General features: G+C 34.8%; 3 protein-coding genes and 1 long non-coding RNA gene across 5 annotated transcripts; 2 read left to right on the top strand and 2 right to left on the bottom strand.

Moving 5' to 3' along the window:
- Positions 1-14,588: 14,588 nt before the first annotated feature.
- Positions 14,589-17,204, top strand: LOC144424323 (uncharacterized). Its single transcript, XR_013476621.1, has 3 exons — positions 14,589-14,724; positions 16,384-16,534; positions 17,026-17,204. It is a non-coding gene; the product is annotated as an uncharacterized LOC144424323 (long non-coding RNA).
- Positions 17,205-19,697: 2,493 nt separating this feature from the next.
- LOC120332038 (uncharacterized) lies at positions 19,698-23,309 on the top strand. The gene is made up of 8 exons (XM_039399240.2): positions 19,698-19,823; positions 20,361-20,414; positions 20,971-21,057; positions 21,324-21,359; positions 21,666-21,779; positions 22,469-22,597; positions 22,880-22,942; positions 23,265-23,309. Exons 1-8 carry the CDS (start codon positions 19,751-19,753, stop codon positions 23,273-23,275), a joined length of 567 nt encoding a protein of 188 aa, XP_039255174.2. The 5' UTR covers positions 19,698-19,750; the 3' UTR covers positions 23,276-23,309.
- Positions 23,310-47,398: 24,089 nt separating this feature from the next.
- On the bottom strand, positions 47,399-49,282 carry LOC144424246 (uncharacterized). The gene is made up of 5 exons (XM_078113366.1): positions 48,917-49,282; positions 48,285-48,387; positions 48,092-48,176; positions 47,460-47,528; positions 47,399-47,409 (listed from the first exon to the last, which is right to left on the bottom strand). Exons 1-5 carry the CDS (start codon positions 49,021-49,023, stop codon positions 47,399-47,401), a joined length of 375 nt encoding a protein of 124 aa, XP_077969492.1. The 5' UTR covers positions 49,024-49,282.
- A 10,975-nt stretch (positions 49,283-60,257) lies between these two features.
- LOC120331650 (uncharacterized) lies at positions 60,258-64,541 on the bottom strand. Of its 2 annotated transcripts, XM_078114092.1 has the most exons (8): positions 64,466-64,541; positions 64,155-64,205; positions 63,522-63,608; positions 62,342-62,374; positions 61,933-62,040; positions 61,379-61,507; positions 61,056-61,118; positions 60,258-60,779 (listed from the first exon to the last, which is right to left on the bottom strand). In XM_078114092.1, the coding sequence occupies exons 1-8, from the start codon at positions 64,536-64,538 to the stop codon at positions 60,769-60,771; spliced, it is 555 nt and encodes a 184-aa protein (XP_077970218.1). In that variant the 5' UTR covers positions 64,539-64,541; the 3' UTR covers positions 60,258-60,768. The 2 variants fall into 2 exon arrangements, with proteins under 2 accessions (XP_077970218.1, XP_077970219.1); XM_078114093.1 differs by lacking the exon at positions 61,379-61,507 and having other exon boundaries at positions 60,262-60,779.
- Positions 64,542-72,089: the final 7,548 nt, after the last annotated feature.

The raw sequence follows: 72,089 nt of genomic DNA, 5'->3' as shown, positions 1-72,089 counted from the left end.
CATATCTCCCTTTGACTCCCAAGTATTTGAGATTTGATTCGATTGAAAATGAAAAAAATCCGATCCGATTCTGAAATCATCAAATATTCGAAAATGCTCAGCCCTACTGACGACGTAGCAAACGCTTTAAAAACTCCAATATTGACGTGTGATTCAGAACGAATTGTATTCAATAGAACTGTACGTGCTAATAAGTGCAAATGCCTGGTTGTTCTCAAACAGAAGAAATACTTTTCTTTAGAGAAACTCACTTCAAGCTGGACCGAGGAGATAATTTCTGCCATCAAACTCTTTACCTGACTGATTGTCGTTAAACACTATTAAATTACCGAAGTTAAATTCCTGTACGCACTTTCAATATGACAAAAAGATAGAAACACCAGTTTTGCCTTCATAAAAATAAAATGTTGAGCGTTAACTTTAGGAAGTTGCTTTGTAATACGTGGAACATTGATAGTAATACGGAAGCTGCAGCTATAAACATAAACTCTTCACCTATTGAGTTCGAATGTTCATATGACAAATCGCTTTCCATTTTCACCGTATGTTCTCATTAAATATACGCATGGTAAAATATTTTTAGATACAATATTACAATTAATAGAACAGCAAAATGAATGACATAAGCACATTTGGCGCTGTGCCATTTAAAAACGTAAATAAATAATACTGACGGACTGAAGATTGAGTTAATCAAAAGTATGGATATAGACTCTAGTTTACCATATGCCAACCTCATCCATAAGAAGGTTTCATCCACGTTGCAATGTTTCTTACTAAATTGTGCAACATAAAACGATGTGAATAATTGGGGTGACAAACCAACTAACTGCTGTGGTTCGCTATGTCAGTATCAGCTGATTCAAAAGGTCAAAATTTCTATCGAATTGGATTTTGTTCAAATGACTAGGAATCGGGAAATGCAAAAAAATCTAGTCATTCGTAATTAATTTTGTAATAAGCTGGTCCGAATTGGTGTAAAAAGGTATAAATTGGGCTCGTATCAAAATTCAACTACAAAGCTGATTTCCCCACTTTCAACTTAAGAATGACTCACCAGTCGCGGCCAAACGTTCATTAACTACGAAAAATAACTAAGCTACAACGCGAAACTAGTTCCAAAATATAATACGTCGGACGTCAATCATTTACAACCCTCGACATAATATAAATGAAAATTCTCTATTCCACCTGTTGTGATAACAATGACACAAAATTCGTAAGACTAATTAGTTAATGCTATTTAATGTGTGCTATTTAATGAATGTGCGTGTCTGAATGTATTAGCTATATTCTCTCTATAACAAAGTAAAGGCAATATACTGCTACATAAAAGCTGTAACTTTTCCTGTTACATCAAGTCCATGCTACCGAAAAGAAATGAATGGCTCCCATACTCCCATAAGAAAGGCCGTTGTTCACCATATGATTTAGCCGTCTTGTCGCTTTTTTCCTCCCCGGGATGAATATGTATATACTATCCTAGCATTAATAGGTATTTAGAAATAAGGCAATTATGTCCAACACTCGCATTAAATGAATTTTATGACTACAATATATCACTGAGTTCCCTATTTAAAAACCCGAATACGCATCTGTGCGATTGTTCTTTCGAACTTACAATAAAACTTTTGCTTGGTAATTGCCATTTATTTACAAAATTGTCTGACATTACAATTTCACAAATGACACCATGGACGTGCTAGCAAGGCGGGATGTTGACAAATCCTCGTAATTTGTGTTCCGGATATTTAATGGCTACAATCGCTACATTTCTATCCGATGAGATGGAAGGTGATGTATCAAGCAGCGTCACGTTTGCTGGAGGGAGTTGTTCGTCATAAGAAATACAAACCGGTTGGCGTCCAGTATGGATCTCCGTTATTGCAGGAAAATCCGCCAGCAATATTTTGCAAAAAATTGGGTACTCTAGTTTCGAAATGCATATCAAGATGGCGGACACCGGAACGTACTATGTGTACCAGGTTAGTGTTAGGCCATAATTTTATTCTAAATTTCCATATTTGAGTCCTATAGTATAATGCGTCTTATGCATGAACAAAACCCTAATATAATCAATTTTTAACAGATCTATGATCATAGAATGCGGTACTTTCAAAATACGAAATATGTAACCACCAAAAATCATTCAAATGTCTTCAAACGAAATTGTTGCTCGTTATATAAAGATGACTCAAGACTTGAAATTTATAAATCATGAATCGCTCCAAATATTGGTAATGCTTGTCTGCGGGTGGAGGGCAGTGATGCCTCTATAACAATGAGTTACTTTGTACCTTACCCTAAGTTGATACTAGTGACCCTTTACAACTATTTCCTGTCGTGGAACAGAAAGAACCTTTAAAAACATTGGCTATAGTTTGTATAGTACAGTCACCTTTATTTGATTTAATTTGTTGTACCGATATATCAGAGAAACCAAGAAAAGTCTTGATTTAAATTTTATTGAGCTGAATTAGGAAGATATATTATAGTTGAAACAAGGCTAATGAAGATCACGGGATTAGAAATGCTCAAAACACTTCTGCTGCTAGGTAAGATGCTGGGTATGTAAGTTGGTATTCAAGTAAATCGCGAAATAGACCGCCAATGACACCGATATAAAAGTGGAACTGCTATGAAGTTGTTTCTTTAAATATTACAACCATGTCAAGAGTACTTAATTGTTAAATTCTTTTCAGCGTTGACACGTGGACGTTTTGCAGAAAACATAAATCTATGTTCACAACCAATCAGATCTATCGGATATAACGGAAGAAGCAAAATTAGCTTCAACTGGACGCTGACTAATCAAAACTGTAAATCTGAATACGCAGTCTTACTCCTGAAATTGGCAAAAATGAGTCTTAAACCGTACACCAGTTGTCGCGGATATCTAACTATTTCAGGTAAAGCATTTTTTTCACCAAAAGTATAAACAAAATCTAGAATATATTTTCCTTTTCTTTACAGCTTATCTTGGAGGCAAGGACATTTGTGAATACCGTGAAAACGCATGCTTCGTTTTTATTCCAAAAAATTTAACTTATTTCGAAGTCTCCATTGTCGACGCGTGTAGTAAAGTAATATTTACTAGAATGGAAAATATATTCCCGATTTTTGTGAAGTATGATTCTAAATATCAGTCTTTGCAACATTTTAGAATTGAAACCACCTATCACTCATCCAATTCATCAGGTAAGAAGTGTAAATGCTTTATTTTCAGATTTATAAATAACGGATAAAGGCCTACTATACATAACCTAATCTCTACTATGGTTGAAGCAAGCAAGGGGAATATTTATAAATTGCACCCACGTTAACAAATATGATAATTTCAACAAAACAAAACGAGATATCCCTGAATCGAATTCTAAAAATTACAGATTGATATTAAGTATATCAGAAAATGGAAGTAGTTAGATAGAAGCCTGATCTGAAAAACCCTCAGTTCCCAACCGGGGGACCTTGATTCACAAAGGGGGCCCACATAGCAATAGGGGAAAGGCCACAATGCTAGACGCAAAACTGATTCAATTTTTCCCTTTACAAGTAACCTCCCCATTTTTCCTAGTTTCGTTTCCTGGTAACTAAGGTTATCACACGTGGGTGTTTTTCCTTTGTTGGGCATGAATTGTTCGAACATAATCAGCTTTGAAATCTATCAAACAAAATAACACTAGAAATGACAAACAAAGGGGACATGAATGCTAAAAGCTTCCAGAAGGGGCTACAAGTCATAAAAGGTTGGGAACCACTGGTCTATCTCATCTACACTAGTTGGGATTCAAGTATAAATCAATTTCTTTTTATTGTATCTGAATACATGTTAAATATATCTATCTATAAGTGAGTAACGAGTGCACCGGATACGGCGGAAGTAATTAAAACCTAGAGAGAATGTATGAACGGTTCAGCAATACGACCGAAGAATTTTCTTGATCTACGTGAGTTGGCGATATTCATTAGGGTAATCCCGCAGTGTGGGTCCAGGTTGGAGGCGGAACATAATTTTTGTCCGATTGTTCTTGTTTTAATTCAATTACGAGTTTGGAGACTGGCTGTGTTAGTCAAGTGAATATAGCCCCTATCCATAGCTTTCAGTCCCTTTACACAACTTGATGTTAAGTAGGCGAACAAATTAGTTACCTCCATACTTGCACACACACTTCTGAAGCGCCTTCTTATGAATGAAAATCCTGGTAAAATAAATAAAATACAGAATGATTAGGGCATGATCGCATCCTTTATTTCGTAATTACAATCACGGTTGTAATAGTACTAATATTGAACGGTGCTCCAAAAGTATGTGCACCAAGATGTCGCACAACCTGAATCCCAACCGGTACACACATACGGTGTTCGGGTTGTGCGCCATCTTGGTGAACATACTTCTGGAGGTCCTATTGAAAATTATTTCATTTGAAGTTGACGAAACCACAATTGCACGGCTGATGTCAACAACTACTCAACAATCGACCGTTTTATCCAGCGTTTTTGATCAAGATCAAGCAGCATCTACGTATCGCACACTTGCAATAACATTTGGGATCCTTCTATTCATCGTTTTGATCGTTCTCTTTGCAGTGATTTTCAGGTTGGTGACAACTTGGAACTAAGCGATTTGGTATAAAATATATAGTAATTGGTCAATCTGTATTCATGGCGGTTTTGCAACTTGTTCAAAATTAAATTCTGATTAAAAAAACTCTTGAAAATCTTGAAACGGCACAAACATATTAGAGTATTTTTGGTTTATAAATAAATCAAATACATTTACAAATAATGAAATACGAAATTCACAACTTGCGGTATCTCATGTTCGACTGAGACATCGTAAATAGTGTTTTGATTCATGATAAATATATTAAATATTTAATGACTATATATATATTTTTGTGGCGCTCCCGAGTTATGTGCACCAAGGTGAACCCTAACCTGATACACATACTATATTTAGGTTGTGCTCCATCTTGATGCACATACTTCTGGAGCGCCAAATCGTTTTATTGTGACAGGAAGTTTATAGTCTACCGACTGTTTTTATAACGACCCTATGAATTAATGTGTTTCCGTTTTTTCGTTAGTTTTTTTCTATTGTGTGCAACAATTGCTACATTGATTCTTGCATTGTGAAATTAAATATCTGAATCTCAAAATGGTGGTGTTGTCTCACAATAATCTTTTTCCGGACTAATTTTAGATCTTGAAGGATCGGTAACGAACAACAAAAACAACGAGATCCCCAACATTAGGGGAGATAATGAGAGATTGCCGTCCCATAATAATCTTTTTTAAAACATTTTAGATATCGAAAGAAGAATGGTAACCTACTACAAACACTACAAAAGCCTCAGAATCAGCCTTCTACAAATATAGAAGTCGCGAATACAAGCCAGGGAAATGAGTGCGACGCTGTATACAGCGTCGTAAATAAGGCATCAAAAGCCAGACCTGATCAAGAATTGATGTAAATGTACCTTAAAATTTGTTTCAAGATTTTTTTAGAGCGGAATGAGAATTCATAATAAACAGATAGTAAGTAACTTGTATTGAAAAAAAAAAGATCTTATTATAAGATCTTATTTCATTTTATCTACCAACTCTATAAACATATACATGGCGCTCCCGAACTACTACTACACATACTATCTTCAGACTGTGCGCCATGTTGATACACATACTTCGGGAGCACTCTATAAAGATATATGCAATCATTTTTCATTCTCTCAAATAAGATAACACAGGGGTTGGCATGGTTTCCTTGAGCTATTTTAAGCTAATACATCAAAATTTGGTTTTACTTTGGTTGCGGCAGCGTCAGGCGGGCCAGATTAAATTACCCAACGGGCCGGATTTGGCCCGCGGGCCGTAGTTTGCCTATGTCAGAGATAATAACATATTTAGGCTTCAAATTAAATGTGTATTGGGCAACATCATGAACCACTGCAAGATTATGAACTTTTACAATCTAATGATAGTCCTCATGCGATATATCTGCTGTCTGTGAGATATTGCTATGTTGAAGGATACGAAAAATATTTTATAGAAATAGTCATAGATACCTATACTTCTACATACTTGCAATTACGGTTATTCTACAGATTAAAGTCCTTTTACAATTTTGTTATGAAGTCAGTTCTCAATATGTATATCTTGACCAGGTTTTTTTGTTTTTCAATCAGTAATTGATTAAGTATTTTTACTTCATTTAACTGTGAGGGCCAAAACAATATATGGTATGTATAAATTCTCATTGCAATTCTAAAAGAAATTTTAAGGCTTTATGCACACACTATATATCGAAAACATAACGACTCATTATTGACTATTTTACCCAGGTTGAAAAAAATGAACACCCATATCATATTTATACTTCATGTACTCAGTAAACAAAATATATTTTTCTGCTTTTTGAATGAGATTGTGTATTTGAGAATTTGAATAAAATAAAGTTAAGTATGCATAATATGTTGAAAGATCTTTATTATTTTGCTGTAAAAGCACTTGAGACACCTTTTTGCACATTTGCATACACGAGAGAGATTGCTGGCGCCAGTGAGTACGTTATCGTTGGCGAAGATGCCATTTTGGGCGATTGTGGCTATACTGTGACAAGCTCTTTGATGTGATTGTGAGGTCGTAGTGACGTAATCTTTGAATGACGGAGCCAGGTGGCGGTTGCGAATAACATATGCAGAAATGGATGTGCCACGTCGAGTAGAAGTACTTATGTAGTTTAGGGAACATGCGCCATCTTTTGGAGCTACCGAGTTTGGATGGATTATTCGAATAGTCATATTCAATCACATTTGACAACGTATCGAAATATCAAATCTCTTCATACAAAGGCCCATACAGATATTTGAATATAACAATCTTGTGTCACGAGCAGCATGATTGTCGGGGAGGGTACTGCACATCTATCCAATTTTTGAAGTAGTTGAACAGCGCACTAGTTCATTGTTAAAGTATAGCTTCATATTAGGCTGGTCGTTTTAAAAAATGATACAGTGACTTCCAGTGAAAACGACTATTAAAGACGATTGAGAATATTGTATAACTAATAATTGTAGGAAACTATCGAGAAAATTATTTCTTGCAACAAAACGAGAATTCACCATAAATTTTAGGTAAGATCGATCAAAAGGCTCACGAGTTTCCTTCTAAAGATTCAATAACAACAAAATAACAGCGGCAGTTAAATTAAATAGCAGATTCGAACCGCCAGCCAGTCTTGTAAGATTTATCTAAATTCTAGAGTAAAGAATTGTTATATGAAGTGGTCTCTTCTGGACCGAGATATGCTGAATGCACGTGCAAAATTTTCAAGCAGATTCAACCTCGCCTTCGTGAGATATCACGTAACATACGAAAAGGTGTAACAGACAGACAAAAAAACAGACAAATACCAATCAACATACTTACCGATCGAGATCGATAAGTAATCATATGCGGTCCAAATGAAAAGGTACGGATTTGTATCCACGTTCTAGAATACCCAATATCTACCAGAATCTTTTGACTCGTTCAGTGAGCCCCGAGAAAGTTGACTAATGTTTGCGTTTACTGGGCGAAGAGCATTATCTTAAATACTTTTGAAGTCAGAAATGCAGTTTATATTTTCACGCTACACGAAATACACTAAATGAATACAGAATGTAAAAAGAAGCAGAAACGGAAATTCGGGGTGAAAGGAGTCGCGAGAACCCAAGACTTGTTAGCTAGTGGAGACACTCGTGTTGAGTCTAGCAGTAATTAAAAATACAATGAAAAAAAAACGAACAAAGATTGAAAGTGAGGCACAGTTTGGGCAAAATGATAAAAAAAAATGCGTAAAACTGATTTTACTTTTTACTTTACAAGAAAACTCCCCGTTTTTCCTAGTTCCACTGCTTGATAAGGTTACTCCACAGGATGGTTTCAATTTAATAAATTATTGGAAGATTTGGAAGCCATTGGTATTTGGAATCTACCAATCAAACACTACAAGTGAATACCAATAGACCAATAAACAGGGGGTCATGAGTGCTAAAATCCTCCAGACGGCACCCCGAGCCATGAATGATTGGGCACCACTGTTATAAACAGTTTACCTGTGAAAGTTGAATTTCAAAATGAGGAACGTCACTCAAGGATTGCAAGCATTCCAAATAATATTGCTAAAGATACTGTGACATCACTATGTTGATCTGAAGAACAAGAGGGCAACGCTCAAATATATGGACACGAAAGCAGTAACGAAACCGTACAATTAGATGACAGTCTACAATATATTCACACCAAGCGAAGTACAGTCGGACACAAAATGGCGTCCGCGAAACAGTATAGAGTATAGACAGTAGCGTCCACCTAGTGGCAGATCCCGATGACGGAAAAATGAATCCCATGCTGCTCACCGGTGTATTTGAAGGAAATAAAAGTAATTGCTTTCTGGAGAAAAAAATCTATCTTTAACCACTTAAAATTTCGAAGCAATTGGTCAAGTAATCAAAGAGAAAAGCGATTTCTTCAAAAGGTGTCAAAGTCCAACAAGACTAAGAACAACATAACTACAAAACGATCGCTATGTCCACTTCGTGTCAAATAAAAAGAGCCGATACCGTGGAATCAACATAAAAGCTAATATGAATGATAAACAATATTGGGAGAGAGATTTTGCTAGTCTATTTTCTGTATCTGTATTCCTTACCCTAACTAGATAATTACTATTAAATGTTTTGGACTAAACATCAACAAGAATCTTTTGCAGAATAGACCCGCTACTAATACAAAAATTTGAAATTAGGTTTGGGAAATAGACGTTTTAAAATAGGTTAGGAAAGACTTGAAAATTTGAATTTCCATCGCAATGTATTCCTTACCCTAACCCCTGCCCAACTGGATAGTTACTATTTTTTAGGCGGTGGCGGTAATTCAGATTAAAATTCACAGAGAAATATGTATCCATGAACTTATGGAAAGTCTCATCATGTAGTAATAATATCGTAGATGGACATTCTTTTCTGATAGATGTGCCAATTCCATTTGCATTATTCGATGCTACCAAGAAACATATTTCTTGTCTGAGGCGTCTCAGACAAATCTGTCCCAGACAAATAAGCTGTGTTCAAAAAAAATGTTTTAGTCCAGAATGTAGCTCAACACATTATCTAAGTCAGGGGTGTGCAACCTTTAATTCAGGAGGGCCAGATACAAATAACTGAGTGAAACCGCGTGCCGCACTATTATTGAACATATGCTTTCTAATATTTATAGCACAAAAATGTTGGTTATCGATCTTATGACATTTTCCGAAGCTAGGTGCCAGGCTAGGGTATTGTAACGCCAAGGGCATGGATGACACAAAAATAGATATAATTAGTCTCAGGTATAGGCTTGAAATTACCCGCACGTACCGTATTAAACTAAATTTAAACATTTTTATGGGGGGCCGCATTTGGCCCGCGGGCCACAGGTTGCACTTTCTTATTAGACATTCGTATAAACTTGTGATTGTGATGACTGTCTCATATAGATTGCTAATACAAGAAAGACAAAGTCGAATTACATTGCGAGTTATTTTTAAACCTTTCATTCTACAAGTTTCCCATAAAATCACTTTACAGTTTCAATTTTGTTTTGAAGTCAGTTCTCAATATATATTAACCAGGTATGTTATTTTTAATCAGTAACTTTTTAAGTATTTTTATTTCATTTAATACATCAGTGAGAGACAACAATCTATAGTATCTATAAATTCTATTTGCAAATTTGAAAAATTTTAAGATTTTTTGGACACCCTGTATTTAATTGAACTTGGGGATCAAGTGAATTATCAATAAAATTACATTTGCTCACGTGAGACACAAAATTTTAAACACAAACCTGATATTTTGAAACTCAACAAAACAAAGAGTGGTTGACTTACAGTTGGTTTCAATGAAATGAAACAAAATCACGCTGTTTTTGAAAGTACATTTGTTTGCCGCCAGTTTCCAGTTCTCAGCAATATGTTTTGTCCCCTTATAACCTGAATTTCCACTTGGATGTTTGCAAAGATCAATTATGTAGTCCTCGCCGTACACGCCACAAACTATGGAACCTGTAAGTTTATTAAATAAACGTTATAATGGTACTAACGTTAGGGTGTGTACCAGGTTAGAGTTAGGTCATAATTTCATTCCGATTTTCCTCATTTTAATTCTATTACGACTTCCGGGACTGTCTGTATCGGCCAAGTGAATCTACCCTCCAGTCTCCACCCAAAGGTTGCCGTACCTTTATACAACTTGATGTAAAATAGGCGAACAAAATTAGTTACCGCAATATTGGTACACATACTTCTGGAGAACGCAGTTTTTATGAAACAGAATTTAATCAGCTCAAATTAGGTAAATAGTATTATTACCGTACGACAGAGCCTTACAAATGATACGATATCGATCAATTTTACAAATTATAAAAATTTGTTTTTAAACTATTTCTACGAGTAAAATAGTAGATTACATGCAATTAAAACAATCCACAATTTGTTCATTATGTCCATCGGTAAGTGTCTCCAAAGGTATTCAATGTACTATATATATACTAATATTTAATATCTGTAATGAATTTTGTAATAGTAAGCCGCGCCCCCTTTTTAGAATTTGTCAAGTCTCGCCCTCACCTCAAAAAGAACTAACTAACAATAAGCTACAAAAAAAAAACAGATATTTAAGTATGTTTTATTCAAAAAACACGATGAAAATACGCGGAGCGAACGTAACTATCCAAAGTGAATGAAGCAGGCGAGATCAAATCTAACGAAGATTTTCATTTTTAATTAGCTTCAAGACCCCTCCAGAAATTATCCAACCCCTCTAGTTGAGCGCGCCTCACCGTTTGAGAACCACTGCATCTGATCTATACTCAAGTAGCAGCCCCAGTTGTCAAAATGCTGTAAAATCAACGTCTGAGTGTCCTATGCTAACATGCCGATAGTAGAATTCCCAATTTTGTCTGCAAAAGTAATTTTTATATTGTGAAGGATTGTTAGACGGTGAAATTGAGTAAGATATTTGTTCGCATAAATATACATACCCACAATTACATACCATTGTATTTTGTGTTTCATTTCGTTCACCGCACTTTCCGCACTTCAGAAAAGTTCATTTATTGGAGTGTATTCATTTTCTACATTGTAAACAGGAAGTATTTGCGACAAGAATTGATAAATTGTTCAAAAAATGAATGAATGTCAGTTTTTAAATTGAAATTATTGAACCAGTAAAATCTCGAATAAGCCTTCAAAATTTAAAAAAGACTCAAGAAAACGAATAACATTTTCAATTTGAAAGATAAAACTGCGTAAGACGTAGCAAATTATTCGTTCGCATGAATATAAAGAAACACGTTTACGTACCATTGCATATAAGTATATATATAAGTTTATTCCGTCTTCATAATCAGCATAATAGACGATAACGTAATTGATAAAAACAAAATAAATAAAACTGATTATAGAATCGAGAGAGCAAACAGATTTTAGATGTTAAAAGAAGTGTTCGCTCATCCAAAAGTATTAAAAATAATTAGGCACGCACGCACACATTCTGTTTCATTGTAGAATAATGGTGTGCAACCTTTAATACATGAGGGCCAGATACAAACAACTGAAAGAAGTTGTTAGGGCTATGCCATTATTTCAGGTACAGTAGGTACAAATACTACTGGAGTCACTTGGCTAATCACCGAACTCGTAATAGTGGAACTAAAATTATGAAAATTGGAATAAAATTATTGCCGAAAACTAACCTGGTACACATACTACGTTCTGCTGTCCGCCATCTTGGTTCACATACTTCGAGATTAGTGAAACAGTAGCTTTTTACGTATTGCTAATTATTCTTAAATGATTATGCAGCTCAGGATCTTGTCCGGAGTGAAAAAGCAAACCAGAGGTTTCGCGCGGAGTAAAAAAAAGAAAAATATTCGAGAGTAAACAGGATTCGATGGTATATTTCGGGTCAGTAAAGATATATGTTTTCAATTATGGTCGGATAAAGCATTCGAATTGGGGTCCTGCTGAAACTGAAAGCTGGTTAATAAGAAAGGTCGCTGGATTGTGATACAATTACTTCCGTGGCGCATAAGTTTGCGTGATCAATACAATTCGCTCGTTCAATTGGTTTCCGACCTCGGTAGCTTTGTCATTGGCCGAGGATGAAACTTGTCATTTCGAATAGAAGCTGGGAGTTTTTTTTTGAATCGCGAGACTGTGTATTGCCCGGACATATTGAATTTGGCAAATTACGAACATCACGCGCCGATCATACTTATACATTATTCGGGGCTCCAGACGTGTATCCATTTCGCGCCACTTCAAAAATCAAGAGCCAACAAAAGTAAAAAATAAATGTAATACGATCCAAGGATTTATTTTTGCGCGTGGGCTTGATTAAATCCATAAATCCCATATATTTATATTTACTAACTAGATGTGTCCTCAACATTTGTTATTTGGTGGAGTTGTAATGGAATAATAAGTCTCTTTAACGAAGGACCATATTAAGATTATTATCATAGACACAATATAAAGACTGAATTAAATTGGAACCTTCGTATATATATACTAAAACATAAACTTCAATTTTGTTATGAAATCAGTTCTCAATATATCTTAACCAGGTTTGTTCTTTTTTATTCAGTAATTGTTTAGTATTTTTTTTACTCATCTAATACATCTGTGAGGGTCAAATCAATGTATGGTAAATCGATAAATTTCCTTTGCAATTTTAAATTTTTTTAAGACTTTATGGAGACCTTATATTATTATTGTCATATTATAATAACTGAATATAATTGGAGCCTTGGTATATAACATAATTGGCCGAGGGGTTCAAGCGTGAGACTAGAATTTATTGGCGCTGTAGGTTACAAATCTCGGATACAAATCCCAAGGCCATCAACCTATCCAGAGTGTAATAAATTGCGTAAGATATGCGGATACGGAAATATTGCGGATGTTCGGAAAATCGTAGCTCATTACCCTATGAATGATAGTCTATAACAGGGGTAGGCAAGGTTTTCGAACCAAAATTTTTGCACACCTACAATGGCGGGCCATGTAAGTGTGACGTAAAAAGTTACATTTTATAAACAGAATTTGATTTACAGTGTTAGCAGAAGCAAGCAAAAGTGGAAAACAATAGGCTTCATGCCAAAACTAAATTTAATCGTAATCTCAACAAATTACTTGAACTATTTTTCAACCAAGACATCAGAATTTGGTTTTAGTTTGTTTGTGGCAGCATCAGGCGGGCGAGATTAGTTTACCCAGTGAGCCGAATTTGGCCCGCGGGCCTTAGTTTGCCCATGTCAGATATAGAGTCGTGTTTGGAGTAAAAGTAGGGAAAAGGTATAAAAATAAAACACAATTAAATCCCTACTTGACAGTCTGCAAATATATCTATTACAAGCCTCTCTTCAAAGGCCCAAGAGAGGTCAGGGGTTAACTTTCCATATGGTGTTACAGATTGTGAACACGTCAGTCTGGCAGTTTTTCCGCGTGCGATTCAGAAAGTTGAACTTGAACGTATTTTGGGACCATTACTTCCGTGGCGCACAACTCCTTGTGATACCGATGCAATTTAAAAGTTGAATTGCTTTTGTATCGTGCAAGCTTTCCCGCTGGCCGTTGAGGAAACTTGCTATTTTAAATAAAGGCTGACAATGTTTTTTGAGAACTTTATTCTTTGTGCGGAAGTCTTGAATATTCCAGGCACCTTGCCAGGTCCATGACAGGCAAAGGATGTTTCACCATATGTTGTTACATACTATATACATTTGTGGACCTGTTTAATTTTTGTAGCGTTTTCTCATGCGAATTTTGTATTACCGGCAAGCGTTTTCCCGAATGTGCAGTAGGCAATCTGAGAGAAATGAGATGAAAAGACAAACAATATACGAGATACGAAAAAATAAGCAACAGTCTGGGCAAAAAAATATGAAAGAAACCTTTCCCAATATATTGCGAGCCTCAAATTGTGCCATTGTGTGTACTCGGTTCTCGGAAGGTTGTTGTAGAATGGTTAGCTGTTTAGAAAATGCGTTAATATAAGCAAAATTTAAAAGTTATCTTCAAACCAGGCTTTGTATAAGCCCCACTAGTAGATAGGTAAAAATATATTTTAGAGAAGTGGTTCCCAACTTTTTGTGGCTCGTGGCCCTCTCCCGAAAGCTTTAAGCACTTATGGGCTCTTTAATTGTATTACTTTAGTATTTACAATGTTATTTTTTATTGGTAGATTCCGAACTTCATTATATTCAAACAATTCATGCTCAGCAAAGGGAATAACTCTGTGAAATAACCTTATCAAGCAAGGAAACTGGGAAGAACGGGGAGTTTTTTAGTAAAAGGAAAATCAGTTTTGCGCCTGGCATGGTGCCCCCCACATACACTAACTTCTCTGTGGCCTCCTTGGTGGGCCACGGCCCCCGGTTGGGTACCACTGGTCTAAAGTGTCTACTATTTGGCTGGCCAACGTTTGTAACATGTAGCATTTATAACTGAAACAATAAATTGTGGATAAAGAAATTGTTCTTTTTAATAAAATGTGTTTTACAAAATTTAGACCTAATTCAGAAACAATTCGTTTCACGAAGCATTGATACCGTATTGTCATTATGTATTTTACTTGGATACTCGTGATACTATGCGTTGGAATATTACATGGACAGCGAATCCCAGACGAAAGTTCTCAGGTAAATGTATTCGCTGTATATTTGTTGAGAAGTTTTGGAACTACCGTAGTATGTGAACCAACATGACGGACACATTAGGATTAGGTCATAATTTTATGCAAACTTTCCTTATTTCAGTTCTATTACGAGTTCGAGGACTAACCAAGTGACTCCGTAGTTTTTGTACCTGAAATAATGGCCTAACCCTAACCTGGTACACATACTACGTTCCGGTGTCTGCCATCTTGGTTCACATACTTTGAGGGTACTTAAATGCAAGATTTTCGATGCAATTTAAAATTGACGATCTCAAACCACGCGAAGCAGCAAACTTATAATACTGTATTGAATTCCCCCTGGCTGAGGCTGGGGTCAATTTAATTGAAAAAACGAGAGAGCGAAAATAGCATCATCGATATATTAACGTTGGGAAGATAAGATAATTCATACTTTGGAGCAAAGGTGTGCATACTGCGGTCCGCGGACCAAATGCGGCCCACAAAGAAAAAATGTGCGGCCCGCGGAGACGTGCCAATTTTGAATTGCGCGCGGCTCTCTGAACGAGTGTTTAATTTAGATTAAACTGGTACGTGAGAGTAACCCCAATACGTTACAATTCCCTAACAGCTAGCTTGATCGAAGCGAAAACTATCATAAAATTATTAATCAAATTTTTTGTTATTTCAACTACTATAAAGGTGCGATTCGCCGTTCATCCCAAGTTATGTGAATGTGACCCTCCTGTTTTAAAAGTTGCACACCCTTGCTTTAGAGCAGAGCTTCTCAAACTTTTTTTGCTCGCGGCACACTAAGCAAATAGGAAAATCTCGCGGCACACTTGTGAGAAATTTGAGCTAGACTTGGGCAAATTATTCTACAAAATGTTAATGCGATGTTTGTGCCTGTTTTGAGAAACGAGGGTCGGTCTCTCCCTTTCTTGCTTTTGATTACAACCAGAGCAAAAAATACGGCTTAACACAGCCATGTAGATGCAAATGGATATAGATTATTTTGGTGGCTTTTGCACCGATGATTGAATAGAATTTGTAATCAGAAAGCCAAAACTCGACCAAACTTGCTTTCCCATAGCCCAACTCAGGGGTCGGCAAACTTCGTACTCGCTTGCCATATCGTCATTTGAACGACGTACTGCGGGCAACCAAGTTGCCATAACCACATCATCTTTCATATTGAGAATAGGAAAATACAAACAATATATTGTTGGATAATATATTAAATGTGGCGATTGTTCGTACACGAAAGAAATGTGTATATTCGGCCCGCAAGTACACAAAATTTTGCCGACCTCTGGCCTAACTGAACGCGCAGATAAACATGGTGGAAGGTCTTTTTTACAAAACATTATGACATCACAATGCAATTATACTGGAACAATACCCCTTACTAAAGCGACAAGGCAAATGCAATAATATCATCAGTCTAAATATTAATTATGGATATTCAATTCTCACAAGTTGTATGTATGTCTATGTGTAATACAAACAGCTCATTTTCTAGAATTTCAAAAAGCTGCGCGCCACATTTGAGAATCTCTCACGGCACACTAGTGTGCCGCGGCACACAGTTTGAGAAACACTGCTTTAGAGTTTAGAGGATTCCTCATACAAGAGTTGGACTCAACTTCACATATTTATATTTTATTGATATTCATGATTTTAGGGTCAGCAAATGCATCTGTATTGTACCAACAGAGACCAGCATTCTGTCCTTACCGATCAAACAGTTTTTCGTGGAAAAGCTGGGCCACGGGGACCACCAGGAGAGGTGGAATACCATATTATAAATGAAACCATAAAAGATTATCTCACTGGTATGTAATTTTGGATACGAATTAAAAATATCTATTGTCTCATAAAAATAATATTGTGGTTATGGTTTCGTTGAGACAAAATAGTTTCTCTTTTGTATTGGCTTCCTGTGCCAATAATTAACTCTAATTTGTGGATAACACAGTGGATACCAGAATATCGTGTATTTAACTATAAATCCCTATTTCGTATCCGTATGAGGCCGATGGCGCAAATATGCTCGAATAAGAATGTATTTAAAAACATAAATTCATTGAATTATGTGACTGAATGTCATCTAAAACCCGAATGTCTTACGATCGCCGAGATGAGACTTTGGTTTATTCGGTACACAAACAATGTTTCCAATCAATTTTCCTGCGTCAAAAAAAAAAAAAAAAAACGAAGATTCATGCATGCATTTATCAGAATTGTTTGACGCATTACAGCCCAATTTTTGTTTATTTATTATATGTTCCCTGGAATAGTATTTTTTTTAATTTTTGCATTTTAGAGCAAGAGTCCTGCTATTGGAAAATACAATCGAGAAAGTATGTTTCAAACTCGCCTTAAACAACGATCGAAAATCGCCTATTTCACCACAAAAATAGTTTTTGTTAATTTATATATATTCCAATTCAGGGATTCATTTAAATTTTGATATTTCTTGCATTTCAATATTAGAGTCATTCTCTAGAAAAGTAATTGAGTAATCTAGAAAATATTTCAAAATCGCATATTCCGCCCCAAAAATGGTTTTGGTTTGTTTATTATGTGTTCCCCAAAATGGATATTTTTTTTTGCATTTGCAACACTACAGTACTGATGTACAAAATGAAACGAGAAAGTCTTGCCGTGAACAGCAACAGAAAATCGCAGTTTCACTGAAGTTTTGATATTTTTTTGAATTTCACGACTACAGTCTTGATCTAGGAAAATAATGGCGTTAAATACTCTAATACTCAAGACTCTAGTGTTGGAATGCAAAGCAGGATGAGTAATCAAAATCTCATAAATTCTAAGAACAAATTATTAATAAACAAAAACCAATTTTTGGATAATATATTCGACTTTTGTCGGTGATTATTGCAAGTTCAAAACATGTTTCCTCAATTATTGGACACGTTTAGTGGCCATAACGATCGTTTCAAAATTTTGTTGTTATTGCTATTTTATTTCGTCATTATCATTAAAAAATCGCTTTTCTCTTCGAATACTGGACCAATTGCTTTGAAAGTTTCAGTGGTTAAAGATAAAAAAAATTTTTTGCTATGACATCATCAAAATTATTGCCATTGGGTGGCGCAACGTGTCCATATATTCGAGCATAGCTCTCTTTGATTCTTAGAGCAGGACTCTAGTGTTGCACGGTAAAACATATCAACATTTGAAAAAAAGTCCGTAATAGGATTGTTCCAGTGAACAATTTTTTGGTTGATAAGGCCCAAGACGTTGTACCTCTAACTTTTGTTCCAGCGGCAGCTGCGAAAACGGAGTGCGAAGTAGTGCATCAACCTTATTCATTATGAGGTCTAAGGCTAAGAAATGCGAAGCCGGAAAGAAGTGAGGAGCTCAAAAGGAATGTGGAAAATCGAAAGCAAATGGACTAAAGGTCTCTAACTGATTCAAATAGCGAAACAAGCGACAAAAACGAAGGCGAGGAAACTATCAACTCTTCAAGCAACCAACGAACGAGAAGGAATGTGTGAATATGTCAACACGTTGTTGTAAGAAACGTCGGCATTGCGTCGTCATAATTTCGGGGCTAGCCCCGATGATTTAGTAAAAGAAACAGAAAACAAACGAGACAAACGCGGCGAGTGGAAGATAAAAGAGAGAATACGATATACAATGAGCAACCGGGGCAAAATCGGCGTCGCCCCGTCGACGTTCGGCGAAGGCTTTGCGAGCGAAAAATGAACCATGTCGGGAGAATTTGGCTAGTGTAGACAGTCTGTGCAACCGATATTGAGGTATTTTCGAATATTTTTTATTATACCGAAAAAACAACCGGGCCCTATCGACGCGCCGCCACTGATATATACTGTATTATAAATTTTCATGTTTTCGAAATATTCAATATTATCGCGATATGAGCGTGAGTGAACCGAAAACTATGGTCGGCCATGTTTCGATGTATGTAAATCCGACAAACCTTGTCTAAATAGTTATTTTTGATAACGTCAAACTATACAAACAGAGCACTTTGACGACAGGCATTACTTGCCGACATTTTATTCAATTCAAATATTGACCGAAAGCCAGAGGTCTTTTGTTGGAAGCATAAGTTGAAACTTAGTTACAACAGCTATAAGAAATCAATATGAATATGAATCTTTTGTGCCCTTTGAATTAATTTGGTGTCGGATTATGAATGTACGAGCAAGTGTTTATTGAATAAAGTAGAAGCCAATACCTTCTAATATATACCTGGATTTTAAATTGTACAATGTGAACAAAGTATAGATAGTAGGAGGGCGGGCAAATGGCGATTGAGACTACGTATCCATGCCAGTTCCTACTATTATAATAGGATAGATTACTGCGCAAGCGAAGTTTTTAGAAATTGATATACGTTTACCAGATTGCAATATCAGAACTCATAGACCTTGGAGATGTATCGAGTATCGGCATAGGCAATATCGTCCATTTTTCGATATCGATATTTGTATCGGTATCGACATTTCAGATATATTCATGTGTTTGATCTGATCAAGATTGTTTTAAAAGATAATCTAGTACATGGATGTTAAAAATATTTTTTTGTGTGGAGGGATCATGTTTGCGTCATCTGCCACCCTCGCGAGTTGAAAATAGTATTATGACGTCACGTTTCTGATACAATGACATTTTATTACAATTTTGAACTTGTTCTTAAATTCAAGTTATTACCGAGTATAATTACTTATAGCAATAACTTTATAGGTTACGAAGATTTTAGCCTGGTTCCTACATATTTTAGCTATTTATAATCCATTCTGTCCTTCACCAAAATTATTGATAACATTTCAAATGATACATAAAAGAAAAATATCAATTAAATATCACAATGGATTTTCCTGCTGTGTAAAATACATAATATAGCATCATAATATTACAAAGCCTGAATATCACAACTCTATGTATTGGTTAAATTGAATAAGCAAACATTCACGTATTTCACCCTAAATAGTAGCCAACCCGCTATCAGATTTCTAATTGAACAGCACGATTTCTGTAAATTGCATAATATTACCAAAATGGACGATGGTTCAAAGAAAGGAAATATTCCCGATGACGAAAAGGCCTTAGAGCAAATAAAATCGAGCGTGGGTGAGTAAGTTTTGGATTTTGGTCTGGGGCAGTGATTTTTGACCTGGGGTAAATTAAATTAACCTGTATTTTAGGCCAGTAGTTACCAACCTGTTATAGATCGCCCCCTTCTGGAGGCTTTCAGCACTATTTATAGTGTTATTATGATTGGTGGATTCCAAATGCTCAACAAGATGTAACCTTATCAATCAATGAAACTAGAGAAGGAGTTTTTTGTCAAGCGAAAAGTAAAATCAATTTTGCGACGGGCACTATGGCCCTCCGACTGCCCCTTCTATGGTCCCGCGGGTGATAGTGTGCCCACTGTAGGACATTTTCAGTTTTATACATTGTTGACCTAGATAAATTTTGTATACGTTCGGTTGGGGATACATTTGACATTTTATAGGAAGAAATAAAATGTCTAAAAAGTTGAGACCTTTTTATTTATTTACTGAGTTAAGCATGCCTTTCGTCAAAGGTTTTTGCAATATTTTCATACAAATTGGAATTTAACAACTGATATAAGCCGGATTTTCTGTTTCAAATTTTTTTCAGATCAACCTGAATCTCAAAAACTCAGTGCAACGCCACACGAGAGACAACTCAAAGGTGACGCTATTAAAATAATAAAATAACACTTAGGTTATAAACATATACCTGGTGCTTATTAAATTTCTAATTGCTAACAATTTTTGGATTGATTAATTTGGTCTCCAGTATTTATGCTATTATACCATACATGTTGGTACACACTAGTCCTTCCATGGGTGAATTACGGCCCGCGGACCAAGTTCGGCCCGGGTAATCCAATCTGGTCCGCCTGATGTTGCCTCAACCAAACTAAAACCAAATTTTGATATTTTAGCTAGAAAATAGCTCAAGGAATTTGTTAAGATTGCGATGAAATTTGGTTTTGACATGAGGCTTATTGTTTTCCACTTTTCCTTTTGTAACACTGTAAATATTGTACATAAAATGTAACTTTTTACGTATTCTTACATGGCCCGCCAGTCTGCGTGGTCAAAATTTTCGGCCCCCAGTACAAAAGCCTCGCCCACCTCTGCTCTACTCTTTATTCTTGTCATGCGCGCAAATGAATAAACTTAATAGTAGTTATCTAGTAATATAGAAATTGCTCAAAAATAATCATTCATTCTTGAATAAGAGAAAGTTGGAGAAAAGACAAAAGAGAAACCTGATATAAAACAAAAACCCGTACTTGAAGAAAAATTGAAGAAGAAGGCATTTTTAGGTAATACTGGTTTTAATTCAAATGCTTCACCATTCATTTCATATATTAAGAAAAAAAATTATTGGCTGGCACAAGTATTTTTAAATGCATTAACTAATACAAAGTAACGCAATAACCTTTCTCCACACTTGGAGCTACGCCATTTATAATTCATGGTTACGGGCAAGTGAAGTTGCGCTCTTTGTTTTTACATTTTACAAACTACAACAAACTCTGATATATTCAGAAAACATCTTGTTTTAACTTTTTTTTATAAATTGTTTCAGCGGGAGTTGCTGGCAACAAAGCAGTACCTTTTGGAGGTGAGTCTTTTTTTTTTTTTTCATCGTAGCTTCCCGTTTACATATGACCTAATGCCAGATCATCAAAATTGTTGCATTTCTGCACTATTTCTAGTATACCAAGGATATGGTTTTATTTAGGCAATAAAGTTCACTGGGTAAATGCTACCATCCTATTTATTAGACATGTTGTGTCCAATACAAACACTTCAAATTGTTCAAACTGCATTTACGCCAAAGTTGTTGTTCGAATTGATTTAGGATTGTATTATGTTTCCACAGTTGTATTTGGATTTTTACGTAAATGCAGTCTAATTTTATTTCTAGGACCGCCGGGAATAAACCCGATGGATTTTAGAGAAGGAATAGAACCAGAACATATTCAAGAAGGTTTTCAAGAAAGGAACCAACCACCACACGATCAAAATGCTATTCTAGAAGGTGAATTTAAAGTAAAAAGTATATTTTCCGATACTTCCATACGAGTTACTGTCCTTTGCAAGAACCATACGTTGTGCGATGAACACTTCCTACAATACTTTGCCTATCTTTCTAAAGTTTCAAGTCATTGGAGTCCGTTCAATTATCTACGAGATTGGATCAGTTATAGCTTTTACAATAAAGTTCTGCTCATAGACATTCTGCAGTTATCTGGTCCCGACTATGAATTTTTACATACTTTGCTTAATCTTGCTTAAATTACTATAATAAAGTATCTAGATCAGTGGTTTTTGAACTTATTAAGTCCCCCCCCCCTTTTTAATTTAATTTGTAATTTAATAATTAATTTAATTTGTCAAGTCTCGCGCCCACCTCAAAAATAACTAGCTACCAATAAGCTACAAATAACAGATAATAAGCCGAAGGTGTTTCATACAAAAAACACGTTGAAAATACGTGGATGGAACCTAAATAATGAAATAAATTAAAAGGTTTGAAATGCAAAGATCTAAAATAAGGCGGACAAGATCAAATCTGACAAATTATTTTACTTTTAACTTCACTCCCCCTCAAAAATAGTCTTCATACGACCATCTAGTGGGGCGATCCCCACAGTTTGAGAACCACTGATCTAGATGATAACATTGATTACGTTAGTTTTCAAAGCACTATACACAAATATTTTTCAGAAATGGAGGTAATCCGTCAAGATATTGGTAATTTACGTCAAGAATTCCGCGACGAAGTTGGGGAGCTTCGCAATGGCATGAACCAAATTATGGCTTTGCTTATGGAGCAGAATCAACAAAGACAACAAAGTGCGAGAAATGAGCAAAAATGTTTATCAATATAACTCACTTAGTTGAAATATTTTCAGTTTAAAACACCCTTCATATTATATTTCTAGTGTTATGAAAAATGATAAATAACCTTTTTTAAATCTATGTCTCACTGTCTTCTGTCTTCAGAAATGGATTATAAATAAACACGTAAACCAAAATTATACAACTACCATTAAACAGCCCTCAAAGTATTTTGAAATATTTTCATGGTGTATATCCTTTTTTATTATACCTTGTAATACATTTATTACGTTTCAGGTCAGCAACCCTCAAGCGACATGGGGCAGCAACCCTCAAGCGACATGGGGCAGAGCAACCGCGGTATAATGTTTTTTTTTACATTCATTACCACAATCAACGTTACTAAATTGATTGTGTTTGTTTGCATTTATTGACACATTTCATTTAAGCACCTTTACTTCTACATTTCAACAACTTTATGCAACCGTATGTAATAGTAGAATTTGGAATAATTAGAGCATATATATTAAAACAACAGCATACCTATTTTAAGGTTCAATTCGAGTAATATAGATCTCCCTCAATAAAAGCGAAAACTCAAATTGTCTTCGATATTACCTGAATTTTCAAATGTTTTAATTTTGACGTGTAATCTAATATTCATTTTTTTTTGTTTCTACAGATCGCCAATAGGCTACCGCCGAAGCGAAAACTATGGGCCACCAAGCAAATAATTTTTACCATGTTTTTTTTTATTATATCATTGAGATAAATTATTTGGGAGAAGATTGCTTATATGATATCACATTAGTAAGAAACCAATGCACAAATTTATGAACACAAAAGTCAAACCGTCTCAATTTGGTGCTATTTTTACCATTAGTATCAATTAGGACCCCGGAAGCATCAGTCAAAAAATAAATAAAACAACTTCCTGTAAGATAATTTTTGTTTTAAGGAATTGTTCTAATAGTTAAATGTAATAAATAAAATTTAAAACAACAATTGGAACTCTGGATACTTTAATCTGGCCCGGATGATGCTGCCACAACAAAATTAAAACCAAATTTTGATGTTTAGCAAAAAATAGCGTATGGAATTTATTGAGATTGTGATTGAATTTAGTTTTGGCAGGAGGCTTATTGTTTTCCACTTTCACTTTGGTAAGACTGTAAATATTCTTATTGAAATGTAACTTTTTAATTCACTTTTACATGGCCCGCCAATCTAGGTAGACACAATTTTTGGTCCCTTGTCTGAAAACCTTGTCCACCCCTGGTCTACTCCTATTCTATATATAATATAAATAAATTTATGTCATGGGAACCTTGAGATCCAACAGCTTCATACAAATTTAGAATTTGTTGTGTAGTTGTTGAACAATGATATTTTAACATTTCATTAAATGCTGTATTTTAATTCAAATAAATCCATCAAGTTCAAAGTTGGTATTTTTGGAATTTGCTATTGGCTTCGACGATGCAGAATGAGAAATTCAGTAAAACTTTAGAAATCTTGCACCATCACAAAAGTAAAGCTACAAAATAAAGTTTATTTTTGTGATTTAATGTTTAAGTAGTCCCAAATGGTTGAGACACAACAGGTTTATGGGGGTAAACAGCGAGTTAATGTAAAGTAAATTTGAGAGAGAAGACAACATATTGAAGTTCATAATATATGGTTAAAACAATAATTGGTAAAGTTGAAAATTAGAATTTTGAAAGAATAAAAATCTAGAAGCAACTACTCTATTTTTTACCAAAATTCATCAGAACGAAAAATAATACCAACTCGAAGAGCAAGGAGACGAAACCACATACAAGGATTACTTGGTGATCATAAACAATTGTGGTTTCTACTTATTGGCTGCCATGGCAAAATTTAAAGAAGACACTATTGTGGTTTTTATATATTTTTGTTTTTTATCTATTAGAAAGGTTTGGTGGGAACACAGCCTATGTTCGATTCACTAAGTAATAAACTAAAGTTGATGTTGAAATATATACAGGATCACTGTTTCCACTCACCAATCATTTTCCTCCGAGCGTTTCAAGTCATCAGTCTCACAAAGATGACAAGTCGTATATTTGACTCCTAATTTCAACTCATTAAAAGCCTTCAGCTTATCCTGTGTGATAGATCCCTTACTGGTTATCGACAGATGGGACGACTTTGTCCCGGTTAATATTGCTAAGGGAAATATAACTGTTTAACTTCGCACATGTTTACTGTGCGAAAACCTTTGCACCTCTCTGAATAGATAAGTACTTAGCATAAATATTAGATGTCAAATGTTTTTTTCATTGCCAAGATTTACTGTTTGTCTGTGGTCACATTCGTAAAATATAAATGACTGTCAAACGTACTTGTAACCTGAATTTTTTATCAGCAACTAATGCTATGAAACGCAATTTAGCGCCTAATTTATAGGTTTATTCGTGTGGATGACCGACAAAATTTAGGGTGAATTGAATTTGAATGTGACAAAATGCGCTACAATGTGTTAGTTAACATTTCAATTGTTAGCTTGAATGCGGAACCTTGTGCCCTTTTATCAGTGACACTAAATACATAGTATTTCAGGTATGATCATCAAAGGCAAAGTACTAGATCTACTGTACTAGATTATTCGACTTTTATCTATAGTAAAGTTTTTATTTTATTTGAAGGTTCAAAAATCACGTACATTAATATCATTTTTTTTATATTTACCAAAATGTTTTTATTATATTACGATTGGTAAGTTCCAAATGCTCAACAAAGTGAAAATACCCCTATCAAGCAACGCCACGCCCGCTGATAGTGTGTCCATTATTAGACATTTTCAGTTGCCGACCTAGATAAATTTTGTACACTTTCGAAGAGGGATAAATGGGATATTTTTTATAGAAAGCAACCTTACTTTATAATTTTTCAAAAAATTGTAGCAAACGAAAATCTCATGACCAGAAAAATTGTGTAAGCATTTTTTAGATTTGCTAAATAACCGAAGAATAAAAAAAATACGCAACGGGCGTGAATGGGAAAATGTCACCAACCTGGTGTGATACACAATTATATTAAGCGCACTTTTGTAGTATATTATATATGAATACAATAAAATGTACTGTATATATATTAAATGAAAACAATAAAATATTCTGTACTCTATATATTTTTTTTTTTTGACGTATTCAATATATTATTGCGAAATGAGCGTGAGTGAATAGAAAGATATGCTCGGCCTGTAGTTCCGCCAAACCGTATCTAAGTAGGTATTTTAGATAATAGTAACTATGCAAACAAAAGAGCTTTAATTCAATTCGGCGTGCAAACATTGACCGAAAGTCCGAAGTCTGTTGTTGAAAGCATAAGTCAACACTAACTCGAAATACCTATGATGGTAATTCGGAACAGTTTAATGCTAAATATGAATCTTTCATAACCTTTGTAGTAAGAAGGTATGCAAATGGTGATTGAGACTACGTACCTAACCTGTTTCTAATTTTGTGATAGATGAAAGAGGCTAGCCTTTGTAATATTATTGTCCCTACAAGACTACCATGCAAATCAAAGTTTTAGAAGAAGTAGTATCAGGTTATGAAGTGTTTATTAACTTGCAATTTTGGCATATTTCTCTATTTAAAAAGAAATAATTTAGATAAAAATTGAAAGACAATCATTATTTTACAAAATTTTTACGAATTTTTATGTATGTGCCGTACATGAGTTTTTCTTTTGCTAAAATTGTTTAAAAAAATTATAAGGTAATGTATATGGACCTATCTGCATCGGATTTATAATGTATGAGCAAGCGTCATTGATAACGTATAACCCAATTTCCCCTGATACCTGAAATTTTAAATTATTCAATGTGAACACAGTATATAAAAAGGTATGCAAATGGGGATTGAGACTACGTGTCCATGCCAGTTCCTAATATTGTAATAGGAGAAATTAATGTACAACGAAGATTTTTAGAAAAGGTAGTATCAAGTTGTAATAAGTTTGCCAGTTTGCAATTTCAGAACTCATAGACCTTAGATATGCAACAGGTATGGGTATAGGCAATATCGGCCATTTTTTGAGATCGATAATTGAATCGGCTAAATTGAATTGACTAAATCGACCAAAACTTCAGATATTTTCAGATGTTCTATTTGATATGAAATGTTTTGAAAGCTAAGCTAGTAGATGCATGCTTAGATAATTTTTTGTGAGGAGGGATCATGCTAGCGACATCTGCCGCCTCGTTAACACTGAGCCACCCCCGCGAATCTAAACAGGTATAATGACGTCACGTTTCTGGTACCTTGACGTTTTATTACAATTTTGAACTTTTAAAATATTCTCAAATTCAAGTTATTACCGAATATAATCACTTATAGCCATAATTTTATAGGTTACGCATGTTTTACCGTTATTCTGTTCTATTTATATTCCATTTTATCCTTAAATATAACTATTAATAACATTTAAAATGATACATATCAGAATTTAATTAAATATCACAGTGGATTTTCCTGTTGTGTAAAATACATAATATAACATCGAAATGTCACAAAAACCGGCGACCCAGAAGTAGGTGTACCATTATGAAGGTAACTAATTTTTTTCGCATATTTTACATTAAATTGTGTAGGGACGGAAGCCTATGGGCAGGTGGTATATTTACTTGGCTAACAAATACAGTCCCCGAACTCGTAATAGAAATAAAATGAAGAAAATCGGAATGAAATTTTGACTCAACCTTAACCAGGTACACAGGCATTTTTTAGATTTGCTAAATAACCGAAGAATGAAAAAAAATTACGCAACGGGCGTAAATGGGAAAATATTACCAACCCGGTGTGATACACAGTTATCTTAAGCGCACGTTTGTTGTATATTATACATGAATACAATAAAATGTATTGTATATATAATAAATAAAAACAATAAAATATACTGTACTCTATATATTCATTTTTTTGACATATTCAATATATTATTGCAAAATGAGCGTGAGTTTATAGAAAGATATGCTCGGTCATTTAAGTTTCCATTTATGTAGTTCCGCCTAACCGTATCTAATTAGTTATTTTTGATAAAAGTAACTCTGCAAACAAGGAGCTTCAATTCAATTCGGCGCTCAAACATTGACCGAAAGTCCGAAGTCTGTTGTTGAAAGCATAAGTCAACACTCAACTCACAATAGGTATGATGGTAATTCGGAACAGTTTAATTTAAATTGTGAGTCTTTTATACCCTTTGTAATAGGAGGGTATTCAAATGTTGTATGAGATACGTACCATATCTGTTTCTAATTTTGTGATAGATGAAAGAGACTACTGTGCAAACCAAAGTTTTAAAACGAGTAGTATCAGGTTATGACGAGTTTGTTGGTATTCAATTTAAATAAGCATACGCCCTTAAGACAGAGGTCGGCAACCTTTTGTTACTCGCGGGCCAAAATTGAGGGTTGCAAGTCTTGTCGGCCGCCAACATTTTTTTTAAAGGTTAAAAACCGAACGAATGCCGATGAATCACAATTTTATAGGCTCATTAAACGAGTTATTGTGAATTATATACCTGCTAGGTTATAATATAATTTAGTCCGCAGGTGTCTCACAATAAATTCTGTTACGTAAAGAATATAATTGTCAAACCAGCCGTTTTGTTACTATGATTCAGTGAAGCGTCGCGGGCCCGATTATTCTACTCCGCGGGAGGTAGGTGGCCGACTCCTGCTTTAGGACGAAGAATATGGACGCGAATCGAAAAACTCACATTATTGCGCTAAATTAATACGAAACTTCAAATATATGGCATACATGAGTTTTTCATTTGCTAAAATTATTTAAAAAATTATAAGGTGAGGTATGTGAACCTTTTTGCTTGGCAAATATAATATTATGTACAATACATTGCAAATATGATGTTCGGTGTGTTTGCACGTATTCTTCGTATATCACGACAAGCGAATTGTCAGACAAAAAACAAAATGTTTTTGAGCAACATGAGTAATTTTTAAGCCATGTTTGGTTTTCCAATTCGGTCTAATTTGCGGAAAATAGGTCAATGGTTCTTAGCGGATTGTATACTTATTTTAACCGACACATCTGCAACTGCACAATTGCAAAAGTAAAACAACACTAAGCCTAAATAATTTCAATCGCCTACAATGTCATCATTGGAATGAACTACGCAAATTTTCGAATTTATTACATGCGTGATTGTATTGTAGGCCTGAGTCGTTTAAAGACGTTAATAAATATCGCTGTATTCATCGATTTTTTTTTGTATGTATATATTTAGGAGAGGAATGCTCGAAAGGTGAACAATAATTTTAATGCTAAGTCTTCATACGCCATTCATCCTTAAAAACAAAATAAAGCATTTAAAAGCAGCTATTGCTAAGTAAATAGCTACACCTTGCGTGAGTTTGTGGGTATGCGAATTGCGCCCGGATTTCCAACCTAAGACAACGACATAGCAACCGTTTCTGCGATACTCTAATAAGATTTCATCCACGATTCATCATTGGCGTTATTAAATTTTTATTTAAAAACAAATGAAATGATTCCAATTGGTTTGATTTAATGACTATTTATAGAGAGCGTTCCCAGCAAACATAAAAAAACGCAATGCTAAATACAAAGTAAGAATCATTGCTCATCTTTATTGTCTTTAGCAACATGTTAATTTGGGTGAGATAATAATTAATTGTCTCTGCGTGATGTCAATTTTTTGTACTCCCGAAGTATGTGAACCAAGATGGCGGGCACCCGAACGTAGTATGTGTACCAGGTTAGGGTTGGGGAATATTTTCAGATACAATTATTAGGGGAGTCACTTGGCTAGTCCCCGAACTCGTAATAGAACTAAATTGAAGAAAATTGGAATAAAATTGTGGCCTGACCTTAACCTGGTACACATACTACGTTCCAGTTTCCGCCAACTTGGTTCACATACTTTGGGAGTACCCAATTTTTATCCAATAAATAAAGCGCAACTAGAGCGTCACGCCATGTTTACTGCGCGTAAACTTTTGTACCTTACTGAATAGATAAAATTTAATTTAAATATTTGATGTCACTTGTTTTTTGCTGAGCATTGTCAAGCTTATAATCAGTTTATACTTAATTGGAAACGACACGCAGTTTATCACCCTTAATGACGAATTACCTCAATTCTTGTTCACCTGTGGTAACATTTGTGAAAATATAAATGAATGTCAAATGTTTAAGAATAAATTTGGTACTTTGGTAAACTTTGAATTTTTTATCAGCAACTCATGCTGTAAAACGCAATTTGGCGCCTAATTTATATGGATATCCCTGATCAATATGAATTGAATTTAAATGTGACAAAATACGCTAAAATTTTGTACACTTTCGAAGAGGGATAAATGGGATATTTTTTATAGAAAGCAACCTTACTTTATAATTTTTCAAAAAATTGTAGCAAACGAAAATCTCATGACCAGAAAAATTGTTTAAGCATTTTTTAGATTTGCTAAATAACCGAAGAATAAAAAAATTACGCAACGGGCGTAAATGGGAAAATGTTACCAACCTGGTGTGATACACAGTTATCTTAAGCGCACGTTTGTAGCATATTATACATGAATACAATAAAATGTACTGTATATATAATAAATAAAAACAATAAAATATACTGTACTCTATATATTCATTTTTTTGACATATTCAATATATTATTGCGAAATGAGCGTGATTTTAGAGAAAGATATGCTCGGCCATTTAAATTTCCACTTATGTAGTTCCGCCTAACCGTATCTAATTAGTTATTTTTGATAAAAGTAACTCTGCAAACACGGAGCTTCAATTCAATTCGGCGCTCAAACATTGACCGAAAGTCCGAAGTCTGTTGTTGAAAGCATAAGTCAACACTCAACTCACAATAGGTATGATGGTAATTCGGAACAGTTTAATTTAAATTGTGAGTCTTTTATACCCTTTGTAATAGGAGGGTATTCAAATGTTGTATGAGATACGTACCATATCTGTTTCTAATTTTGTGATAGATGAAAGAGACTACTGTGCAAACCAAAGTTTTAAAACGAGTAGTATCAGGTTATGACGTGTTTGTTGGCTTTCAATTTAAATAAGCATATTCCCCTAAGACAGGGGTCGGCAACCTTTTGTTACTCGCGGGCCAAAATTAAGGGTTGCAAGTCTTGTCGGCCGCCAACAGTTTTTTAAAAAGTTAAAAACCGAACGAATGCCGATGAATCACAATTTTATAGGCTCATTAAACGAGGTATTGTGAATTATATAGCTGCTAGGTTATAATATAATTTAGTCTACAGGTGTCTCACAATAAATTCTGTTACGTAAAGAATATAATCGTCAAACCAGCCGTTTTGTTACTATGATTCAGTGAAGCGTCGCGGGCCCGATTATTCTACTCCGCGGGAGGTAGGAGGCCGACTCCTGCTTTAGGACGAAGAATATGGACGCGAATCGAAAAACTTACATTATTGCCCCAAAATAATACGAAACTTTAAATATATGGCATACATGAGTTTTTCATTTGCTAAAATTATTTAAAAAATTATAAGGTGAGGTATGTGAACCTTTTTGCTTGGCAAATATAATATTACGTACAATACTTTGCAAATATGATGTTCGGTGTGTTTGCACGTATTCTTCGTATATCACGACAAGCGAATTGTCAGACAAAAAACAAAATGTTTTTGAGCAACATGAGTAATTTTTAAGCCATGTTTGGTTTTCCAATTCGGTCTAATTTGCGGAAAATAGGTCAATGGTTCTTAGCGGATTGTATACTTATTTTAACCGACACATCTGCAACTGCACAATTGCAAAAGTAAAACAACACTAAGCCTAAATGATTTCAATCGCCTACAATGTCACCATTGGAATGAACTACGCAAATTTTCGAATTTATTACATGCGTGATTGTATTTATTGTAGGCCTGAGTCGTTTAAAGACGTTAATAAATATCGCTGTATTCATCGATTTTTTTGTATGTATATATTTAGGAGAGGAATGCTCGAAAGGTGAACAATAATTTTAATGCTAAGTTTTCATACGCCATTCATCCTTAAAAACAAAATAAAGGCTTTAGAAGCAGCTATTGCTAAGTAAATAGCTACACCTTGCGTGAGTTTGTGGGTATGCGAATTGCGCCCGGATTTCCAACCTAAGACAACGACATAGCAACCGTTTCTGCGATACTCTAATAAGATTTTATCTACGATTCATCATTGGCGTTATTAAATTTTTCTTTAAAAACAAATGAGATGATTCCAATTGGTTTGATTTAATGACTATTTATAGAGAGCGTTCCCAGCAAACATAAAAAAAACGCAATGCTAAATACAAAGTAAGAATCATTGCTCTTCTTTATTGTCTTCAGCAACATGTTAATTTGGGTGAGGTAATAATTAATTGTCTCTGCGTGATGTCAATGTTTTGTACTCCCGAAGTATGTGAACCAAGATGGCGGACACCGGAACGTAGTATGTGTACCAGGTTAGGGTTGGGGAATATTTTCAGATACAATTATTGGGGGAGTCACTTGGCTAGTCCCCGAACTCGTAATAGAACTAAATTGAGGAAAAGTGGATTAAAATTATGGCCTGACCCTAACCTGGTACACATACTACGTTCCGGTTTCCGCCAACTTGGTTCACATACTTTGGGAGTACCCAATTTTTATCCAATAAATAAAGCGCAACTAGAGCGTCACGCCATGTTTACTGCGCGTAAACTTTTGTACCTTACTGAATAGATAAAATTTTATTTAAATATTTGATGTCACTTGTTTTTTGCTGAGCATTGTCAAGCTTATTATCAGTTTATACCCAATTGGAAACGACATGCAGTTTATCACCCTTAATGACGAATTACCTCAATTCTTGTTCACCTGTGGTAACATTTGTGAAAATATAAATGAATGTCAAATGTTTTAAGAATAAATTTGGTACTTTGGTAAACTTTGAATTTTTTATCAGCAACTCATGCTGTAGAACGCAATTTGGCGCCTAATTTATATGGATATCCCTGATCATACGCTAAAATGTGTTAGTTAACTTCTCAATTGTTTAATCAATGAGGAATTTTTGGCCGTTTTATCAATGAATACATAGTACTGTATATAACAGGTATGATCGTCAAATGCAAAGTACTAGACCGCTTAAACAAATGCCTGTTAAGACGAAAAAACAATATTCGATTTTTTTCTGGGGAATTTTTTTTTTTTCAATTAGAAATTTTAAATTCACGCATGTTAATAAAATTTTTATATATTTTTGAAAATTGTTATATTAACGCGAAATTTGCGTTAGCGAACAGGAGACCAGGTACCGCCACATAAGTTTTTATGGGAATTATAAATAAATAGGAGAATGAAATCGTTTCGTCAAACATTGTTTGAACAGCTTTTGGAAGAAAGAATTTAGCAAAACGGTTCACAAGTACTCTTTGGTTCAACAATCCGTAGGTCAAAGTGTTAACATGAGAAGGAAGCAATGTGTATCAGGTCCCAAAAATATTCTCCTAACACTTATGATTCAAGTACGTACCCGCGTGAAACGTTGTATTAAAAATGGTATTATTGTGTGTTAAACAGATATTTATTTATGTGCAAAACAGTGAATTACATATTATTATCAAAATGGACAACGATTCAAAACAAGAAAATGTTCCAGTTGGCGAAAAGGCACAAGAAGTCGAGCCAAGCGTAGGTCAGTTAGTTAGGTTTATCCTAACTTATTTGTGATTCTAACCCTGGAAATGGCTCAATTTCTGAGGGTAAATTTTGGCCATTGGTAACACACTCAGTATACTCGCAATGCCATTTATGGCTGATATGCTTTATATGACCAAGATAGATTTTGATTTGTTATCAATAGGCCTGGGCATTTGGAATCGAATATTCGAATCGAATAGTAAATTATTCGAATCGGTTCTGAGCGAAGTTTCGAATCGCCGCCATTCCTTGCCGCCAATGGTCGAGGTAAATTTTTCAATTTTTTTTATTGAAGCCATTTTTTTTCAACGGAATCCTGACATGAGACTCTTTTCTGTAGTGAGGTATTGATGAAAACGTAATTTTCATGGTGTGTGAACGCTCATAAATCTGTCTGAGTGATGTATTTTACGTTTCCAGTAATTTATGTGTCTGAAGGACCTAATACAATAGGAAACTTACATACAATCAGGGATGGCCATTTCCGAATACTAAACTATTCCGAATACATTCTAAAATAATGTTTTCGAATCTGGAATTCCGAATACATTCTAAAATCGAAAATACCACATTTTTGTTTTAGTTTATTAAAACCCAGTAAAATAGGGAATAAGCTTCAACAGAAATATCAAAATAAAGCCACAAGCCAACAGTATAAGGTACACAAAGTAATTGATTGTTTATAGCTATCAATAAAAATATTAGCAACTTGTGACACAGTTAGTTCATTAAAATTGTACACTTAGTACAAATGACCATATGAAAAGATTGCCAAGGAGTTGTCTGACGCTTTCTATCATTGGTACCATGATATTACGATAATGGTCAAGTCTATTGACAAGAATACTACTTGTATTCAGATAATTTTGTATATTTTCTGAGAGTAATAAAATGCATTGAAAATATATGGTTGGACATTAGTTTGGCCAACACTGTCAAAAGATTAGTCATCGGCATAATCTATAAACACCCCCGTAATGATATTCCATGCTATACTGACATATTTGAATCAACACTGTCTAAATTGGCGAATAAACATGTTTTTATATTAGGAGATTTCAATATCAATTTACTTTCAACATCAACTAATATCCAAATTGAAAATTATGTCAATATGCTTAATTCCCATAATGCTAGTTCTCTAATTAACAAGCCTACAAGAGTTAGTAATACATCAGCAACTCCTATTGACCATATATATATATATATACTAAGATGACAAACTTACAATTCAATTCTTATATTATACTGTCAGATATCTCTGACCACTTCCCAATCATGTGCTGTGTTAATGGCATAAAACCACCTTACTCAAATGACTGCATAATTTTGAGGGATATGTCCTCTTTTTCGACCGACTCCTTTCGTATAGATGCACAGTGCATTAATAAACAGTTTTCCAGAATGCAATTAAATACTCAAAACTTTGATATTTTGTTTGATGGATTCATACAGTCACTTGTTGACTTGATTGACCGCCATGTCCCTCTACGTCCACTCTCACGACGTCAGAAAAGATTACACCTAAAACCATGGATAACTAAAGGGGTAACTGCTTGCATTCGACATAAAAACAAGATGTTCAAATCCCACTTTTTGAAGGGTACCAATTCCCAGCGCTCATATTTCAGAAAATACAGAAATATTTTGACGAAAGCTGTAGATAAATCTAAACAAATTTATTACCAAAATTTAATTGCCCAAAACAGAGGTAATCCTAGGTCAACTTGGAAAATTGTCAACCAAATTACCCATACTAAAAATACATCTAAACAAAAAATCGAGGAAATTCTTTCCGAAAACGCCCGGACCCTTGAAGATGGTCATTTGATTGCAACTGAATTTAACAAATATTTCCCCACAATTGGCTCTAGCCTCTCAGACAAATTTTGAAGTGAAATGAACAGCTATAAGTCTTTCCTCAGTAATCGTGTGAGCCAGTCTATTTTCATGAGTTTGTCCACTACTAATGAAATGATGATAGAATTATCAAATTTGAAAGAGAGTAAGGCAGTAGGTCCTGATAACATTCCAGCACGCTTCCTTAAATTAGTTGCTGATCTCATTTCACCTTGTTTGGCAAAATTTTTAATTGCTCCCTGTCACTGGGCTTCTTTCCATCATCTCTCAAAGTTGCTCGGGTGATCCCACTGTTCAAATCTGGCATTAAAAGAAATGTGTCAAATTATAGACCAATATCAATCCTTTCAACAAGTGATAAAATATTTGAGCGCTTGATTCATAAAAGACTTGTGAATTTTTTAACCAAACATGATGTAATAAATAAATTTCAATTCGATTTTCAGAACAATCATTCCACATCGCATGCCATTTTGGATACAATCTCATATATTTCTGATAAATTAAAAAGAAAAGATTTCATTAGTGCAACTTTTCTAGATCTAAAGAAGGCCTTCGATATCGTAAATCATAACATTCTGGTTTTAAAGCTGAGACATTACGGTATTAGGGGTATAGCAAATGAACTCATTTCTAGCTATTTAAGTGAAAGATCACAGTATGTTCAAGTAGGAACATATTGTTCGCTTCCTTTACCAGTGACTCTCGGAGTTCCTAGGGACAGCTGTTTGGGCCCGTTGCTATTTTTAGTTTTCATTAACACATTGCTCTTCGCTATTTTCCAAATTGTTTGCCGATGACACCAATCTCCTAGACAGTTATAAATGCACAGCCCTCCAATTAAGTGCAGGGTCAATTAAGGGTGAACACTGAAATTTCAAAAGTAACAAATTGGATGAGGGCCAACAAATTAACAATAAACATTAATAAATCAAAGACATTGTTAATATCTCCATATAGAAGCAACTCTCAAAATGATCTGTCCATCAGAATTGATGGTATGATACTTGAAAATGTCAACTCCTATAAATATCTGGGTTTATATATAGACAACAAATTGAAGTGGGCTATTCAAATAGGCAATCTAGCTGTTAAATTATCCAAATCAGTTGGAATATTATATAAGCTTCGACATTTTACATCCCTAACCACTTCACGTATGATTTACTACTCTTTATTTCAATCCCATATTGAATATGGCATAGTGGCATGGGGTTCATAAGACCTTATTGCAACGCATCGAAATTTTACAGAATCGAGCACACCGCGCCATTTCAAATAATGGTTACCGCAATCATCTTAGTCCAATTTACCATAGCCTTCATATATATAAAATAGTAGATGTATATAAAATCGAAGTGTTGAAATTAATGCACCAACACCACAACAAAAAACTACCTCTAGCATTCACCAACTATTTCGTGAAGCAGGGTGATGTGCACTCATATGGTACACGGTCCTCTGCCAGGTGCTCTTATTATGTTACTGGATATTCCAACAAACTTGCGCAAAACTCAATCAAATTTGTTGGTGTCAAATTATGGGATCGCTTCCTCGAACAGTACTCGAACAATGAAATATAATTCGTACAAGCATGCCTTGGAAACTTTATATCTTGATTCTTACCAGTAGTCTAAAGAGACATTCTTGTGATGTGTCTGAAATATCATTTTACATACACTTTATCCATCTGCCGGTATGTTCTATTATATTACTGCATCCTCATTCTGTCATTCCGGCATTCAGGAGGTTGTGCATCATTTACTTTGCTGTTATCTGATTCATGCTTGGTATTGTCTATTTCTGTCTACTCATCATGTGACATTAGCTAAATGCATAAATATTTCCTATTTTCAAGTATACTATTGAGGCAATAAGTTAATTTGTCTGTCGATCGCTTTCATAACGAGTAACGACCCTCGTTGCTGGGCAGAAGCGTCATTTCTTATGCTTAGTCATATTCGTCAGAAAAGTTATGCTGTGCTTGCACTCATCGGGCATATCCTGTTCTCTAGATGTCGCTAATACGCCATCTATACGAAATATATTACAAAGTTTTTTCCCACGGTCTGTTAAAATTTTATCATTGTGTATCTTAGGTTGAGTTAAAAAAATGTTTCTCTCCTGAATTTGCTGCTTTAACTTATCAAAAAGGTGTCTCTGACTGGATGACTCACCGAGTCTTTCGAGACCCCTCATCCATTGCTAGATTCAATGTCTTTCGTTTTTTTTTGCTTATTTTATGTGTGTTTATTATTTTGCATTGTTTCTTGCACGATGAAAACAAATATCTAAATATGAATCTGAATACAGGCAACTGAAGCAAGCAACAACAATCGAATATCCATTATGCCTTTACAAATTCTAATATTTAAGCCTAGAATATTCTACTACCTACCAGTTTATTTGTATATTATTCAATATGAACCATATTGGTATTATGTGTAGCATATGGATCTGTCTGATATTAGCAATAAGTTAGAGGATAGATGACCACCACTGCCAGGCGCGCAGCCAGGATTTTCAAAATCGGAAACTCCCATTGCCGCCTGTAACAGCCATCACGATTCCGAGCTCGTTCCGTCTTTTCAGTGTATAATGATAATCCTGTCACATAACATATTCAATCCATGACAACTACGAGATTCCAAAATATTTTTATATATCAATTTTATGTGTCCAACGTAACTCGCTGTTGCTTCTTCTTACGTCAAAATAAAAACATTACTATTCGGTCGACAGCGATCTGGTACGAGTTAAACTGCCTGATGTATTTCATTTTGATACGTATTTTTGCAATCTCACCAACTCGTTATCGCCGTTAGAAAAATCTCAATAACTGATATAAAATTCTGCAGAGTACAACTTCATTTCTTACAATGAATAAACATAAAAAGTTTAGCAGTAAATTAAAAATACATATCGCCGCGATTACTCCACCTGTTGAAAGAGCCGACTTTTACAATGAATAACATAACGACGAATATATATTTTCCTGTTGTGCCAAGTGATTGATTCGTGACCGATACAGGCATAATTAAAATGTCTTGCTTTATTAATTGTTTTCAATTTAACCTGCGGATGCGTCTACAAAATAAAATTCTCACCATTCCAATATACCATGGCAATCCGCGGACATAAAAATAAAAATGTGTGGTGAACTGCCCGATTATATATTGTTTTGATCCATATTTTGCGAATTCAGCAAATTTGAGATGTGTAAAACTGACTCCGATCAATCGAAATGTCGCCACTCCGATTATTTTTAAGCTAAAACCGTTCGAAAAATCCATAACTCTGCCGTAAAATCTCAGAGTAAAATTTATTCCAGCACAATAAAAATTGATTGAATATTTTTTAGATTAATTATGTTATATACGGTTCCATTACATTTGAACCCACGTACATTTGAACCCATGACAATTGCACCTGTATGCTATTGCACCTATGGATTTTTTTTTGTTTCACGGATAGTTAAACCCATACTAACCCTAACCCATGGGTTATAGCACCCGCATATAGATTGAACCCGTGGATATACGCATGGGTTCAAATGTACGTGGGTTCAAATGTACGGTCACCGTTATATACATTCTCACAACCCGGAAAAAGTCGCGTTTCAACCCTTGTATAATGTTAACACAAAAATTTTCGACGGCAATTTAATTAAAGTAATGGATAATCAGGCAAATCACGCCCGCAATTAGTGACGATATGTTTCGCGGACCAAACATAATGCGGAAATTTTACGATTTTCATTGCCTAGAAAAGCGTTTTTCAAACTGTCGCGGGCTTCAATAAAACATATTTTGTTTACAGTTTTATTTTCAGTATTTTAAATTGCCGCTTTCCAATCAAAAAATTTGCGTTTTCTTTAGAAACTCACTGCCGATTAACGTATTCACAATTTCGTGCGAGTACAAAAATAAAATTATTGTCATCGTTATCGTGGAACAAATTTGTGGAAAATTTGCGTTTTGGAGAAAATAACACAAACGTAAAGGCGTTTACAGCCTAAATAATATTTCCGCTGATTAAGCAATCGCGCGCAAGTTTCTATCGAGTATGTTTTCATTCAACGGAAACGTCTCGAAAGTGGCGTCGAAAATGTGTGACGTCACACGAATATCCGATATTTTTATAAACGCTAATTCCGATATTCGAATGACGAGATATTCGAACACATTCGAATTGGCCATCCCTGCATACAATTATAAATGTTCCAAGTATTCGTGATTCGATTCGGAGAAATTATTCGATTCGATTCTGAAATCATCAGATATTCGAAAATGCCCAGCCCTAGTTATTAGTGTAAATCAAATTCAGTTTTCTTTTGATCATAATACGGCGCTCGAGAAATATGAGTAACAATATGGAGGTAACTAATTTTGTTCACCTATTTTACAGCAAGTTTCATGAAGGGACTGGTATATATTCAATTGGCTAACACAGACAGTCCCCGAACTCGTAATAGAACTAAAATAAGAAAAATCGGAATAAATTAGGGCCTAACCCTAACCTGGTACACATAATACTCAATTGCTAATGTATCTATTAACATTTATGTAAATATGTATTACAAGTCATTACATAAAACTTTGCACAAGAAAGCAAACTAAAAATCATTTGATAACAACAAAATTAAGCAAATAATTCATCGTTTCGTTTTCTTTCATGGAATAAGGTCAATCAGAGAAGAATGCTAAAGAAAAACCTGATAAGAAACCTGTTCTTAATAAAAAAACGAAGACAAGCGATGATTTAATTCTAGGTTTGGTTGTTTCAGAAGCTATTCCCGTTAATATCATTCTGCCTTCTACTTTTAGATAAGGTATTGAAAACATGCACAAACCATCATTTAAATTTTAAATGCAAATAAAACACCACCACAAACACAATAAGTCCTCTTTACAGTAAACGCTATAATAAATATAAAACAAGGCTGTAGGCAGGTAAATTGAGCCCTTTGTTTTCACATAAAAGAAAATACGCCTTTCATAATTACTGCCATAAATTTTAGGGGGATCTGCTTCAGGTTTGGAAAACGAAGCGATTCCAATTGGAGGTGAGTCTTTTGTTCCTTGTAACTTTATATTTTTAAATATGTGGCATTTTGTGCACTCGTTCAACATTATAGCCATATTGTATTGAATTTGAATTCAAACAATAAGGTTGACTCTTTGAGTTGAATTACTTGTGCAACAAATACTCGGGTTATATTCGACATGTTTTTCACAGAGTATGAATTCAATCAAGTGAATACATATTAAGGAGGTGACTTTTAACTTAAAAAAAATATTTTTTGATAGTTATATATTAGTGTATATACTCTTTGTACTATATACTGTTTTTGCCCGAACAATGTGTTTTACCACTCCATACCTAGACTACTTTTCTAAAGTTTCATAGCTCATTCCCAAACCATTGAATTCTCGTTCATTACTTATAAGTAGTACAGTGAATTTTCAAGTAGTTGGCACACAAAAGGGATCACGAAAATATTTCACTCATTAGTCATCTTGTCTCGTTATAAATATAATTACAATTCGCATTTTCCCACGTAACTATTTGGGCTTACTATATGTCCTGTTTTAGGCGAGCCAATCCCACTTTTTAAAGTCTTGTCCCGGCGTCCCGACTGGTCAGCCAAAAGTCCTACTTTGGCGTTAAGCCAGTCAGTATAGTACACGAACATTACCAATTAGCATGTTCTCGATACTATTGTTGAACAAATTGTAATTGTTACAGTATGCCAAATGCTCATAATGTAAAATCGGTGGATTTAACACCGCTTTGAGGTCACAAAATGTGGTAACCCTGTAACTAACGTATGTTAAGGTTTCTATATGATACCATCATTCTATAATCAAGGATGTTAGCTTTCCATATAGACTAACAGTTTTCCGATAAAGTTTGGACTTACCTCATTTTTGTGAATAGGCATTACAAGTCATTACTTACTACTTTCCACAAGAAAACGAACTAAAAAACCATTAAGTAACTACGAAATATAGTAAATAATTTATCGTTTCGTTTTCTTTTATGGATTAAGATCAATCTGAGAAGAATGCTAAAGAAAAATCTGATCAGAAACTTGTACTTGATGAAAAACCGAAGACAAGCGATGATTTCTTTAAAGGTATATTTATTTCAGAAGCTTTTCCCATTATTATCATCCTGCTTTCTACTTTTAAATAAATTATTGAAAACATGCACAAACCATCATTCGAATTTTAAATGCAACTAATACCACTACAAACGCAATAAGCCCTCTTTACAGTCAACGCTATAATAAATATAAAACAAGGCTGTGGGCAAGTAAAGTTAGTTGAGCCCTTTGTTTTCACATAAAAGAAATTACAACAAACTTTGTTACATTTGGAAAAACAACCCCTTTTTGCCTTTCATATTTACTGCTATCAATTTTAGGGGGATCTGCTTCAGGTATGAAAAACGAAGCGTGTGCAATTGAAGGTGAGTCTTTTTTCTATGAAACTTTCCATTTTTAAATATGTGGCATTCCGTGCACTCGTTCAACATAATAGCCATATTGTATTGAATTTGAATTCAAACAATAAGGTTGACACTTTGAGTTGAACTTCCAGTGCAACGAATACTCGGGTTATATTCGACATGAAATTCAAAGAGTATGAATTCAATCAAGTCAATGCATATTTAGGAGGTGACTTTTAACTAAAAATTTTATTTTTTGATAGTTATATACTAGTGTATAAACTATACTGTGTTTTGTTCGAACAATGTGTTTCACGACTTCATACCTAAACTACTTTTCCAAAGTTTTATAGCTCATTCCCAAACCAGTAAATTCTCGTTCATTACTTATAAGTAGTACTGGGAATTTCACGAAGTTGGCACACAAAAGGAATCACGAAAATATTTCACTCATTAGCCAGCTTGTCTCGTTTATAAATATATTACAATTCGCACTTTCCCACGTAACTAACTAGGCTTACTATACGTCCCTTTTTAGGCGGTATACAGTTCCACTTTTCAACGTCTTGTCCCGGCATCCCGACTGGTCAGCCAAAAGTCCCGCTTTGGCGTTAAGCCAGTCAGTATAGTACACGAACATTACCAATTAGCATGTTCTCGATACTGTTGTTGAACAAATTGTAATCGATACATATTGTTACGTTTAAAGGCCAGTATGCCAAATGCCCATAATGTAAAATCGGTGAATTTAAAGTTGAAAAAATCACACCGCTTTGAAGTCACAAAATGTGGTAACCCTATAAATAACATATTTTAAGGTTTCTATATGATACCATAATTCTATAATCGAGAATGTTATCTTTCAATTTGGCGTCATACATAGCCTATTGTAAACAATTTTACAAATATTTTCCAGATTCCAGAATTGACGAAATGAGTCGAGACATAAGCATTTTGCATAACGAAGTTTGGGATATTAGGGCAAATATGCGTCAATTAAATGACAAAGTGGGGGTACTTACCAACAAAATGGACCGAATTCTGACTTTGCTGGAGGAACCGAATCAACAAGGAAAACAGAGTGCGGGAAGTAAGCAAAACGTATTAGCAAAATCTGATTCCCTATATTAGAATATTTTCTTAGTTACAGACATCATACCCTTGGCATTACATTTCTGGTGTTATGAGATGCGTGTAATCTAATATTCAATTTTTTGGTTTCCACATTCATTAACACAATCAAAGTTACTAAATTGATTGTACTTGTTCATATTTAGTGACACCTGCATTTTAGCACATTTTTGCAAAGTGACAGTATAGCTTTCTTGCAATTAAAAGAATTAAGAGTCCTCAAAAATCAGGAAAATGATACAAAATTGTCTTTTACATACCCATCGAATTTTTTCCATGTGTATACCATTTGTCAAAATCAGTAACATACTTCGGTAGATTCAGTAGGATAAAATGGATGAAATGCATGAACGCTAAACCAATGTGGCGGAATTCAGTAACATTGTCCTGTGTCTTACATTGATGGAGACTGTAGCAAGATTTTTCAGTTTCAATATGTTCGTACTGAATGAAAACTTAGTCTTATACTGTTCCGTAACGTGTTTCCCTGAGAATTAGACCTAGCTTAAATTTTTTTTTTACCTAGTCGATAGCAAGGAATATTTCCTACACCATTTGAATAATTCATAATCATATTCTCTATTTTATAATTTTGTTTTCGATGAATGAAAATAAAAGACTTCCCCCGAAAGTAAGCTCCAGTGTTATTTTTCGAAAGAAAATTGGGATAATACCCTGTCTTAATTTCGGGTTTACTGTATCGATACCGTGCAACCTTATATTATTGAAAACTTAGTTCCAGTGGTGTGTAGGCAATTAATGTGACTACTATACTTAATTGGGTGCCTTTCACGTCAATTTCGAATTTGAGTGTGTAGCCTAATATCAATTTTTTTTGTTTTAATAGATCGCCAATGAGCTGCTGCCGCAAAAATCAAGAATAGTGTGTAGAAATGATGAAAATATAAACTAATATATACGTCAGAAACATAATTGTTTATTTCAATTGTAACGTTTATTGACAAATTCGTGGGTTTTAGATTGATCAGTAACTATATTTCTTTTTATTATATCACTGAGATGAACCATTTGTCAGCAAATCACACTCAAAAATCAAATCGCCTCAAAGGTGATTTTTAATTATCAAAAACACTTTGGCCCGAGAAGCACCAAAACAAAAAGTAGTATTATTTTCAATATTCTTAATCTCTTAGAATTCAAATAGACCGAATTGTAATAGTAATAGTAGAGTAACAGTAAATTACTATTTGAAGATATTTCTTTTCCAACGACAACCAAAACCCAATTCCCTTAACGATCCAAAATTGCAATTCGTTTTCCAAAACGATGAAAATATTTTTATGTAATAGGAGCCTCAAGATTCAATATCTTTATCTATCAAATTTAACGCTTGCTGTGTTTTTCAATACAATTGTAGGCGCTCCAGACGTGTGTGTACCAATATGGAGGTAAATAATTTTGTTCGCCTACTTTAAATCACGTTTTGTAAATGGACTGAATTCCATGGGCAGGTGGTATATTCACTTGGCTAACACAGACAGTCCCCGAACTTATAATAGAACCAAAATAGGGAAAATCGGAATAAAATTTTGGTTTAATCCTAACCTGGTACACACACTACAGGAGTACCAAACTGTAGTTTTTAATTTTCCAATTCTTTGGTGCTGTATTTTGATGCTAATCTGCTGTATTTTAATTCGAATAAATCCATTGAGTTCAACAAGTTTTTATTTTCTCTCATGTTTTGCTATTAGCTTGCAGGTTGCAGAATACGCGATTAGGTAAATCTCACAAATCCTCCTCTAGGTTAGCAGTAAAACACTTCCCACAATATAAACTTCATAAAATGCAGGTTTTTATATTAGGGACAATCTAAACTTTCATTTATGCACTGACTTCAGCCTTTGCCTCCCAAACTGTGAGGACTTGTGGATCGAACTCAAATATTTCCAACCAACCTCAAAAATTCAAAATCTTGTTGTCGGTGTAATATATAGACATCCAAAAAATAATATCCCATCATTCACCACAGCAATGTCTTGTTTATTTGAGAAGCTGGCGATGGCTAAAAAGCAATTTATTATATTAGGCGACTTTATTATAAATCTTTTTAATTCTTGTGACAATCCTACTACCAAGTATCTGGATATGCTAATGTCCAATTTCATATGTCCACTGCATTCCTTTATATTTTCTTCTGAAAATGTCTCCAATGTTTCTGAGAAAAAATTGTGCTGTAACCTCGAGTAGCAAGTACACTAACAAAATACGCACGCAATGTTGAAATTTGAATTCATGTTATTTCTTATTATTGACTGGGTTATACGAATTTCAGCTATGGCGCAATGTTGCAGTACAAGTTTTTGAAAAGGAATAATGTAGCGAGAAAGTAATACATTTTAGTTATGTCATAATATAAGGGTTCAGTTGGCCTTCAAAATTATCCAAGCAACCAACATACTTCAGCCCGTCTCTGCATCTATTCTATATTCTATACCACGATTCCAGCCACAGGTCAATGTTATATTATAAAATTTTAGTTGTCTAAAGTATAAACGTTGAAGGCAATCGGTTACGCTGTAAAACAGTGGTTATCAGTGGTTTCAGTTCCTTCGCGCTCACTCAATAGCGACACCGCGTGTCTCATCAATATTTAATTAATAACTCGCTAATTATACAACATATTTCATCCAAAATTAATAGGCTTGTGATCCGAGATATGATGACTGCACATAGGAGATTTAACCTCGCTTTAGTTTGATATCGCGTAACATACGAAAGTGTCGAACAGACAAACAAACAAAGGAAATAGCGATCAGAAACCGCCGATTTATCGATCTAGCGGCGTGTATCTTTCGCTTTGACTCAATAGCGAAACCGCGTGTCCCATCAAAAATTTATTTAATAACTCGCTAATTATACGATATAATTCATCCAAAATCAATAGGCTTCTGATCCGAGATATGATAAATGCACATGCAAATTTGGAGCGTATTCAAACTCGCTTTTGTGAGATATCGCGTGTATCTAACAGACAAACAGACAAATACCTATCAACATACCCACCGGTCGAGATCGATAGGTAATAACAGATAGTAACGTGAAAGTATGTTTCATTAAAAAACGCGTTAAAGCTATGTAGATAAAATTGCAATCTCACTGAAACAACAAGACAGATATAAAAAGGGACAAAAATTAAAATGCTCTTCAATGTACCCATTTGCATGCAATAGTGAAATTGGAACAATCGAAGTGAAAAAGCTGCTTTTAAACGATGATTGCTTTTAGCGTCTGCATTGTCAGTAATTAATTGTATGAGCTATTGAGTTATCAGTCGATAACTTGTGTGACTTTGCCAAGGTCATTTGAGCCCGTTAGCGTTTCAGCAAAGAAAGGGCTTGAAAGTTAAGTGTGTGATACTATAATTGTTATATACAGAATTCATTAGGGACATATGTTCAATTATTGCTGGCGGTCCGGATAAATTATTATTTTATGAGTATTAAAAAATGGTTTTAAGTGGATTTAGTCTTCACCAGGATGTTTCGAATTTACGTTATTAGAATTTTACTGGAAATGAATTTTATTTTTACATCGAATGGGACGAATAGGCTATTTAAACTTGCAATTGGATTTCACGAAACTTATAATTGCAATTGTGGGAATAATTAATGCTGTTTTTCATTAGTTTCTCACAAATTGGGCCAATTTGGTGTATTTTTTTTGAGTACATAATAACTAATAGGCTACATATAAAAATATTTTGACACATTTGCAGAGGAGATCAAAACAAATGTATTACCATAACATCCTAGAGAACAACAGAGGCGATGTTAAACGCACTTGGAAAACTATAAATGACATCATCAAAGTAAGGTCCAATGATGAAACCACTATCTCGGAACTGAAGCTTGAAAATGGTACCATAGTCTCAGACCCTGTCGCGATATCCGTTGAATTTAATAAATTTTTTTCAACCGTAGGAAAAAGACTTGCCGATAATGTCCCACACAGTACAAAATTTTTCAAAGCCTTTTTGGGTGCTCCTACACAGAATTCGTTTTTTCTGGAGCCATCAACACCTTTAGAAGTTCACCAAGTAATAATGAACCTGAAAAAAGGCAAAGCAGTTGGGCATGATAATATTCCTTCTTTTTTCTTAAAATTAGTCGCAGACAGCATATCCCCAGCTTTGAGTCATTTCTTTAATCTATCATTTAGTTTAGGAATTTTTCCCTCCGCTCTGAAGATTGCTAGGGTAATACCCATCTTCAAAAGTGGCAACAAAAATAATCCTTCAAATTATAGGCCAATTTCAATTCTACCCTGTATCGGCATCGTCCTGGGAAAATTAGTCTATAAAAGAATGCTCAACTTCTGTAACAAATTCAATCTGATCGACAAATGCCAATTCGGATTTCAATCCAATCACTCGACTTCCCATGCCATCCTAGATCTTATTTCATTTATCTATGAAAAAATTGATAAAGGGGAGTCTGTCTGTTATGCATTCCTGGATTTAAAGAAGGCCTTTGACACAGTTGATCATCAAATTCTTGTCCAAAAGTTGATACACTGTGGTTTTAGAGGTAACGCATGCAAACTATTATGTAATTACCTGAGTGGTCGATCACAGTTTGTTGAAGTAGGATGTCATAGGTCTCCGATGTTGCCCATCCACTGTGGAATTGTCCAAGGTTCGGTCATGATCATTGGCTTTCTTACTTTTCATAAATGATTTGTCAAACTGTTCGAATCTTTTAACAAAACTCTTCGCCGATGACGCTTGCTTGCTTGCCAGTGCCAAAGATTCAACAACGCTCCAAAATACTATGAACACTGAAATAGATAAAATAATTGAGTGGATGTTATGCAACAAACTCACTGTGAACGTAAAAAAATCTAAAGTCATGCTATTCAGTCTTAAATCAATTAAAAAACATTCCAACATGTTAATCAAAATCAGGGGGGTTGCTTTGGAAGTTGTTCAATCCTTTAAATATCTCGGGCTCTATATAGATAGTAACTTAAAATGGAACACTCATATTACCGAGATGCACAAGAAATTGTCAAGGTATGTTGGGATTTTGAGAAAACTGAGGCATTATGTGCAGGATGCTACCCTGCGAACCATTTATTTTGCTCTTTTTCAATCCCACATCCTCTAATACTGCATGGGGCTCTGCAACACAAACCAACATTCACAAATTGGAGGTCATACAGAATAAAGCTGTTAGAACTCTCTCCAGAGCGTCTATTCGTACAAACTTAAACACCCTTTACCATAAAACCAGGGTGTTGAAACTATCCGACATTTATACTCTAGAGATTGCCAAAGTTATGCACCAATTTCAGAATAATTACTTGCCCACAGCGTTCGACAATTATTTTTTTTCGCTTACCTCTGTGCATGAACACAACACACGCTCTTCGACCAAATCCAATCTTTTTGTACCTCGCTTTTCGCTGAGCAAATCTCAAAATTCCCTGAAATACAAAGGCGTAATAATTTGGAATAACATTCCCCAAAGTTTACGTGACTCCACATATGCTACTTTCAAAATAAAATATAAAAAATTCATGCTTTCATCCTACCTGTCTTTCTCCAGCACATCTGTTTGATGTGCTTACTGACTTTCCCTCGGCACTGCCAGCAGAATACATGACTAGGTCCACAACCTCCCAGAGTCGACAGTACCTGTAATAAGTGAATCTGAATGTTTCATGTAAATATTTAAGTTGCTTCTTTATTATCATCTACTTCCATAGTGCATGCTCTGCACTATATTATACTGTATGGCCATTTGTCATACAATGGTAATTCAATTTTGCTCATAGCCTAATCGTATAGTGTTAGCAGTATCTTTCAACAGTTCTACACTCATGATCCTTGATATTGGTCTCTCACCAAATACAATTTAATAACTATCTCCTATATATTTTTGTAAAAAGCTATCATATTTACCACTTTATTATTATTGTGCTTTGTTGCATTTTCGAAATTTATATATATATAGCACTGTTGATACTCAGTGCTGCAGTGGTTATTTCATCCATCTGTTCATACACATATCGTGTTCATTCTATATTCTCAACGATTCCAAGCGGTATGCTTACTAATTTACAACGCTATTTATTGTTACCCCCATCTACTTTGTTGAGTTAACCTGTTTTTCACAGATTAGAATAATTTTTATCTGTAATGTATCAATAACGATTCGACTTACCCCAGCACTTGCAATCTTCTTGCACCCCAGCACTTGCAATCTTCATGCAATCTTATTCGAACTCTTGGCAAACATTTATAACTATGATTACGCCGTGTTATCGGCATAATATCCCTACCGGGATATATTTAAAATCTGTTTAAATAACTATCAATTCCATAACGCTGCGATATCGGTTCGGTATCCTGTCATCGCACTGTACTGCATTCCTGCTGCCGTTCCCATAGTTACTCGCACATATGTGCTTGGAGTCGTTTTTGGTTTTGCTTTTCTGTGTTTCGAGCGTCTCTTGGATTCAGGTCGTCTCGATTTTTCACTTCTTTATATTCTTTTATTCATTGTTTGACTTTTTTCATTGTTTTATGATTCATTTATTAGATAACCAATTTTGGTTTTCGCGACTCCTTTCACCTCGAATTATCCGTTTTTGCTTCCTTTTACATTCCGTATGCATTTAGTGTATTTCATGTCTGGTGAAAAAATAAACTACTGATTACTGTTTGGATATTCCGTCATCGTCGCTTTGATCTATATTTGTGGAGTTTGCAACAGAAATACGGTATACGAAAGTAGGTTCAATTGTCAATCTTTTTTACAATTTCTAACCTCCTCTTTTTGTCAGTACAAGCAGCTACTGATATATAACGATATGTAAGGTGCTACAATTATTTGGAAGAACGGAATCTTTCTGGTTTAGCATCACTTATCCAATTTATTACACTTTGAGTGAGGTCGCGGCTGTGAATATTATACACATTTTTAATTTTACTAGTAAAGTCATATAAAATAAACAAGCATCATCCTTGTTCTAAAGAATAATATTGATTGATTGAAAAACACGAACATGTCCTTTACGCCAGTGTTCTTCAACCTTTTTTTTGTATCGTAGTATACCTTTTACAATTTTTCAAGAACTTTGTATACCTTACAAATACCAACGTTTATTTAGGGCTTAAAAAAAATAGATTTTAAGCTCATATTGTACTGCAATACCATCATGCAATCTAATAGGTTAGTGTCCGCAAGTTATAAATTTGACTGACGGCCTCAGCGTCAACGGAAATAATGTCCAACGTAAAGCAAGCGAAGTGCATGGCAGCCCAAATCATCAACCCAGACTTGCGACCGCATTATCTATAAAATTTGTGATGTAGCAATGTGTGTCACGTCGATTCCTTGCGTAATTGACATTTTATATTTCATGTGCGCCGCGTTTGCATTGTTGTCTCCGCTTGAATATTTTATAATCATTATATTAGAGTTTGAAATCCCAGACTTAGGCTGTACACCTTTCGTATACCATATATCAGTTGTACACCCAACTTATGGTGCGGTATACACTTGTGTAGAGCACTGCTTTACACAATGTAATTTTTTGAGCTTAATCATTGGGCATTTATAATCAAATATTTTACTTTTCAAAAACGCTACAGAATGGAGTGTTTATATAATTCTGGGATCTGACTAATTCTGGAGATTTGAATCGGTACGTAAACACAAATGATTTTACAAATCATTTTTATTATAAGCATTCAACTTGAGTAAAACACATTTATTTTCAGTGTACTGGGGCATCGATTCTGAAGGCAACAATACTACAAATACAATAATTAAAATGCAGGAACCCGTGAACTATTACGAAGCCGAAGATTTTTGTGAAAGGCATGGTTTGGTAATTGGAAACGTTGAGCAGCAACAAAGTTATGCTCTTGATATGCAAGGTTGGGAATCACTTGGTGTTTGGACGGGAATGAGAACAGTCAGGGTGTGTTTTCACATAACATTTTACACTTTTTAGCATTCTCTAGCGTCCTCCTAATCATGTTTGCATACCAAGTCGAAGGCTTATCGAAACTTAAATTCCGGGTATTTTATTGAAACTAAATCAAGGTATACAGTAATGCCAACAGACACATTTGAAATTTGGATAAATTTTTAAATTTGTAAACCTACCGATAATTTCTTCAAAATCTATATTTGTTTCGAAACTACCAAGTTAGATAACTATGTGATGAAACTCACTTCTAACGCAGAGCACTAAAAACGTTGTTGCATCTTGAAACAAATATTTTTCAACATCAATTGCTCTAATAGATATACTGGTGATGTATTGAACAATGGACGTTCCCCGACCCCTGACCCTGATTTCCTGTTACGGAAAAAAGCAAGGAAATTGATGCTTCATCCATGGGGATTGTTTTGGCATCGTGTTTCATTTACTTCTGTTTTCAATCCGTACCATTTTACATTTTTACCAGGCCTAACAAATTCTTTTGAACACTGTCAATCCATCCTTTGATAGAAATCTGACAATACCTGCACCTGAAGAAATATGGTATCCCGCTTATAGGGTATGTATCTATGCAGGGTAACACATTATGTTATGTGCCACAAACGGAACATCGAAACCAGGTTGCAAAAGTGGACCCGCTGGATTATACCTAGTTGACCCTAGACTGAAGGCCCACGGTGTTTTATGTCGGATACTATCTGTGAACTAAACGCATGATCAATTCAGGTTGATAAAGATTACGTTATCTTTACTTAGAATCCAGATCATGATCAACAAGATTGTTTTTAGAAACATGTTGGTAAGAGATGCCCAAAAGATTATATGTTGTGTATTGTGTATTGATTAAAATGAAGTTTTAAAAAAAAGTGTTTCAATTGTGTATGGGTGTACTGAGAGCCACACATTTATTAGTTTTATTTACGAATATTATAGGGTGTCCATGAGGTATTAAAATTTTTTAAATTGCAAAGGGATTTTATCGTGCCATTTTCTGTTTTGACCCTCATAGATTTATTAAATGAGGTAAAAAAAAATCTGGTTGAGATATACTCAGAGCTGACTTCATAACAAAATTGAAATTCAAAAGCAAAAAAACTGTATAAATGTAAAGCACTTGAAAAGATTAATTACAACAACAGGATGTCTCGAGCATTACTGTGAGCGACTAATATTTTAGAAGTTCGTATGCACACAAAATTAGGGGTGGTGACGATAGTTTCAACGGAAACTTCTGGGCGGTAATGTAATTATTTCATCGTAAAAGTAATAGCGCCAATTTTCCCCGTATTTGGATGCCTTTTCACTATGTTACGTTGATTTTTTTTTATAAACCTGTAGAGTTCAAACTCGGCTCAAACTCCATTATGTTGCAATGCGCCATATATTTCATTTCTCAATTCATTACAAATAACTTTTTCAAGCCTATTTTTAGATTAATAATGCGCAATCCATGTACCTTTGGTCATAATTGTGCCTTTGTATTCAAAATACGGGATTGGGACGCTGGCTTGTCTTAACTTCACAATATGCTGATTTCATTCACGTATTACGTTCAAGTAGGTAATTAGGAAAATCCTTGATCTAAAATGCTCAAAACTTTTATGCCGCGATACTTGTGAAAGGATAGATTGAGCGCTCATATCTTTTGGGATTTCAAAATCCCAATTTTCATATGTTTCAAACATTTTTAAAAATAAGTTATGAACTAGAACGTTTGATTTTTCTTTAATCTTTTTTACATTCACTCGCCGTTACCCTCAGAAATCTATTAAGTGTCAACAATTGTGGGCTCTTACGAATTTAAATCACAAAGGTCAATATTTCAAAAACAGCTAAGTATGAAGTTTTTATTGGAACAAGTAACTGCTGACATAGAAAAGTGTTTGGAGATTTACTGAATCGCGTATTCCGCAACCTGAAATCTAATAGCAAAACTCAAGAGATAATAAAACTTGTTGAACTCAATGAATTCATTGGAATTTAAATACAGCGGATTAGCATCAAAATACAGCGTTATATAATAGGTAAAAATATAATTGCACAAAAAGAAATGCTCAATTTGCACAAAGATATTAGATCTTTTGTTTCTTATCACGTGATGTTTTTTTATTAAAATTGCATGAAGATATTGGATCCTATGATTTCTGTCACATAATATAATTTTAATATTTTTGAAAATGAATTGAAGATTTGGGTCCTTAAGGGAATTTGTTTAAGTTGTCGTTGAGAAAGAAATTTCTTTCAACTGCTAATTTACTATTACTATCTGAATTCTGAAGGTTAAAATAGAACTATATTGTGAAAATCACTATTTTTTTGTTTATGTGCTTTCCAGGCCGAAATGTTGTTAATTATTAAAAATCGCGTTTGAGGCGATTTGATTTTTGATTTTGATTTGCTGGCAAATGGTTTATCTCAATCATACAATAAAAAACGTGGATACTGATCAATCTAAAACACATTTAATTATCGATAAAAGTTACAATTGAAGTAAACAATTAATTTTCTTGATTATTTTTCTATATAAGTTCATTTTTCCAAATTGTCTCACAAAATCCTTGACTTTTGCGGCAGCAGCTTATTGTCGATCTATGAAAACAAAAAATTTAACATCAGGTTACACCATTAAATTGAAATTTTTCGAGAAAGAAGTCTCAATTAAGTATTGTAGTCACTATAATTTCTTACGTACCGCTGGCACTAATTTTCCGATAATCTAAAATTTCGGTATCGAAAATATTCGGTATAAAATCTTGCTACAGTCCCCATCAATGTAAGACCCAGAACAACGTAACCGAATTCCGCCTATTGGTTTAGGATCCATGTATTTATCCATTTGACCCTACTGATTGAGTACTGAACCTATCGCAGTATATTACTGAAATAAGGAAAGGCTATACAAATTGAAAATGATTATATAGAATACAATTTTATACAGTTTTCCTGTTTCTTTGAGGACTCTAATAATTTAACTGCTGGATAGCCATACTGTCACGGTGCAAAAATGTGCTAAAATGTAAGTGTCACTAAATATGCATAAGCACAATCAATTTAGTAACTTTGATTATGGTAATAAATGTAAAAATTTTATACCACGGTTGCTCTGCCTTATGTCGCTTGATGGTTGCTGAACTGAAAAATAAAAAATGTTATAGAAGGTGATATAATAAATGATATACACCATAAAATGTATTTTAAAATACTTTGAGGGTTGTCCAATGCCTAAGAATAGTTGCATAATTACGATTCACAAGCCAATTAATCCATTCATGTGGGCAAAAGACACAGAGAAACATATATTTGAAAAGTTTATTTATCATTTTCATGTTACTAGCAGTGGCGGCGCGTGGTCATTTGGAAAATCGGGGCAAGCTACTGCGGGACCAAGTCACCCCAATCTACGGGGACAGGATGAGCGCTGTAAGTTCTCCCATCATTTTATGAGTATGAAAACCATTCCATCGGTAACAACCAATCGGCAAAAGCGACAATTTTTAACGATAAGAAAGTGTCTTTAAAACCGGTCCAAGTCAAGGGATTAATAAATATAGACATAGTTTATTTTGAAACCTCTTTCAAAAGGAAAGGCAATATTTACCCAGATAAATACAATGACATATTAACAGAAACTTCGGGAAAGCAGACAAAACCTAAAGTAAGGTTTAAAACGTTACTATGAAGAAAGGAAAGTTAATGCAAAGATAAGGACATGCGTCGCTCACTCATAGATATATATTCTGCTAGACTTCTACTGCTTGAACATATATGCAACACGCCGCGGTTTCTTGGAAGCAAAAGGCTCAATAACGCGCTGATTAAAGTCATGCATCCCAGAAATAACGTCTCTGTGAATGGATAAAACAGCCAAGGAATTTAATCTATCTTGCTTCATTGTGTTTCTGAGATACGTTTTAATACGCTTCAGCGTGCTGAATGTTTGCTCTGCGTCGGCGGAAGAAATAGGCGTCGTCAAAATGATGTCCAGAAATTTTGCAGACGCCGCAAAGGTAGTTACTAGAATGTTATCTATGAGGAACCCATGGAGCGCGCAAGTTGATGTGATGTTCGAAAAAGTTTGATTGGTGTATATACATCGCAATTCATTTTCCAATTTACCCACGTTTATCATGGGGTAAAATTTGGAGACAGTAGCCAACAAATGGATGGGAAATTGACGTGCAAATTTTGAAAAATTTTTGGGGTTCATCAAAGAGAACGCGGCAAGGTGTTCAGTGCGCAGACAATCGCCTATTTGATTCACCAGAATGTCACAGCATTCCTTTGCAGACAAAATCAAACGCTGCGTTGTTTGCCCGCGGCGTAAAGAAGCACTCCATGTGTCGTCGAATTTTAGTTTTTCCCGGATACGAGATACAGCATCGCAGAAGTCTGAAATACACGACTGCACAGACGCTCCATCCATTAGCCTTGACTGCAATGCGCCGTATAATACATCCACGTGATAGAATATTGTGGAGAAAAAAGCGGGAAAAAATGAAAACTCACCATCTTCTAGCAGACGCTTTAGACCTGCCGCCTCCCTCACAGAGCGTTCGTCCCAAACCGGAGAGCTCTGAATGCCATTGAAACACTCAATGAGCTCAGACCTAATTTCGGACACGCCCTGCACCACGCGTGATTGGAAGTTCCAACGTGTTGGTGCACAAGCTGGGAGACGGCGGCTACATATCTGGCGAAGGAGGTCAGAGCGCTTCGGCGAAACGGAAAAAAATGAAGAAAACCCCGAAACGCATGGGTTCAAATGTACATGGGTTCAAATGTACGGTCACCCTTCAAAACATCTATCAATCGACCGAGAACATGGCGGTTTTTCTCGACGTTTTGGTTGTGCTGACGAATAGAAACCGCGCGTCCTTCATCCAACTGTGCTGCAATATTAACATTTCCAAATGTTCGGTATTTTACTGCATTGTCCAGATGCTCCATAGAAGATTGATGATCCCTGGCACGCTCGGAAAGATGCTTAAGATCTCTAAAACCAAATTTACACCAACGTGAGTCACGAGCGGTAGCAAAAAGTAGGCAATAAAAACAAAAAAGTGCATTTTTGTCCTCGCTGTAACGCAACCATTCGTGTTTTTTATACCAAGTTTCTGCGCAGAATGTACGCCGACGCTTTCCTCCGTCATGGGATTGTTCCAGTGAACAATTTTTTGGTGGATAAGGCCCAAGACGTTGTACCTCTAATTTTTGTTCCAGCGGCAGCTGCGAAAACGGAGTGCGAAGTGGTGCATCAACCTTATTCATTATGAGGTCTAAGGCTAAGAAATGCGAAGCCGGAAAGAAGTGAGGAGCTCAAAAGGAATGTGGAAAATCGAAAGCAAATGGACTAAAGGTCTCTAACTGATTCAAATAGCGAAACAAGCGACAAAAACGAAGGCGAGGAAACTATCAACTCTTCAAGCAACCAACGAACGAGAAGGAATGCGTGAATATGTCAACACGTTGTTGTAAGAAACGTCGGCATTGTGTCGTCATAATTTCGGGGCTAGCCCCGATCGGCCCCGATTATTTAGTAAAAGAAACAGAAAACAAACGAGACGAACGCGGCGAGTGGAAGATAAAAGAGAGAATACGATATACAATGAGCAACCGGGGCAAAATCGGCGTCGCCCCGTCGACGTTCGGCGAAGGCCTTGCGAGCGAAAAATGAACCATGTCGGGAGAATATGGCTAGTATAGACAGTCTGTGCAACCGATATTGAGGTATTTTTCGAATATTTTTTATTATACCGAAAAAACAACCGGGGCATTGCCCCGGTTGGCCCTATTGACGCGCCGCCACTGGTTACTAGCATGTTACTGTTACTGTTGCAGTATGTTACTGATTTTAAGAAATGGTATACACATGGAAAAATTTCGACGGGTATATAAAAGACACTTTTATATAGTTTTTCTGATTTTCGAGGACTCTAATAATTTTATTGCAGGGAAGCTATACTGTCACTTTGCAAAAAGGTGCCAAAATGCAGGTTTTTTATTACAGCTATTGCTCTGCCTCATGCTGCTCGATGGTTGCAGAAGATAGTGAAACAAAGATTTAAACAAAACGTTTATATTATCTCATATCACCAGAAATGTAATGCCAAGGGTGGTGTCTAAAACTAAGAATATTCCAATATAGTGAATCAGATTTTGCTAATGAGTTTTGCTTACTTCCCCCACTCTGTTGTCTTTGTTGATTCTGTTCCTCCAGTAAAGTCAAAACTTGGTTCATGCTGTTGCGAAGCTCTCGAACTTCGTCACGGACTTCTTGACACGCAAATTTTCAATGGTTTGGCTCATGCTGTTGCAAAACTCTCGACCCTCCTCACGGAATTCTTGACGCAAATTTTCACTGGTTTGGTTCATGCTGTTGCAAAGTTCTCGACGTAAAGCACCAATATCTTCATGGATTTCCTCGAGGTCTGAAATATATTTTGAAAATCGACCTGTCATTTCAAAAACTAACCTCATTAAAAGATGTGGATTGCTTATTGTAGTAGGTAGAAGCAGATTATTGAAAATATATTGAAAGTTTCAGTTTTAGTAGAAATTTAGGAAAATTGTCCTAACCTAAAAATCCGAGCTCGTGTAGATTAACATGTTGGATATCGTTCCAATTCAACCTATACGCATTTATTCGTGATCTCATCTGCTTTTCTAGCAACCACCTCTTTAATTACATGACATGTTCGACAACCGATTCAAAACTCATTAAAAGAGTAACACTAGAAAATAAAAAACTCCGATGGACAAAAACACTTTTCTTCATAAGGTAACAGAATAGTTAGGGGAAACTTTTGGGTCAAATGTTCTGGCTTGGTATATGAAATGTTTTGAAAAGTTGTCAAATTGTGGAAAAAACCATTCATCTAAATCAGTAGTTATCAAACGGTGAGGCGCGCCCTACAAAGGGGTGTAGACCATTTTTTACGAAGCGTCAAGCTAATTGAAAAGAAAAATATTTGTTACGTTTTATCTTGCTCGCTTATTTTGGATATTTACATTTCCTTATTGTTTAGAACAGGGATGGCCAACCAGTCAGAGAACAAGATCAGAAGAAAAAACATTAACATTAGATTTACTTTAGTCAGCTGTGCCAGAATACTAGTTTCTTGTAAACATCACCAACAAATAAGATAAAGACCGAAATTTACAAGCCATTAACTATTATGCATGCTACTTAGTGAGCTTTCTGGTAGGATATGTCGTTGTAGCAAATCTTAGCAGTTCTTTCACATGGGTGTCAATCAGAACAGATTAATGATTGATTTCACGTCTTTCAGGGTAGAGAACACAGATTCGCGGATGTATGTTGACCTAAACCTTGACAATATCTTAAGCGCAGCTCGTTTGACATTGGCGTATTTTTCCAATAGCATGCTTCTCCATAACCTAATGGCCCCTCCTCTTGATATAAAGGGTATTTCAGTTTGTCTTCCTCATAAAGATTGATCATCTTCAACTCAGATGCCGCAGCATCTGAGATTAGAAGGAATTTCAAACTATTTGTCTCAGAATTAAATGAGTCGACGACGTTAATCTGTGACGTTTCATCTGCACTTCATTTACTTCACCCAAATTGTAAATTGCGCGTTTCTCGCCGAACTACGATTACGATAGTTGTAACGCAATTAACGCGCCGCACAACAAAGAATTTAATTGTGCCGTAGTAATGGACGATTGCATGTTGAACTTAACCAAGACGAAAAGAGCCGCATGAAATCGGTTTAAGAGCCGCATGTGGCTCGCGGTCCGCAGGTTGTCATCCCTGGTTTAGAGATTGCAGAGAGTTGCTTTTCTCGATGGTCATTTTCATTTGTTATATTCTGGCCTTGCTATCTGTTATTTGTAGCTTATTGTTAGCTAGTTATTTTTGAGGTGGAACGCAAGACTTGACAAATTCTAAAACGGGGGTGCAGCTTGAAAAGTTTGAGAACCATTGATCTATATAAAGTTTTTTTTGCAAGAAAGAAACTAAAATGCAAGTTTTGAAAAAGTTTTGAGAATAAAATTAGACCACATTTTGGTAAAAAAAACTTAATGCCATACATGGAAACATCCTGCGATCATAAATAATTTTGAATGGGACTGTGGCTTGGAAATTTTGAATTTTTCAATTCCAATAGGATCCGAGCATTATTTTTCGGAAAATTTAAGACTTTACACAAGAAATTAATTCTATTGCTAAAATGATACAATATCCCTACTATGTTCAAAATAACGCAAGAAATAACATATACTTGCGCAACAATTTGGTTAAGTATTATGGTAGTGAAAATCTCGGATGAAAATCAAAAATATATACTTACCTACAAAAGGTGTCGCCATGTTTGCAATATGTTCAACTGCTCCTTCTAAAATATATATCAGTTATAAAACACATTGCAACTAAAGTATGTATCTTACATTATGCGTTAATTAATTTATGAAAAATGCATATGCTTAGTGACAGTGACTTGGCAGTGGCGTTACTTTGGCATGATTCCGATTTTCGGCAACCTTTAGTAAATATTGCATCAGCCATATGGCACCCTTTCCGTCAAACTCGAAATACTCGGAGGCGCAACATCTATTCTAGTGTCAGTGGTTATGCAAACTACTACCACTTATGATTCAATATTCTAGTTCCTACTAAAAAGAAAACAAAATAATTACGAATGATGCAATAACGACAAAATAAAAAGAACTTGGAAAATGAAAAGAAAAAGTTTTTTTCTTTGACAGATTTGAACCATCATAAAGCGCCCCTTTTTTACCACTCCGACATATACCCGCTGTGATGTAACATTATTCGGTAGTAATCAACTTTATACCCCCGGCTTTCAATAAATCCCCACTGATTCTAACAAAAAACTTCTGAAGCCACTTTGATTCACGGGAGCTAAAGCTCCGAAAGAAAGAATTTGTTGTATTGGAATCGCAAGTTACACATTTTGGATTTGAGCTCATGACTCCCAACGCAAGGTGTAATAAGCTGTGTAAGCAGGTAATTCAACAAATAGAAGTTTTGTTTTATTTTTTAGAAAATTTTGTGCTTATTTTATATTCCTATTGGAGTGTTGTTCAATGGTAATTATATATGTGTAAATAATCAAAACTTCAGCTGTTAATAATAAGTCAGTCAATTTTGTAACAATTCAAGGCATAAGCATTACAAACCAACTAGTGTCTGATCATATCCTTTGATGAATTATGCGAAAATTTATTTTCTAAAAAAATTAGGGTCGCTTGAAAAATAGATTGAGAACCACTAATTTAACTCGTTATTCACTCCCAGAAACCTATTGTGTGACAACCACCTGGGACAACATCGAATCACAAAAATAAACTTTTCAAAAAGATGCAAGCAATCAAGTTTATATTGTACCAATTAGCAAGTGCTTTACTAGTGATGGAGCTAGATTTCTAAGGTTGAACTTGATTTCTCATTCTGCATCCTGGAAGCCAATGGCAAATTCCAAAAATAGAAACTTTAAAATTAATGAATTTATTTCAATTAAAATACAGCATTTAATAAAATGTTAAAGTACAATTGTTCAAAAACAACACAACAAATTCTAAACTTGCACGAAGCTGTTTGATTTCAAGATTTCAAGGACATAAAATTATTTATATTATATAAATAAACGAAGGAGACCAAATAGTCGTTCCGCGGAGTCTTTTCGATCGTTGTTGTAAAGTTATTATTATATTTACAATTGAGAACAATTTCTTAGGACAAAAATTATCTTACATAATATTCTCCTATTAATTTTTGACCGATGCTTTTCTGGGTTCTAAACGGTAATAATTCTAAAATTAGCATCAACTTGAGACGGTTTGACTTTCGAGTTCATAAATTTGTGCGTTGTTCTCTTAATAATATGAAAATTCTATCCTATAAGCATTCTGCTCGCAAATAATTTATCTCGTCGATGTAATAAAAACATGTATACTAATCAATTAAAACACACTATTAGATTACAGATAAAACTTACAGTTGTAATAAATGAATATATTTTAAAAAAATTATTTTTTGCACGGAATCTTCAATTTTCGAAGCTTCAATTTTTGCTTATTGGCGATCTGTGAAAACAAAAAAATGAATATAAGAATACAAGCCAAAATTAAAACTTGGGAAAATTTAGGTGAATATCTAGGACGATTTTGAGTTTTCGTTCTTATTGAAGGAGAGCTTTATTACTCGAATTGAACTTTAAAATAAGTATGCTGTTGTTTTAAATTATATATGCTTTAATTATTCCAAATTCTCAGATTACATAAAGTTGCTGAAATGAAATATGTCAATAAATGCAAACAAACACAATCAATTTAGTAACTTTGAATGTAAAAACTTTATACCGCGGTTGCTCTGTCCCATGTCGCTTGATGGTTGCTGCCCCATGTCGCCTGATGGTTGCTGATCTAAAAAATTATAAATGTATATATTAAAAGGTGTGATAATAAATGATATAAACTATAAAATATTTTGAGGGATGTCCAATGCCCAAGCCTAATAATAATTCATTTATGTGGGCAAAAGACAGTGAAACATAGATTTAAAAAAGGTCATTCATCATTTTTCGTAACACCAGAAATATAATGTCAAGTGTATGGTGTGTTAAACTAAGAAGATTTCAATTTAGTGAATGATATTGATAAATATTTTTGCTTATTTCTTGCACTTTGTTGTCTTTGTTGATTCTGCTCCATTAGCAAAGCCATAATTTGGTTCATGCCATTGCGAAGTACCCCAACTTCGTCGCGGAATTCTTGACGTAAATTACCAATATCTTGACGGATTATCTCGATTTCTGTAAAATATTAGAAAAATAGACTGTGCATGGTGCCAACTTGAAAACTAACATTATCAATGTTATCATCTAGATCAGTGGTTCTCAAACGGTAGTGCGCACAGCAAAAGGAGGGGCGTAAACAAATTTTTTTTTTTGGGGGGGGAGGAGCTAAATAAAATGATTTGTTAGATTTGATCTTTCCAGCCAAGATGTCGCACAACCTGAACATAGTATGTTTACTAGGTTAGGGTTCAGGCTGTGCGCCTTCTTGGAGCACATACTCCTGGAGCGCCCTGATAACTGATCAAAACGCATAGATAACTGAACAGATTTAAATTGCTAAAATCCTAAGAAAGATAGTCAAATTATGGTTTGCGCAAAAGACAGCAACTCGTATGTGAGTATCGGGAAATTCAGGTTCAAAGTTTCAGTTTGAAATTCACCTTCTAGAATGGCATTTTGGTCGTGTGGTGGTTGGTTTCCTTCTAGAATAGCATCTTCACCATGTTCTGGTTCGATTTCTTCTTCTAATGGCCTTGGATCTAATTCGACTAAATTTAGGTAAAAATTCAACAACAACTATGGAAACATAGTACAATCATAAATCAATTTTAACAACAACTGTGGGGTAACTGCAGTTTCAAAAATGCGAAGTGTTCGTATTGGACTTAACATGTCCGATAAATATGATGGTAGCATTTTTCCGAGTCAACTTTATTGCCCAAACAAAAACATATCGCCGGTATGTTAGAAATAGTGGAGAAATGGTACGTACTTTGCTCAACACTTTTGCTCCAGCATTATGTCATATTAAAATGGAAAGCTACGATGATAAAAAAAATAAAGACTCACCTCCAAAAGGTACTGCCTTGTCAGCAACTTCAGCTGAAATTGAAGATAATTCATACAACTTCCACAAAAAAAGTGAAAACTTGTTATTCTCTCAATTTATCATAGTATCTTTTATTTTATAAGATGTAAAAACAATGTATCGCATATTGTGTTGATTTAGCTGCCTATAGGTAACATTTGCACGTGTTTTAACTTGAAATTGTTACTTATCGATTTTAATCGGTAAGTATGTTGATAGGTATTTGTCTGTCTGTGTGCCTGTTAGGAGCACGCGATATCTCAAGAAAGCGAGATTGAATCTGCTTCAGATTTTGCATGTGCATTCATCTTATCTCGGACCAGAAACCTATTGATTTTGGGCGGAATATGTCGTATAATTAGCGAGTTTTGGGCGCTGTTTTGGTGGAACCCCTAACTTTCGGTCGATAAGTCTTCGGTCTCTGACCGATATTCCCGTTTCTAATCTTACTCGAACATTAGAATTAGGACGAGTCAAGGTAATAAGAGCGCAACAATCTGGCGATCTGTTCGTTACATTAACATTACAGCGTCATGCCATCGGGATACCAAACCAAGTTTATAAATGACCAGTCGTTATTATGAGAGATGGACAGCTAGAACAACTAACTATTAAGGGACTATTTATAGTATACAACTCGACATTCGATACATATATTCGATACTATACAGTGTCAGCGTCAGCTAAAAACAACAAAACTAGCCAGCAACCAAAAATAAATTTTACTAAGAGGCGCAACTTTAATAGCACAAAGCCATGCTTTATAAATGGTATATCGCCAGGTATGAAGAAAGATTATTGCATGATTTGTATTAGTTACTGCATTTAAAAATACCTGTGCCAGCGTTTAATTCGTTATCTTAAAATTTGGGTAGGCCTACTCCCGTAGTATGCGAACTAAGATGGTGGTCACCGGGACGTAGTCTGTGTACCAGGTTAAGGTTAGGCCATAATTTCAGGTACAAATATTACGGGAGTCATCTGGCTAGTCCCCGAACTCATAATAGAACTAAAATAAGGAAAATTGGAATAAAAATATGCCCGTACCCTAACACCTGGTACACATACTCCGTTTCGGTGTCCGCCATCTTGGTGCACATACTTCGGGAGCGCCAAATTTGTTATAAATAGTGAAAGCATTTGAATTATTACCAATTTTACCTAAAAAAGCCTTCTTCTTCGGGTTTTCTTCAAGAGCGGGTTTTTTTTCCTTATCAGGTTTCTTCGTATTTTCTCTAACTTGATCTTATTCAACAAAAAACAATAAACGATTATTAAATAGACAATTTTTATATCACTGGATAACTATTAAGATCATTCATGTGCGTGCATAAAAGGATAAAGAATAGAGCAGTGAGAGGGGGGGAGGGGTTGTACCAATGACCAATGTTGCCCAACTAGACTAGCGGACCATGTACGTATGGCGTAAAAAGTTACATCTTAGGTGCAGAATTTCATTTACAGTATTACAAAAGCAAAAGTGAAAATCCATGAGCCTCTTGCCAAAACTCAATTTTATTGCAATCCCACGGAATTCCCTAGAGTCCTAGACTATGCTTTTAGCTAAAATACCAAAATTTAGTTTTAGTTAGCTTGTGGCAGCATCAGGCGGACCAAATCGAATTTCCCAGCGGGCGTAATTTGCCCATTGTAGGAACTGGTGTGTACCAACATGTAGTGTATATTTCAATTCCAATTTTTCATTCCAAAAATTGTTAGCATATTCGAAATTTAATAGGCACCAGGTAGATGTTTAAAACTTAAGTGTTATTGTAGTATTTCAGAAGCGTCATTTAAGCTGACTTTTGTGTGGTGTTGCACTGAGTTCTTGAGATTCGGGTTCATCTGAAAAATATTTAAAACAGGAAATTCAGCTTGTATCAATTGTTTAAATTCTAAATTATATTTGCGGAAATCTTTGACTTTCCTATAAAAATGTCAAACCTATTTATCCCCCGTAGTTCGTGTACAAAATTTGTATAATTCGCCAATGTATAGAACTGAAAATGTTTAACAATGGACACACTAGCAGCTAAATACAGGGTAATTAAATTTACCCCAGGTCAAGAATACCTGCCACAGACCGAAATCCAAAACTGACTCACCTACGCTTGGTTCCAATTCCTCTAAAGCTTTTTTGTCAACTGGAATATTTCCTTTCTTTGGACCATCGTCCATTTTGTTAATATATTATGTAATTTACAGTTCTGCACAGAAAGAGATATCTTTTTATTATTAAATAATTCCAAAATTCTATGCAGGTGTATGTCTGAATCATAAGTGCTGAAAAAGCTTTCTGGGAACCAATACACAAGAAGAAAAAGTCCGGAAATACCGGAAAATTGAATCAAGATCAGAATGATGATAAATCATTGATCAATCAGTGGACAGTTGTCGAAGTTTCGCCAAATAAATCGGCGTTCCGTTATTATTCCGAATCAACGATTTCACCGTGGTTTTATACGGTCGCATGTATTTTCAAATCTGATGATGGTTCCCTGTTTTCCGTCGCCACGTGAATGCTCCAAAGGTTTAAGTTCGCGTCTAATCGATCATTTATTCTTTGAAATGTTTTTATTTTTTATTTTAATGTGTACCAAAATATTGAGTATGTTACTCAGACACAGGTTATTATATTATTTCTTCTTACATTCAATACAATATTTTGTTATCGGTTCGCCAGGTCATTTTATTTGATGTCATCGATCCGATACATCAAAAGTTTGAACGATCATTATTCATGCCAGTACATTTGGCACAGATTCATTTTCAGCACGACATGATATTTAGCTAATCTGTTACTGAAAGTTGCCTTGTCCCACAAATAACAAACTGGAACCTTACCTATCAATGAAAATAATATTATTTTATCCATTTCTTGAATAGGCCAATGTAAAAGTAAAATACCAGTTTCCTTTATACTATGTAGTGTCTAATGACACACGATTAGAGGTGCACCAAGCTTTCCGCATAAAGTATAAATTAATAAATATTATTTTACATGAAATACCTAATTAGCATAAAAATTAATCTACAACGAAATCCAAACCTGAATACCTTCTAAGTTAACTTCCTACATTATTTATCGTTGCCGTGTACATTTTGACATACTAAATATGTCTACTAAAGATAGCAGTCTGTCAATACTGATTTCGCATCGTTTCCAAGAAGAGAGGTGTATGAATCATTGTATATATGCCTACGCGTCCGCAATGTTCAACTATTTATATCCTCCTATAACCATGTCGAATTGTTGATTCAGAAAGGCTCTGGTTATTTAGTTGTCAGTTGTCACCATGATTTTTATCTTTCTAAAAAAGTACTATTTATTTTATTCATCTTAACTCTGAGTTATAACCGTTTTGAAAACGCGAAAAATAAAATAATGCTGACCAGAACTGGGTACTGGATTATTTGCTGGTTATGTGATGCATTACTTTTTAGGTCCCTTATATGCCAAGCATGGGCATTTAAAATTATCCCCGTCAAGTGCAAAGTACGTATAAACCTCACTTCAATCTTTTAAATGCCTATCTGTAGATAATTGTCATAGAAAGTAAATAAAAAATTATTATAACATATAAAATACGGACAACGAGAACGCCTAATCATTATATATGTATATAAAAATTCTCAAATTTTGTATTTTTCTTATGAATATAGGTAGATTATATCTCAAATAGCAATCAATTCTCGCCAGGAATAAATCGCACCAAACACAAATCATTACGGCTCTACTCTTAGTATCTGAAATCATGTCAATAGCTTGTTGGTATGCAGTGACAGCGAAGACATATGAATTATCCAAATTAATATTGCGTAGCTAGGGTTATTTATGCTTACCTAAATGCATTAGATCTACTGCGGCAACGAAAGGTTAAAATGTCATTCAAAATAAGCATAGACTGAGTGCGAACCCTCGCCTACTTTTATGATTGACATGTTACATATTTATCAAGCAAAGGTTGCGCTTTGTCGTCATTGGTTATACATACACCTACTAACAACGTTATACGTGAATAGAATCTGTATTAATGCTATCTCCGGCGGAGGCCTTGATTTGCCATAAGTTCCAAATCATACCCTGAAACATTTTGTGTCAAGTTTAGAAATCGAAAGACGTCCTTATAGATTGAAAAAAAAGTAATGAGATAAAAAAAATATTCCTAATTGAAACTTTCGCGAATTTAAAAATGTATTTAAAAAAAAAATACGCGTTAAAATTAAGAAGCAAGGATATAGGTCGATACAGAATTTGTAACACAGAATTATAAACATTTTTAAAACAAAAAATAAATTGTTCAAAACTTATAGTCATGTAAGTTTATAAATGTAGCATTTTGTCATTGTAATTTTTTGGGAACATTTATGCTTTATCAACAGTTTGATGAATTTAAGACAGTGGTTGTTTAATATTTGTGCGGTGGGATGGCGCGCATTGTGTAAGGTTGGACGATTGGTATAATGGCATTTTTTACTTCTCAATATCTCGAAACTATGCCATATTTATTTGAATATTGCCAAAAATTATGTGCTGAACTTTCCGATAATATGACAAATGCCAGGAAGAATGTGGAAAATTTACAAAAATTCACCTATATGAAGGTTGTTAAAAACACAATACGATGAATGATGAATATTATGAAAACGTTTCATAAAGGTTCGAATTTTTAACGTTTCAAACGTTGTAGCACTAATGCCGCAAATAAAAAATTCGACGCTTCACAAGAGCGTACCAATGTGGAGGTGGCTATATTTTGTTCGCCTACTTTACATCAAGTTTTGTGAAGGGACGGAAGCCTGTGGGCAGGAGTTATACTCATTGGCTAACACAGACAGTCCTTGACCTCATTAAAAAAACTATAATTATGGCTTAACCCCAACCTGGTACAAACACAACGAGAGTACCGAATATTCAAACACTTTTACTTTCGCTAATCACTTTCGGTGTGTCTGTAAAAATGCTAATAAAGAATCACAGTGCGAAATTAAATTTTGTTTCCCTTTACAGTCTCAAACTGACAACTTGTCACCCTAATACACCGGTTCGCAACCAGTTAACCATGGTCCGCTACTTGGCTACAGACACATATTAAAAATGGCTGGAGTTTTTGATAAATAGGTATAATTTGATTGCAGTAGAAAAGAATGATGATGTAGTTTTTTTTCTTTTTCATATTGAGTAAGTCGAAGTGTCTATTTTTGCGGAAATAATTTCTTGTTTATCTTACATTTTCTCTCTTGCATGAGAAAGTTGATGGGCCACAGAATTTTTGTGCAACGAAAGTGAGCCGCACAGGACAAAGGGTTGTGAATCAATATCCTAATAAGACCTGGTGTCACGGCCATACTGTCATATCTGTTAGAATACTAGTCAGTCTGTTAGTATAACTATCAGTTAGATCAGGGGTATCATCAACATACGGCTCGCGACAAGATTTTGACCGGCCCACTGACTGTATCCAACCATACTCTGTAATGTGGTCCAACGCATCATTCCTGAAAGTTGCCGCTTGCTCTACTCTCACCGCACTGTCAGTGCGAGTTAGTGAAATAAACAATTGTCTTATAGTGAACAAACAATTGCGTTAGCACACTCGTTAAACAAACAATATAAAGTCAAAGCAGACAGCGTTGCGAACATTCCCCACTGCTGTTATCAGTTATATTTAGATTCTAAATATAAATAGATTTCAGAAATTAGATTTCATATTAAGTTTTATTAACCTTGAATATTCCAAGAAATTATGAAAATACGCAAAACTCAGATCTTTGTTCAATAATTATCAAACATAATTTTTTCTCTAATTTACGCATAAATCACAATTATATATATATATATATATATATATATATATATATAGTGATGCACAATGGTATATCTAACATGAACATGACATAAATCATGTTTAAATTATAATCTCAATGAATTGTGCCTATTAGATCCGATTGGTTATTTCCTCTCTCGTAACCGCAATAGTCTGGCGATATTTGTATGAAAGGAACATATTGCATTTCAGTGTTTCCCAACCTATGAGTGGCGAACCAAAACTGGTTTTAATGAAAATCTACTTGGGTCGTTTGCTTTTTCAATAAAAACTCAAAGTTACTGATTTCATTTTTTAGCAAATTTTTGTCGTTTATCATAAATTTGGTATGGCAGTGTTGCCTAATTGTATATGGGGGAAGTATCACAACGTAGCAACCAGTCTCCGTAAGATAATATAATTATAATAAAATGCTCCACAGCATCGATAGATTCCATGTGCACATTTAAAACATTGAATGCTTAAATTCCGATTACGATTGAAAGGTCTAGTCCAGATAAAAACAAACAACTAATTTTAAAACACGAGACGCAATGCACCCTTGGTGAATGCATGGCAATAAAAACTCAAAACATGAGAAAACTACTGATTTGAGATAGAGATATTTGAAGGAATTTAATTCACAGGAAGTAATCAATGAAATCCATCAGTATCTCATAAATTCGATTTCAGTCAATTCGAAAACGCATGACATGTCGGTGGTGAATGTTCTCAACCTTGGTGTTTAGATTGTCCTCTAATGTGTCGGAGTTGTTAGTTTTTCCCAGAACGAAGAAGATTGGCATCCTGAGATTGGCGAAGATGAGTCTTAAACCATACCACAGTTGTCGTGGTACCTTACACCGTGACGGTCAGTCACTTTCATATCCAAAATGTTAAATGAAATCTACTCCTAGTAACTAAAATCATGTCAATAGCTTGTTGGTATGCAGTGACAAGCGAAGGCATATGAATTATCCAAAATAATATTGCGTACTTAGGGTTATTTATGCTTACCTAAATGCATTAGATCTACTGCGGCAACGAAAGGTTAAAATATCATTCAAAATAAGCATAGACTGAGTGCGAACCCTCGCCCACTTTTATGATTGATAGGTTACATATATAACAAGCAAAGGTTGCGCTTTATCGTCATTGGTTATACATACACTTACTAACAACGTCATACGTGAATAGAATCTGTACCAATGCTATCTCCGGCGGAGGCCTTGATTTGCCATAAGTTCTAAAAAATACATTGAAACATTTTGTGACAAATTTGGGAATCGAAAGACGTCCTTGTAGTTAAAAAAAAGTAATGAGATAAAAAAAATTATCTAATAGAAACTTTCGCGAATCAATTTAAAAAATAAAAAAATAAAAGCGCGTTAATTAAGAAGCAGAGATAAGTAAGTCAGTATTGTAACACAGAATTATAAACTTTTCAAAAACAAAAAATAAATTGTTCAAAACTTATAGTCATGTAAGTTTATAAATATTGCATTTTGTCATTGTATTTTTTGGGGAACATTTATGCTTTACCAACAGTTTGATGAATTTAAGACAGTGGTTGTTTAATATTTGTGCGGTGGGATGGCGCGCATTGTGTAAGGTTGGAATAATGGCATTTTTTACTTCTCAATATCTGAAACTATGCCAGATTTATTTGAAATATGCCAAAAAATATGTGCTGAACTTTCCGATAATATGACAAATGCCAGGAAGAATGTGGAAAATTTACAAAAATTCACCTATATGAAGGTTGTTAAAAAAAATACGATGAATGATGAATATTATGAAAACGTTTCATAAAGGTTCGAATTTTTAACGTTTCAAACGTTGTAGCACTAATGCCGCAAATGAAAATTCGACGCTTCACAAGAGAGCGTATCAATATGGAGGTGACTATATTTTGTTCGCCTACTTTACATCAAGTTTTGTAAAGGGAAGGAAGCCTGTGGGCAGGAGATATACTCCTTGGCTAACACAGACAGTCCTTGAACTCATTAAAAAAACTACCTTTATGGCTTAACCCCAACCTGGTACAAACACTACGGGAGTACCGAATATTCAAACACTTTAATTTTCGCCAATCACTTCCGGTGTGTCTGTAAAAATGCTGATAAAGAATCACAGTGCAAATTAAATTTTGTTTCCTTTTCTAGTCTCAAACTGACAACTTCGTCAGTCAACGTCACCTTAATACACCGGTTAGCAACCAGTGAGCCATGGTCCGCTGCTGGGCCACAAACACAGGAGTATGCGCAACAAGATGGCGCACAACCTAAACATAGTATGTATGTACCGGTTAGGATTCAGGTAGTGCGACATCTTGGTGCGCATACTTCTGGAGCACCCACATTTTCATATTAAAAATGGCTGGAGTTATTGATTAATATGTATAATTTGATTACAGTAGCAATGAATGATGATGTTTTTTTTGAGTAAGTTTTTTGCGGAAAGAATTTTTTGTTTATCTTATATTTTCTCATTTGCATGAGAGAGTTGATGAGCGACAGAATTTTTGTGCAACGAAAGTGGGCCGCACAGGAAAAAGGGTTGTTAACCACTTTCCTAATAAGACCTGGTGTCACGGGCATACTGTCATATCTGTCAGAATACTAGTTAGTCTGTTAGTATAACTATCAGTTAGATAGATTTGTAGGTACTGCAGGAGGAACCATATTTTCAAACTATTTTGTGCATCGCAGTTATAGCTTCCCGAATTCAGTAGCCCGAAGTCTTCCTTTCATAACCTGTGAAGCTGGAAATCTAAATTAGAACTAAATAAGTCCTGAAAATTCGAAAATTTTCGAAATTGATGTTCTTATAGGAGTCTTAATGTTTCGAATCTGGAGTTATAAAAACGAAGCAAATTTTCTGTCTATCTGAGGTTTTTTAGTCGCAATCTTGAGTAACCGCGGCCATTTTTTTTCAACTGAACTCTGAAATAGACACAAATTCTGTGGAGACATCAAGTCTTTCCGTCTTTTCGCATAAACCCAAATAGAAAAACAGTTTAATTATCTAAAAATGCTTTTAAAAAATTGGCTTGTGTTGATGTTGTTGAAAATTACAAGATTGGAGTTCTCTCTTAGGCCATATTTCAAACTCAGGCACACAGCTAATTTATAAGAATGACTTTGCCAACTTTGGTCAAGCATGAACTGTGATGAATACTAACCACCAACGCGAAACAAGTTGCCAAACTTTTTATTTTAAAGAAGCTGATGTCATTACTAGTTTGTTGTTCTGAAAAATATATTATATTGCTTTATTAATTTGTTGTTTCAAAACATCTTACCGTATACAGCCATATTCAGTCACGCGCATTCTGAGTGATTTTTAATTACACACATATAGGAATGTGAACTCGAACTCGAGCAAATTATTTGAAATTATTTGGCTACCATATTCTGACTACAGAATTTAATAAATATTACGTAATGATTTTTCAAGATTTAAATGCTCTAGTTGTTGAATGTTTAGATAAAATCATTATTATATTTGGCTATGTATGCACCTGGTATATGATGCTTATCCATACAGAAATACATCTGAAAATTTTAATTGTAAGCAAATACCAGATATTTCTCCACCATCTGATAATGTGTCGCATCGTATATGATGCCTAATTTCTAACCGATCTGGCTGGAAATTGATTCATCACGTTGAAGATCACGTTTTTAGTCGCGAAGGCAACAGTCAAATAGCATTTTGCAATTTATATGATGTCACAAATCGCTAAAAAATGTTGAAAGCTTTGACTAAATTGAAGTAAATAAATTGAAATAAATCCGTCTTTCATTCAAGTCAATTCAAATTTCGACTTTTACCCACAAAAAAACGATCGTGTGCCTTATAAATTGGCGTACCCAAAGTGTGGAACAGGTAGTGCTTTATTTCCAACACTCAGAACAGT

Source organism: Styela clava, chromosome 6 (genome assembly GCF_964204865.1).
Source record: "Styela clava chromosome 6, kaStyClav1.hap1.2, whole genome shotgun sequence".
Lineage (NCBI taxonomy): Eukaryota > Metazoa > Chordata > Ascidiacea > Stolidobranchia > Styelidae > Styela > Styela clava.
Note: the sequence above shows the minus strand (reverse complement) of the source record. Positions and strands in the feature narration are given on the sequence as shown.

Coding starts and splice junctions, on each gene's coding strand:
- LOC120332038 (XM_039399240.2), top strand. CDS start 19,751: ATGGACGATGGTTCAAAGAAAGGAAATATTCCCGATGACGAAAAGGCC. Junction 21,058..21,323: donor GAAGAAGAAGGCATTTTTAG/GTAATACTGGTT, acceptor AAATTGTTTCAG/CGGGAGTTGCTGGCAACAAA. Junction 21,360..21,665: donor CAAAGCAGTACCTTTTGGAG/GTGAGTCTTTTT, acceptor TTTTATTTCTAG/GACCGCCGGGAATAAACCCG.
- LOC144424246 (XM_078113366.1), bottom strand. CDS start 49,023: ATGCCGATAACACGGCGTAATCATAGTTATAAATGTTTGCCAAGAGTT. Junction 48,177..48,284: donor GATGTGCTGGAGAAAGACAG/GTAGGATGAAAG, acceptor TTTGTATTTCAG/GGAATTTTGAGATTTGCTCA. Junction 47,529..48,091: donor TGTTGTGTTCATGCACAGAG/GTAAGCGAAAAA, acceptor TATCTATTTCAG/TGTTCATAGTATTTTGGAGC.
- LOC120331650 (XM_078114092.1), bottom strand. CDS start 64,538: ATGGACGATGGTCCAAAGAAAGGAAATATTCCAGTTGACAAAAAAGCT. Junction 63,609..64,154: donor ACCACACAAAAGTCAGCTTA/AATGACGCTTCT, acceptor TTTTTGTTGAAT/AAGATCAAGTTAGAGAAAAT. Junction 62,041..62,341: donor CAAGGCAGTACCTTTTGGAG/GTGAGTCTTTAT, acceptor ACCTAAATTTAG/TCGAATTAGATCCAAGGCCA.